Source organism: Capricornis sumatraensis, chromosome 1, assembly GCF_032405125.1.
Source record: "Capricornis sumatraensis isolate serow.1 chromosome 1, serow.2, whole genome shotgun sequence".
In the NCBI taxonomy this organism is placed as follows: Eukaryota; Metazoa; Chordata; class Mammalia; order Artiodactyla; family Bovidae; genus Capricornis; species Capricornis sumatraensis.
The window spans coordinates 160,580,339-160,652,427 of record NC_091069.1 but is presented as its reverse complement, the minus strand read 5'-3'; the positions used below and the strand labels follow the sequence as shown (position 1 = coordinate 160,652,427).

The following is a 72,089-nucleotide window of genomic DNA, read 5'->3' as shown; positions in this document are numbered from 1 at the left end:
AGGGCCTGCTCCTCATTCCAGCATTGTGGTGTATGGGCTTCTCATAGCAATGGCTTTTCTTACTGCAGAAGACAGGCTCTAAGGGCGCCTGTCTCAGTAGCTGCGGTGTGCAGGCCCTAGGGTGCACAGGCTTTGGTAGTTGTGGCACACGGGCTTAATTGCACCACGGCATGTGGAATCTTCCTGGACCAGGGACTGAACCCACATCCCCTGCATTGGCAGGTGGAGTCTTAACCAATGGACCACCAGGGAAGTCATAGTTGGTATTTTTAAATGTAGATCTATAATTAATATAGTAGGAGAGGAAAAAAAGTCATTCTACCTTTCTGAGTTCTTGACTGAGACTCCTATAATAAGGGATAGATTAAAAAGATAAAAATAAACAAGTTTATTAACACATATCTCATGTACACATGGGTACTAAGTCACTTCAGTTGCGTCCAACTCTCTACGACCCTGTGGGCTGCCAGGCTCTTCTGCCGTGGGATCCTCCAGGCAACAATACCGTAGTGGGTTGCCATTTCCTCCTCCAAGGGATCTTCCCAACGCAGGGATAGAACCTGAATCTCTTACATTTTCTGCGTTGGTGGGCAGGTTCTTTACCACTAGTGCCACCTGGGAAGCCCAATATTTCATGTATATGTTGGAGATATCCACAAACAAATGAGTAACTCAAATAAGTGGCTTAGAATTTAGGGTTAAATATCTTAAGAGGGCAAAGGGAGGGGAGATGTAGGCCTCTGAGGGGAGAGTAAGAGATTTTTAGAAAAGATGACCAGGCCCTTGGAAGAATAGATGAGAAGTTTTTTCAGTAGTCATATATGGATGTGAGAGTTGGACTATAAAGAAAGCTGAGCTCTGAAGAATTGATGCTTTTGAACTGTGGTGTTGGAGAAGACTCTTGAGAGTCCCTTGGACTGCAAGGAGATCCAACCAGTCCATCCTAAAGAAAATCAGTCCTGAATATTCACTGGAGGAACTGAGGTTGAGGCTGAAACTCCAATACTTTGACCACCTGATATGAAGAGCTGACTCATTTGAAAAGACCCTGATGCTGGGAAAGATTGAAGGTGGGAGAAGAGGATGATAGAGGATGAGATGGTTGGATGGCATCACTGACTCAATGGACATGAGTTTGAGTAAACTCTGGGAGTTGGTAATGGGTAGGGAGGCCTGACGTGCTGCAGTCTATGGGTGCAGAGTTGGACATGACTGAGTGACTGAGCTGAATTGAACTGATGATAAGTTTATGACTGAGTTTGATGTTGGCTTGTAGTCTCCTCTCTTGTGATGAGTCAGTTTTCTCTGACAGATAAAATTCCTGGGTAGGGCATTTATGACAGCTGAGCTCTTTTGGCAGATATTAGGAGTTCAGAGAAAGCCTCTGCCTGTGTTTATTGTTTTGCAGCAATAATGAAAACTCAAAATCATATATCAAAGCTGCATATTTTGGAGTGGCATATTCTCCTACACTTATTTAATTTTTTTTCCTAAGCTATCGTTTATTTTTATATATAAACTTTAAAATTGCTTAGGTCCTAGAAGAAAAAAATGTCTCTTCTTAGAGTTTTTATTGGAATGATATCAAATTTATAGATAAGTTAAACAAGGCTTGACTTTTTAAAAAAAAGTTTATTTTGTTGAAGTGTGTGTGTATGTGTGTGTGTGTTGGTTGCTCATTCATCTGACTCTTTGTGACCCCATGGACTATAACCTGCCAGGTTTCTCTGTCCATGGGATTCTCCAGGCAAGAATACTGGAGTGAAGAATTCCCTTCTCGAGGATATCTTCCTTACCCTGGGATCAAACCTGTGTCTCCTATATTGCAAGAAGATTCTTTATCGAAGTATAATTGATTTAAAAGTGTTCATTTCTTTTGTGCAGCAAAGCTATTCAGTTATATACATATATGTAAACGTTCTTTCTCTTATTATTAGCAGAGGTCTTCTTATTCAATTAAAATATTTGTCTAAAACAAAGAAGCAAATCCTCAGATCCCCTCCCTTTAATGCACATCTGCCCTAATCCAATATCTTGATTCCTAAAGTCTTGTGTTCCTTATCCCCACCCATACCCCGTGCTAAAATCCCCCTTTAATGCTTTTCCATTGTTCTTAGCCAGTAAGAACTCCCTTATAAGGCACTTTTGAATCCTCCTCTTCCTGTATCTTCTATATGTCACATCCTCTCTTCCTTGCTCTCTAGAGCCTTCAGTTGATCTGATTTTCTTTTCATTCCCTTATGAATGAAAGTGAAGTGAAGTGAAGTGAAATCACTCAGTCGTGTCCGACTCTTTTCGACCCCATGGACTGTAGCCTATCAGGCTCCTCCATCCATGGGATTTTCCAGGCAAGAGTTCTGGAGTGGATTGCCAATTCCTTCTCCAGGGGATCTTCTTGACCAAGGAATCGAACCCGGGTCTCCCACATTGCGGGCAGACGCTTCACCGTCTGAGCCACCAGGGAAGCCCCGTTATGAATGAAAAGCCACCTCCAATGGCTGAATACTCTTCCTGAACTTCTGCCTCATTAAAAGCTGCTTATAGTTCAGATTCTAAATCAATCATTAATTTCTCAGAACAGGGCCATAGTCTACCACTTTTCTTAATTATTTCATTCTTCATATCCTTCTACCTCTTTCAAGAGGTCAAGAGGGCTAAGATAGATTGTTCTGAGCAGGCATAAGTAGTCAAGAGAGAGTATTTGATTAAATTACTAATCAATAGCAGCTACTTCAGTTCAGTCACTCAGTCGTGTCCGACTCTTTGCAACCCCATGAATCGCAGCATGCCAGGCCTCCCTGTCCATCACCAACTCCTGGAGTTCACTCAAACTCACATCCATCGAGTCGGGGATGCCATCCAGCCATCTCATCCTCGGTCGTCCCCTTCTCCTCCTGCCCCCAATCCCTCCCAGCATCAGAGTCTTTTCCAATGAGTCAACTCTTTGCATGTGGCCAAAGTATTGGAGTTTCAGCTTTAGCTTCACTCCTTCCAATAAACACCGAGGACTGATCTCCTTTAAGATGGACTAGTCGGACTTCTTGCAGTCCAAGGGACTCTTAAGAGTCTTCTCCAACACCACAGTTCAAAAACATCAATTCTTCATCACTCAGCTTTCTTCACAGTCCAACTCTCACATCCATACATGACCACTGGAAAAACCATAGCCTTGACTAGATGGACCTTAGTTGGCAAAGTAATGTCTCTGCTTTTGAATAGGCTGTCTAGGTTGGTCATGATTTTCTTCCAAGGAGTAAGCGTCTTTTAATTTCATGGCTGCAATCACCATCTGCAGTGATTTTGGAGCCCCCAAAAATAAAGTCAGCCACTGTTTCCCCATCTGTTTGCCATAAAGTGATGGGACCAGATGCCATGATCTTCATTTTCTGAATCTTGAGCTTTAAGCCAACTTTTTCACTCTCTTCTTTCACTTTCATCAAAAGGCTTTTTAGTTCTTCTTCACTTTCTTCCATAAGGATGGTGTCATCTGCATATCTGAGGTTACTGATATTTCTCCCAGCAATCTTGATTCCAGCTTGTGCTTTTTCCAGCCCAGCATTTCTCATGATGTATTCTGCATAGAAGTTAAATAAGCAGGGTGACAATATACAGCCTTGACGTACTCCTTTTCCTATTTGGAACTAGTCTGTTGTTCCATGTCCAGTTCTAACTGTTGCTTCCTGACCTGCATATAGGTTTCTCAAGAGGCAGGTCATGTGGTCTGGTATGCCCATGTCTTTCAGAATTTTCCACAGTTTATTGTGATCCACACAGTCAAAGGCTTTGGCGTAGTCAATAAAGCATAAATAGATGTTTCTCTGGAACTCTCTTGCTTTTTCCATGATCCAGCGGATGTTGGCAATTTGATCTCTGGTTCCTCTGCCTTTTCTAAAACCAGCTTGAACATCTGGATGTTCACGGTTCATGTATTGTTGAAGCCTGGCTTGGAGAATTTTGAGCATTACTTTACTAGCGTGTGAGATGAGTGCAATTTTGTGGTAGTTTGAGCATTCTTTGGCACTGCCTTTCTTTGGGATTGGAATGAAAACTGACCTTTTCCAGTCCTGTGGCCACTGCTGAGTTTTCCAAATTTGCTGGCATATTGAGTGCAGCACTTTCACAGCATCATCTTTCAGGATTTGAAATAGCTCAACTGGAATTCCATTATCTCCACTAGCTTTGTTCGTAGTGATGCTTCCTAAGGCCTACTTGACTTCACATTCCAGGATATCTGGCTCTAGGTGAGTCATCACACCATCGTGATTATCTGGGTCATGAAGCTCTTTTTTGTACAGTTCTTCTGTGTATTCCTGCCACCTCTTTTTAATACCTTCTGCTTCTATTAGGTCCATACCATTTCTGTCCTTTATTGTGCCTATCTTTGCATGAAATGTTCCCTTGGTATCTCTAATTTTCTTGAAGAGATCTCTAGTCTTTCCCCTTCTGTTGTTTTCCTCTATTTCTTTGCATTGATCGCTAAGGAAGGCTTTCTTATCTCTCCTTGCTATTCTTTGGAACTCTGCATTCAGGTGCTTATATTTTTCCTTTCCTCCTTTGCGTTTTACTTCTCTTCTGAAAGGCCTCCTAAGACAGCCATTTTGCTTTTTTTGCATTTCTTTTTCTTGGGCATGGTCTTGATCCCTGTCTCCTGTACAATGTCATGAACCTCATTCCATAGTTCATCAGGCACTCTGTCTATCAGATCTAGTCCCTTAAATCTATTTCTCACTTCCACTGTATAATCATAAGGGATTTGATTTAGGTCATACCTGAATGGTCTAGTGAATCAGCAAACTAAAATGGACTGGAATGGGTGAATTTAACTCAGATGACCATTATGTCTACTACTGTGGGCAGGAATCCCTTAGAAGAAATGCAGTAGCCATCATGGTCAACAAAAGAGTCTGAAATGCAGTACTTGGATGCAATCTCAAAAACGACAGAATGATCTCTGTTCGTTTCCAAGGCAAACCATTCAATATCACGGTGATCCAAGTCTATGCCCCAACCAATAAAGCTGAAGAAGCGGAAGTTGAATGGTTCTATGAAGACCTACAAGACCTTTTAGAACTAACACCCCAAAAAAGTCCTTTTCATTATAGGGGACTGGAATGCGAAAGTAGGAAGTCAAGAAACACCTGGAGTAACAAGCAAATTTGGCCTTGGAGTATGGAATGAAGCAGGGTGAAGGCTAATAGAGTTTGCCAAGAGAACACACTGGTCATAGCAAACACACTCTTCCAATAACACAAGAGAGGACTCTACACATGGACATCACCAGATGGTCAACACCGAAATCATATTGATTATATTCTTTGCAACCAAAGATTGAGAAGCTCTATACTGTCAGCAAAAACAAGACTGGGAGCTGACTGTGTCTCAGATCATGAACTCCTTATTGCTAAATTCAGACTTAAATTGAAGAAAGTGGCTAGTTAGCTTAGGCATAAAATGAGTAACCAACATGGTCTAGAGAGAAATTCTTCTAGGAAATGTTTATTTATTCTGAACTCAGTACTAGGATCTAGAATACACAGATTACCAAGTTCACCAGTTTCTTTTTATTTTATTGAAGTATAATTAATTTACAATATTATGTTAGTTTCAGGCAAATAGCCTAGTGATTTGATATATTTATAGACTGCAAAATGACCAGTATAGTCTGGTTATCATTTGTCACCATACAATGTTATTACACTATGCTTGGCTGTACATTATCAAGTGTGCTAGTTTCTTTGTGCTGCTGTCATTAATTGCTGCAAATGTAGCAGCTTAGAACAAATTATCTTGCAGTTCTAGAGTTCAAAAGTCTTAAAAATCAAGATGTCAGCAGGACTGCATTCCTTCCTTTTTGAGGCTTTGAAAAGGAGTATGTCCTAGCCTGCCCCTTGCCTTTTTAGGCTGAATGCAGGACACTATCTGCATTCCTTGTCTTATGAACCCCTTTCTCTGATTACTCCAACTTCTGCTTCCATTGTCACATCTCCTTTTCTGACTCTGACCCCCCTCTTTTTCTCATATAAGGACCACATGATTGCATTGTATAAACCAGGATAACTTCCCTGTCTTAGAATCCTCAAGTGAATCACTTTTGCCAAGTCCCTGTTGCCATGTAAGCTAGCATATTCAATGGTTTTAGGGAATAGGGTATCTTTGGGAATGTGTTATTCCACCTTTCACACCAAGACAAAATCCTTGTCTTCCAGCGACTCGGTCTCAAAGGACAGAATGTATGTATATTCATATATAATATACATAATATGAGAACCACAGGTGTTATGAGAATTCACAGAAGGTACCTAACTGTACATTTCTTTTTAGAGTAAGAAAGGATATCTTCCAGAAGGGAGGTATCAATCCAAACCAGGTATTCAAACCAAGCAGTGTTTGGGGTAGAAAGAGAAATTAAAGATATTTTGATACAGGGAACAGTGCACACAAAGCAGGAATGTGATTTAAAAAATACCAGAAGTTGTTTCCTCCCCCCCCCCCCCCCCCCAGTGGGCCAATTTTTAAATTATCTCTGGGACCTCATCTCCTGATAATCTTGTAAAAAGTATACACCTTCTTGTGAGAAAAATGCAAATATACACTGTTGTATAAAATTTCAACTTCTAAATAGATATGTATATAACATCTTTATTTATTTGTTGATAGACACTTAGGTTGCTTCCATAGCTTGGCTATTGTAAATGAACATTGGGGTGCATATATCTTTTCAAAATGGTGCTTTCATTTTCCTCAGATGTATATGCAGTGGCAGAATTTCTAGATCATATGGTAGTTCTATTTTCAGGTTTTTGAAGAACCTCTGTACTGTCTTCCATAGTGGCTACACCAAATTACATTCCCACCGCAGTGTGTAAGGCTTCTCTTTTCTCCACATCCTTGCCAACATTTTGTTATTTTTAGACTTTTTGATGGTAGCCCTTTTGACAAGTGTGAGGTGTTATGTCATTGTGGTTTCGATTTGCATTTCTCTGATGATTAGTAGTGTCTGTTTGTTGGTCATCTGTATATCTTCTTGGAAAAATGTCTATTCAGTCCTTCTGCCCAAAATGGGCTTGTTAAAATCAGGCAACTATACTTTATTTAGGTGGATTTCATATATGACTCTTTTTGAAGAGAATCTCTGCTACCTACCGGTTTGAAAAAACTAAACAAAATAAAATGCATTTATAAATATTTGGCTTTATTTTAATTAAATATAAAGTATAGAAGTGAAGCACCTAATTTTCTTCAAGACCTGTTATTTAAATTTCATAAAAATAAATATGGATCTTTTTAATATAAAGCAAGAGTGAGATTAAAAAATAAAATTTCTTTTCAACATAAATAAATTCTGTCTCAAAACTAATAAACTTCACATCCTCAGCTGAAGAAATAGTGACATGTGGATGAATCATCAGATATTGTCTTTCTTGCTTAACAAACAGGGAAATAAATTGATAACATTGGAGTGGGTGAATTTCTCAGGGAATAATACCTGTTTTAACTACTGTAGCTATCATAAGACACAGTGGCTAGAATTTGGCTATTTGATGGAATCCTGAGTCTTTTTAAGAATTTTTATTTATTTATTTGTCTGTGCTGGGTCTTAGTTGTAGCATGTGAAATCTTTAGTTGAGGCATGTGGAATCTAATTCCCTGACCAGGGATCAAACCTGGTCCCCCAGCATTGGGAGAGCCAAATCTTAGCCACTAGACCACTGGGTAAGTCCTGGAATTCTGAGTTTTTAAGTCATCTTGAATGTATGTCTATTTCAGGAAAGACGGAGAGTAACTTTGGGGTGAAATGTAGAATGAAAAGCGTAATGTTGAGATTTACGAGGAAACAAATTTTAAAATGTCAACTGAAGAGATAGAAGCGTTCCTGAGGAATGTGAGGACTATGTTACTTGTGAATGTGATCCAAAAATTCAGACATAATTGATCCTACTGTAGAATTAGCAGTGAGTTAATCATTGTTAGTGCACCACTATTATCCTGGAAAGAATTTAATTTGGATTGTTGTCAGTTAAGGTGAATTTTATACAATATATATCAAGTAGTGAATGCTAAATCATGTTACCATGGAATATAATGGGGCTGTTAAAAATAATGATGTAATTTTACTGATATGAAAGCTATCTGATACATATTAAGTAAAACAGAAACTTCTAAAATAGCTCCAAGATTTACTTCACTCTATTTTCTAATTGAATCTTAATGTATGTTGTAGACTTTACCAGTTAGCTTTTGCACTTTAATAAACCATCCCCCAAAAGAGACATTGAAAACTGTCAATGGGTAGTTTTTTTGGGCTGGGCTGTTTAGCTTCAGGACATCTCACTTATGCTCTGGAGAGAATAGGCTACTTGGTTTAGGGAGACTCCTACTTGTAAATGTGGAAGTCAGTTCCATGGCAGCTGGGCAGTGACCTCCGAAGTTTCAGCATCTCACAGACTGGCAGAAGCTCCTTCCCATAATAGAGGGTTCCCTGTAGGAAGTCTCAATACATAAGCTCTTTTTAACCCTTTGCCTAAGTCGCATTTTCCATTTTCCAGCTGGCCAAAGCTAGTCACAGAGTAAAGCACTATATGAGAGAGGGAGGGGTCTTCCCAAGGGAGGAATGTAGACAGATGTAAGCTAATCAGGGTCATTATCACTAATCCTACCGCAGGAACTCATGTGCATTAATACAAAGTTGAAAATACCTCAGTTTTTACTTCCATTGGTTAAAATTTGAGAAAAAGAGTTTTTTTTAGAAACTGCATTGTTGCGAACTACAGTTCTTCTTTTGTATAATTAAAATGAGACTCTTTGAATCTCGGCAAAGGAAACTTAGAGCCACTGTGGTCCCAAGTCAAAGTCCATTTGAGTGGAAGTCCAGTCTGGAAGTGAGAGTAGGTACAACAAATGTGATTCTTTAACCTTCATTTTAATTTTTTGAACAGAAAATTCATTCACATAGTTCAACATTCAAGATACCAGAGTGCAAAGCCTGTCTTCTATCCACTGGGTTCTTTTCCCAGAGAGAATCAATGTTTGAGTCTCTTAAATGATCGTCTAAAGATGTCTTGTGTATATGTATGGGAACATTTATATATATTCCCTTTCAAATATGATTTAGAACCCTTAGTCTAGCTCCCAGTCAGACTCTCAGAATACCAGGAGAAAGAAGGCAAAGTGCCATGTGTTCTGTCTTTTGTAAAGTGTTACAAGTGAATTAACAAGTAATTGACAATGAGTGTGGCATTAGAGTTTAAATGTTATTAATCTATTGTTTAGTCACCATAAGTCGTGTCTGACTCTTTTGTGACCACATGGACTGTAGCCTGCCAAACTCCTCTGCTAATGGGATCTCCAAGGCAAGAATACTGGAATCAGTTGCAGTTTTCTTCTCCAGGGCATCTTCCTGACTGAGGAATTGAACCCTCATCTCCTGTGTTGGTTGCATGAGGATTCTTTACCACTGAGCCACCAGGGAAGTCCGTTATTAATCTAGGATACTAAGCATTCACTAGTTAGGGAAAGAGATTAGCAACTTGGTGCAAATACACCTGACATTCTGCTATTTATCATCTACTATATGAAGGTATATTAGTGAATATATGACCAAAGTTAGAAATTGTCTAACATTAAGATGACCTTAAATTTAAAGAAAGAGGAGGCTTTCTAAAAAGCCCACACTTTCATGTTAGCAAAATGTACCTTCTGAAACTCTAAGTATATGCAATAATTGTTCCATAGAGTTAAAGTTTATTCCTCTTTTTTAAAAGTGATCTTGTCCTTCAAGTTAGGTGGTGGTATATGAGATAATGAAATGCTCAATTGTCTATTTGTTGTATATAAATGTGTGATACTGAGACAGCTCAAGGATCTTTTCCACCTTTGCTATTGGATTATGATTCCCCATGCCTAATAGATAGTAGATATTAAATAATTACGTCTTTAATGGGTGAAGGAGTAGCTTATACATAAAAAAATCAAGTGATATTTAAGCACGCTAGTTTTCACAATCTTTACTTTTTTCCCCACTAGATATGACTAACAGCAGAAGAGGGAGGTATCATGAAGATGTTTAACCATGAAATGCAGTCATTCATAGAATTCCCACAGGTTGCTAATTTCAGAAAGACAAAGCATTTATCTGTAGTCTTCTTCAGCTTCTGTTAATTTTAAAGGCATAGTAAAAAGTCAGAACTCCTGGAGTGTGAAGTCAAGTGTCCCTTAGGAAGCATCACAACAAAAAAAACAAGTGGAAATGACAGAATACCAGCTGGGCTACTTCAGATCCTAAAAGATGATGCTGTTGAAGTGCTGCACTCAGTATGTCAGTAAATTTAGAAAACTCAGCAGTGGCCACACGACTGGAAAAGGTCTGTTTTCATTCCTCTCCCAAAGAAGGGCAATGCCAAATAATGTTCAAACCACCATACACTTGCCCTCATTTCACATGCTAGCAAGGTAATGCTCAAAATCCTTCAAGCTAGGCTTCAGCAGTATATGAAACACGAACTTCCAGATGTACAAGGTGGGTTTAAAAAGAGGAACTAGAGATCAAATTGCCAACAGTCACTGAATCAAGGAGAAAGCAGGGAATTCCAGAAAAACTTCTACTTCTGCTCCATTGATTACGTTAAAACCTTTGACTGTGTGGATCACTACAAACTGGAAAATTCTTAGAGTTAGGAATACCAGACCACTCACTGTTCCAGTCTCCTGAGACACCTGCATGCATGTGAAGAAACAACAGTTAGAATTGGACATGGAACAATGGACTGGCTCCAAATTGGGAAAGGAGGGTGATAAGGCTGTATATTGTCACCCTGGTTGTTTAACTTTTATGCAGAGTACATCATGGGAAATGCTGGGCTGGATGAATCACAAGCTGCAATCAAGATTACCGGAAGAAATATCGAGAACCTCAGATATGCAGATGATACCACTCTAATGGCAGAAAGTAAAGAGGAACTAAAGAGCCTCTTGATGAAGGTGAAAGAGGAGAGTGAAAAAGCTGGCTTGAAACTCAACATTCAAAAAACAGAGACTGTGGTATCTGGTCCCATCTCTTCATGTCAAATAGAAGGGAAGAAAGTGGAAACAATGGCAGATTTTCTTTTCTTGGGCTCCAAAATCAGTGTTGATGGCGACTGCAGCCATGATATTAAAAGATGCTTGCTCCCTGGAAGGAAAACTATCATAAACCTAGACAGTGTATTAGAAAGCAGAGACATCACCTTGCCAACAAAGGTCTGCATAGTCAAAGCTTTGGTTTTTCCAGTATTCGGATGTGAGTTGGACCATAAAGAAGGCTGAGTGGGGAAGAATTGATGCTTTCGAATTGTGGTGCTGAAGAAGACTCGAGAGTCCCTTGGAAGCAAGGAGATCAAACCAGTCAAACCTGAAGAAAATAAACCCTGAATATAATTGAAAGGACTCATGCTGAAGCTGAAGCTTCAAAACTTAGGCCACCTGATGTGAAGAGCCAGTCATTGGAATAGACCCTGACTTGAATTTGAGCAAGCTCCAGGAGATAGTGGAGGATAGAGGAGCCTGACTTGCTGTAGTCCATTAGGTTGCAAAGAGTCAGACAGGACTTAGTGACTAAACAACAAGAATAAGATAATACTGATGTTGAAGTTAAACAGTGCAGTGATCAGATTCTGGTTTCACCACTTAACAGCTGTGAAGAAATGGCGTGTTCCTTACCGTTCCTCATCAGCAAAAGGACCCCTATGTTTCCTGTTGTTTTTTTTTTTTTAATTGGAGGATAATTACTATACAATATTGTACTGGCTTCTGCCGTACAGCAGTGTGAATCAGTCACAAGTAGAACACTGATGTTTCTCACCAGGCTGGGTTTGGCTTTGTGAGAGAATGTCTGTGAAAAAATAGCTTGCAGAAAACAGATCCTAAATAGTAAATATTAGCTATTATTGTTATTCTTAGTAGACAGGAGAGAAGGTGTGGAAAAGGAAGGAGAGCAGACACCAGTTATCAGGCAGGAACCTTGGAAAATGATGAAGAATTTATAGCAGGAACTGAGATAGCACTTTGTTACCTCCAGTAGCAGTTTTCTCCACAATGTCCTGACTGTCAAATAAGTAATTTTAAGCTTTTTCCCTTATTTCACTCTCCAGCTTGAAATCTCTCTATCTCCCTCTGCTAGTATCTTAATAGGAAGTTCATGTCTGCTCATAATCTGCTTTTTTCTTTTTCGAATTTCCCAGGGTGAAGCCTCTACTGCTGCTGCCGGGCACTGCAGATGCTCTTTTCTGTGGCCACTTCTCGGCTGGAGTCCCACCTTGTCCTGTCATCTCCACTCCTGTTTCCCAGTACCCCTCCCGCCCCTCCCCCCGCCGCATCGAACTGCAGTGCCCTCCCACATTGAGTTGAGAGCTGCTTTTCATGTTTTCTGAAATTATCTTCTGTAATTTAACTTTGCATTAGCAGTATCACTTGTCTTTTCAATAAGAGTGTTTCCTCAAGGTAGTGATTGTTCTATTTCTTGGTGTCCAACTGAGATGTTAATATCTGTAATTTATGTTTCTTAGAGAATTCTGAAAAAGAAGTCTTCAGGTCCAATTACCCCTTTACTGATAATTTTGATAATGCATCTAAGGAATTAGGACTTTTTAAGTCTAAAAACCACATGGGTCTGAGGTTCCCTCACCTATTACTGCCTTAAGTACTGTTTTCTCCAAGTGATTATTCCACCGTCATATTCTATCAGTATTTCAGGAGCGCCCCCTACTGGGCAAATGGCTTTTGGATGACATCTGTTAACCTGAAATTTAGGGAGTCTAATTTCTCTATACCAAAGTTTCAGTCTACAAGCAAAGACAGGATGCTTAAAGCAATGATGCAACACCCGTATAAATTAGTAGTGTTTTTTTTTTCCTTCCTAATCCCACTGTCCCTTGGCTCTTGATGACTTTTTAAATGGAACAGTATTAAAATAATGTCTTTGAAGCACATGGATTCCTATCCTTGTTTAATTGTCTTGGCTTCAAAAGTTTACTCAAGGAAATCCAGGGTTCCATTCTTATATTGCACTGTTAGCCCCCTAGGATTATGTAGGCAATTAAGCTATCCTTCCAAGAGTTCTAAATACTCATTAACATTATTAATCATTTTTAACATACTAAGTTCTGATATCCTCTGGGAAATCCTGTGTACTGCATTAGAGTGTCTTATGTCAGCTCTCCTACAAGGATAGGGCTATATACTTCAGCTCTGTTGTCAGATATGCCAAGGCTAAAACTTTGCTTTTGTTGGGATAATGACTTTGGGTTTTAGGTACACTTTCATGGCTTCATAAACTACCTAAGACCCACTCTGGATATGGTTCTCTTTTAAATGAAATTACTTTAAGCATAACTGAGCATGAAAAATGTTCAGTGACTAGAATCAGATTAAATTGGAAAATTAGATTAAATTATATACCACTGCTAATAGCAGCAGATACTCATATGGTGCTTCACACCACAGCCCTCCTCCCCTTCATTTACTGATAAGAAGCTGAAGCTCAGAAAAGTTCAGTTCAGTTGCTCAGTGTGTCCAACTCTTTGCGACCCCATGAGTCGCAGCACGCCAGGCCTCCCTGTCCATCACCAACTCCCGGAGTTCACTCAGACTCGCGTCCATCGAGTCAGTGATGCCATCCAGCCATCTCATCCTCTGTCGTCCCCTTCTCCTCCTGCCCCCAATCCCTCCCAGCATCAGAGTCTTTTCCAATGAGTCAACTCTTCGCATGAGATGGCCAAAGTACTGGAGTTTCAGCTTCAGCATCATTCCTTCCAAAGAACACCCAGGGCTGATCTCCTTCAGAATGGACTGGTTGGATCTCCTTGCAGTCCAGGGGACTCTCAAGAGTCTTCTCCAACACCACAGTTCAAAAGCATCAATTCTTCGGTGCTCAGCCTTCTTTACAGTCCAACTCTCACATCCATACATGACCACTGGGAAAACCATAGCCTTGACTAGATGGACCTTAGTCGGCAAAATAATGTCTCTGCTTTTTTCTTATGCTATCTAGGTTGGTCATAACTTTTCTTCCAAGGAGTAAGCGTCTTTTAATTTCATGGCTGCAGTCACCATCTACAGTGATTTTGGAGCCCCCCAAAATAAAGTCTGATACTGTTTCCACTGTTTCCCCATCTATTTCCCATGAAGTGATGGGACCGGATGCCATGATCTTCGTTTTCTGGTAGAACCACAATTCAAACCCCAGGAGGCTGTGAAACCAGTTATTTCTGTTAAAAAATGTTCTAGAAGAGAGCATATCTGTTTGTGTGATAAGTTACTGAAATTAAGGTACCTCTATAATTTCAAATGTATTATACAAAGTTAATAGGGAGGCTGCTGGTCACCTTATCTTTTAAGCAGAGACCTTAAGCAGTTATTCCTCTAATGAAATTAATGTAATTAAAAATCTCTTTTGTTTATGGGCTTGGTTGTAAAATCTCTGCAAATAAACACATGTGAATGTGCTAGCTGACCGTGCTAGGTGTTAAGTTTTATCACATGCACTTAACTAGAGGTGAGGTTGAACAGTTGTACGCCTCTCCCACACTCGGTGTCGCATTAGCATAGGTCTTCCTACTGGTTACTCTAAAGCTATAATTCAGATCTTAGGGCATGCAGAGTTTTATAGATAACTTGCTTTTTAAAACACCCAATTTCCATATTTCTTTATTTCGTTATTTTAGGAGATTATGGGAACTAAAGTAACATTTTGTCATTCATGTCTTGTGTAAAGAGAATAGTTAAAAAATTGTATCACCCTATTGTTTTGTAATATCATGCAGCCAGTAGAAACGATTGAACTGTAGGCACTACTTGCCACCAGCACTACCATCTCCACCTCCACTGCTACCGTTACTAGTAGCAAACGTTTGCTTGGCATTTGATTTGACTTAGGCAGTGTTCTGGCCTTCCTGGTGGCTCAGATGTTAAAGCGTCTGCCTGCAATGTGGGACACCTGGTGGGTTCAGTCCCTGGGTCGGAAAGATCCCCTGGAGAAGGAAATGGCAACCCACTCCGGTACTCTTGCCTAGAAAATTCCATGTACAGAGGAGCCTGGTAGGCTACAGCCCATGGGGTCGCAAAGAGCTGGACATGACTGAGCAACTTCACTTTTCACTTTAGGCAATGTTCTAAGCTCATCATGTATGTGAACTCATTTAATCTATCTCTGAAAGGATATGCAGGAAACTGATCATTGTGGTTCCTCTGGAAAGGGAGTCAGAGCAACTAGAGTCTGACCTAGAAATTTAGTTTCCACTGAATCCCTTTTTATTGGTTTGAAATTAATATACACATTGAATTGAAGATTAATTTTAATGTAATCATAACTTCATTAGTATTAAAGTAATATGAAAGTAAAAATTGAACATAAGTAGAAAAATAGCAAGTAGCTCATATCCACTATGGCTACAAATTGTTGTTTTTAAGAAATATTTTATTGTTGTTGTTCAGTTGCTCAGTTGGGTCCGACTCTTTGTGACCCTCCATGGACTGCACACCAGGCTTCCCTGTCCTTCACTATCTCCTGGAGCTTGCTCAAACTCACATCCACTGAATCGGTGATGCTGTCCAACCATCTCATCCTCTGTCACTCCCTTCTCCTTCTGCCTTCAGTCTTTCCCAGCATCAGAGTCTTTTCCAGTGAGTCAGCTCTTTACATCAGGTGGCCAAAATATTGGAGCTTCAGCATCAATCCTTCCAGTGAATACTCATGGTTGATTTCCTTTAGGATTGACTGGTTTGATCTCCTTGCTGTCCAAGGGACTCTCATGAGTCTACTTCAGCACCACAGTTTGAAGGCATCAGTTCTTCAGTGCTCAGCCTTTTTTATTGTCCAGCTCTCACATCCATACATGACTGCTGGAAAAACCGGAGTTTTGACTATACGTACCTTTGTAGGCGAAGTAATGTCCCTGCTTTTAAATACACTGTCTAGGTTTGTCATAGCTTTCCTTCCAAGGAGCAAGCATCTTTTAATTTCGAGGCTGCAGTCACCATGCGCAGTGATTTTGGAGCCCAGGAAAATAAAGTCTGTCACTCTTTCCATTTTCCCCCATCTAGATTTAGCTCTCCTCTTTCTTCCTATTTCCACTGTGCATAAGCACCTTCCACATCCTCCAGTGTTTTTAATAACACTGTATCATAATATCAGATCAATAGTTAATGTTCACATTATTATGAATATAAAAATGCCATTCACAGCACAACCATATAAAAATTATAATTACTTTTCTTTATGCCATTTTCTGTTTTTTCCTGGAGTCAATTTTTCTTGTGTTTTTTTTTTTTTTAACTGGTGGCATTTCTGTACCCTTGGAAAACTAGTATGGAATACAAGTTACACAAAAGTCTCTGGAGTCAGATTGCCTGGGATTCAGCCCCAGTGCTGCTGCTTACTAGCTGTGTTGACTTACCTAGAAGCCTCTGCCTTCTTTTTCTTATCTGTAAAATAGGGGCAATACATACATCCATTGCATAAGGTTCAGATACAGCATGCGTGGAAGAGTGTCTGCCCATAGAAAGCATTCCATAAATGTTATCTGTTATTAATTGCTAATTCAACCTCGACACTCTGGATTTGTATGTTTCTTAATATACAGGCTCAAAGCAATGAGTCTGTCAATTTCATCTTTGGGGAAATGTCTCCCAGATTCTTCCAACCTGCCCCACAAAGGAGTACTCACCCAAGCTAGGACAGTGCAAATTCTTATTCAGGATTTCCTCTGATAAAATTCACATTTTATTGCAAGACAAGACAGATTTAACCTAAAATTTTTCTTTGTTTGGGCCTCCTCCCTTCCCTTTAGTGTGTATTGTCCATCTGCATTAAGCAGACCTCCTTAGGAGATAACTTTCCTAAACTTCCTTTTTTATCTCATTAAGGATCCCACCTCCCGGGGAGATAAACCTTTCTTCTTAATCTTGTAAGGGGTCATGAGTGACCCATGAGCCACTCCTCACTTTCTACCTGTAGATCTGGATTGTATAAACTGTGCTTATGAACAGTGCTTTGTCTCAGAAATTTAGGTAACTGTGCTTTGACTTCTAATAAGCGAAAGAGTTCCCAGAGGTTTCTGAGAGGTTGCTCCCAGGTTATAACCCTCAGTTTGAATAGAATAAGATTTTCCTTTTTTTTTTTTTTTTTTTTAGTTTTTTAAAATTATTTTTTATAAATTTATTTATTTTAATTGGAGGCTAATTACTTTACAATATTGTACTGGTTTTGCCATACATCAACATGAATCTGCCACGGGTGTACACGTGTTCCCCATCCTGAACCCCCCTCCCACCTCCATTTCTCTCTTAAATCAGCTGGTTAGTTTTTTGTCACCATCTTTTACCTTCACCTTTCTTTTTTTTTTTTTAATTTGGAAATAATAATTTATTTCTTTTCCTCCCAAAACTATGAAAATTTACCAAAAAAAAAAAAAATCAAAGTTTACAAGCTGCTCAGTTCAGACTGAAAGTGCAAGAGGTGAGAGCCTGGACCACAATGGCAACTGGGTGTTCACCTACAGGTATACACTGACACGTGAAAGAAGCTCCCCCAGCTTTGTGCTCCTGCCTTCAGAGAGGCTGCGGTTCTTCCTGTGCCCTCTCACACCACACTCAGGTCATTAGGTCACCAGAATGATACAGAGGTTTTTGGGGTTTGGGCATTGTGGATTTTTTCTTTTTCTTTTCTTTTTTTGCCCTTCTGCTAGAAAACGAAATTTTCAGTTCATTTCTAAGAAATAAATTGGTCAATAAATTCATTTTGTTCTGCATCTCCTTTCCACAAAGCTTCATATGCAATGCGATACCCTTCAGGCTGCATTCTTTTCTGCTGTTAGTGCCTGGAGTTGCTGCTATTGGTCTTCTCTCTATCTTGCTGTAGATCTCAGCAAGTTCTGAGCACCAGTGGCCCTCATCATTTCATTTTCTGCTTATTTTGCAAGTTGGTCAACAAGCTCAATTAAACCACCAGTTATTTTCTAAAATTGGCCCAATTTATCCACAAAGTCCTTGCACTCTTCCTTGAGCTCTCTGGTCTGCTGGGTAACCTCTGGGTCCAATATCTGCAGCTTGTTTAGCTCGTCAAAGTGCAGCCCTGCTTCACCCAGGATGTCCTTGGCTCACCCTCCAGTCAGGCAGCCAGCGCCCTGCCTGGCAGCCTCAGCCACTGCTGTGGCTACAGGACCTACTTACCTCCCTGCTTTTTGGCTTTGGTCCCTTGTGTTCTGGACTCCATTTTTTCTTCCTTGTTGGCCTATGACTGTTTTTTAATGAAGCATATCTTACAGCTTCTTGAGAAGGAGTTTTGGGGGAGTAATTTTTTTTAAAGGAAATTGCATGTCAGAAAATGTCCATTTTCTATCCTAATGCTAAGTAATAGTTTTGTTGAACATGTAATTCTAAAAGAAAAGTAATTTCTCTTCAGATTTGTGAAGGCATTTTTTCAGTCTTGTTTCCAGTATTGCTGTTGAGAGGTCTAAAGCTATTCTAATTCCTATCCTTAAATATGACTCTTTCCCTCCTTTTCTAGAATATAGGTTCTTCACTTTGACTCCAGTTTTAAAAAATTTTACAGTGATATGTAATTTTTAAATTTTTTTCTGAAATATAGTTGCTTTACTACAGTGATATATAATTAAAATTTAAAAGAAATGTGTGGATTCTTCTTTTCCATAAAATATAACTCACTTTATGTACCATTCTGCTCTGTGCTTTTTTTTTCACTAACGTATCCTCAAATGAGTATCAGCTTTCCAGTCCATACTGGAAAGCCTGTCTTATAAAGGATGGCAATGTACTCTTAGAGCAAGCTCCGGCCTGAGTGATGGTGGGGTTATATCAGTTAGTTCAGTCGCTCAGTCATGTCCAACTCTTTGCGACCCCATGGACTGCAGCACGCAAGGCTTTCCTGTCCATCACCAACTCACAAAGCTTGCTCAAACTCATGTCCATCAACTCGGTGATTCCATCCAACCATCTCATCCTCTTCTCTTCTTGCCTCCAATCTTTCCATGCATCAGAGTCTTTTCTTCGAATTAGGTGGCCAAAGTATTGGAGCTTCAACCTCAGAATCAGTCCTTCCAATGAACATTGAGGACTGATGTCCTTTAGGATGGACTGGTTGGATCTCCAGGACCCTTAAGCATCTTCTCCAGCACCACAGTTCCAAAGCATCAATTCTTCAGTGCTCAGCTTTCTTCACAGTCCAACTCTCACATCCATACATGACTACTGGAAAAACCATAGCTTTGACTAGGGGTTATATGGGTACCTTTAAATAATTTTTAAATGTCTAATGCATTTAGTGGAAAAAAGAGTAAACAAATTGTACACAATAAATATGTGCAGTTATTTGTCTATCAATAATAGCTCTATAAAGCTTTCAAAATAATGTAGGAATTTGGGACTGACTTCAGGTCAGACTTGATATTATTGCCACTGCTTTTGCCTTGAATATGACTAAGAGCCTCCATAAGGATATAAATGCCTGTGGTGGTTTAGTTGCTAAGCAGTGTCCAACTCTTGCAACCCCATAGACTGTAGCCTGCCAGGCTCCTCTGTCCATGGGATTCTCCAGGCAAGAATACTGGAGTAATCAAACCTGAGTCTCCTGCATTGCAGGCAGATTCTTTACTGACTGATCTATGAGGGAAGCCCCATATAAATGCCTGTTTTGCCTTTTTTTTTTTTTTTTTAACTTTTTCTCTTTTGCCATTGCTTTCCTTGTGTATCCCTTGAAGGAATCTTTTAAAATTGTTTAATCATTTAATTACAGTCACTTAAAGGCACACATTGGGGAAGGAAATGGCAACCCACTCCAATATTCTGACCTGGAGAATCCCATGGACGGAGAAGCCTGGTGGGCTACAGTCCACGGGGTCGCAAAGAGTCGGACACGACTGAGCGACTTCACTAAAGGCACACATAAACTTCAGAAAATTTCAGTAGGCTGAGAGCACTGCTGCTGATCTCACAAACTGTTTGGCATACTGAGCACAGGTAAAAATGCCAACCTGAATATCAAGGTGCTAGTGGTAGATAGTGGTAAAGAATCTGCCTGCCAATACAGGAAACATAAGAGACTTGGGTTCGATTCCTGGGTCGGGAAGATCCCCTAGAGAAGGGAACGGCAACACGCTCCAGTATTCTTTCCTGGAGAATCCCATGGATAGAGGAGCCCGGCAGGCTATGTTCCATAGAGTCGCGAAGAGCCGGACATAACTGAAACAGTTTAGCACGGACACATGGATAGCTCCTTTTAAAAATAAAAATTCTAAAATTTTAAGCCTATACCCAGTTGGACTGTTTTGCACACATTCAGAGGCAAACATCTTACTTTGAAGAAAGATCCTCTAGAATACCCTATTCTTTTGGCATATAATTATGTCAGGTTCCCCCCCAAAAGTATAATATTCCTGGTATATGCATGCTTTTTATCTTTCTATCTCAAACTGTTTTCACATATTTCCTCTCTCAGACCTTTACACCTGGTATTTTTAACAGGTTATGAAGCCTTTGTTTTTTGAGAATAATTAACACATGTATTGAATCTTAAGGTATATAAGGCTAGTATTGTGGGTAGTGCTGAGTTGCTTCAGTCATGTCTGAGTCTTTGCAACCCTATGGACTGTAGCCCACCAGGCTCCTCTGTCCATGGGACTCCCTCCATGAGCTCTTCCAGGGGACCTTCCCAACCCAGGGACTGAACCCGAGTTTCTTACAACTCCTCCCTTGAGAGGTGGATTCTTTACCACTAGCACCACTCGGGAAGCCCTATGCTAGTACCATAATGTTTCTTAAATTTTAATGTACATTGAAATCACCTGGATTTTTTTTAGTACTGATTCTGATTCAGTATGTCTGGGATGAGGGCTATGGTTCTGCATTTCTAATAAGCTCCCAGGTGATGGTAATGATGTTGGTCTATGAAGCACACAGACTTCTACAGTCGGAATGTAAAGAGGTGCATAATCTGATCTCCACCTTTAAAGGATTTATAATGTAGCCAGGGGTGAGTATGGACATGAATAGAACACCCAGGATTTATGTAATTGTGATATAGCTCTTCTTTTTTAGTGTCGTCTTTGTCATGTTCTCAAGTCACCTAATTTTACCTACCCTCTTGGATGGTAGCAGCAGGTGCCATGTGTTCAAAACTCACCTGCATTCTCTTAATGTACCCTCTCTGAGATTTTCCCTTTGAGAATTAACATTAATCTATTATTTAAAAATGTGTTAGCATATATTAATGTCTAATCCTTCTCAGATATTATATGGAAATTTGTACCAGGTTGTCTTATGACATAAGCCAGAAGTTTATATGGTAGAAGATAGTATGAGGACTATGCACATGCTGGAAAATAGACTGTGAGATAGTCCTTGGAGCTGGGAGGAATCTGCCATGAAGTTCTGTGATTAAATACTCAGCATCTGTGGGCTTCCCTGGTGGCTCAGCTGGTAAAGAATCCTCCTGCAATGCGGGAGACCTGAGTTCGATCCCTGGGTTGGGAAGATCTCCTGGAGAAGGGACTGGCTACCCACTCCAGTATTCTGGCCTGGAGAATTCCATGGACTGTATCGTTCATGGGATCACAAAGAGTCAGACATGACTGAGCGACTTTCATTTTAGTTATATACATAGCATGGTCCCAGAAAGTAAACATTTGCTGAATGAGTGGTATGGTGGGACTGATAGACAGGGAACAAAAATGCAATAAAGGAGCTCTGTTAACCTCGAAATGGACTCATGAAAGGATTAATCATCAGTGATAAATGTTCCTGATCCCCAAAGAGCTGAATGTGTTGTGCTATTCTGAGCAAATTTCATCTATCACTGTTGAGCCATAATAGCTATCCATCTCTTATGCTGACTGGTGAAGCTCTGCACCTGTCGAGGTCAGCTTTATGACTTGCACAGCTCCAGATTGCCACAGTGGCTGTTGCACCATCACCATCACCAAGCATCCTTCTCTTCATCATAATTGCCAACACGCAAACAAATGCACTCACTGCTTCTTCATGCGAAACGAAAAAGAGAAATATGGTGGCACGGTTCTTTCTCTCCAGGTTTGTCAGCCAAATTTAACTGAGCAATTGAACATAGGTTTTCAAGTCTAATCAATTATTGAATACTGATTGAGTACCAACTTTTTGAAAGCACTTTGTTGGGTCCCTGGGAAACGAAGATTAGTAAGACCTGGCTCCCACCTTCACACAGCTTACATTATAGTTGTTTTGATAATACACATAACTTTTTGAAAAATCTGTTGTGAGCAATTGACCAAGTTATTTTTTCACCTTTGTGTTTCCCTACCTAGGAAAAAGTGAAAGTTAGTCTCATAGTCATGTCCAACTCTTTGGTATCCCATGGACTGTATCCTGCCCAACTCCTCTGTCCATGGTATTCTCCAGGCAATAATACTGGAGTGAGTAGCCATTTCCTCCTGAGGATCTCCCAAACCAGGGATCAAACCCAGGTCTCCCGGATTATAAACAGATTCTTTACCAACTGAGCCACTAGGGAAGTCCAGGAAAAGTGACTGGTAAACAGAGATTGCAAAAATGTTACTGAAGAATGGTAATTAAATGATGAAATTAAGCAACAGTTTCGGGCAACAATGAAGTACTGTCACAGGACATGATACAACTAACTTTAAAATGAGCTTTGTGTACAGTGATATAGGAATAACATTTCTCAAACTGGGTCCACAGCTTTGCTTCAAGAATATTTTCTTTTCTGTAGATACAGGAGAGATACACATGAGTAATTTATATTCAATTTTCATGTTTGTATGTATTCGACAATATAATTAAATGATTTAAAGTAATGTTAGGGGCCCTCAGAAATGTTATTCTTTTAATCAAATATTATTCAATGTCATGTATGGATCTTATTTGAATTCTTTTTCAAATAAGCTGTAAAGTTTTAAAATTATGGAAGTGTTGAAAATGTTAGTTGATCAGTCGTATCTGACTCTTTGTACCCTCATTCAACTGTAACTCACCAGTCTCCTCTGTCCATGAAATTCTCCAGGCTAGAGTACTGGAGTGGGTTGCCATTCCCTTTTCCAGGGGATCTTCCCAACCCAGGGATTGAACCCGGGTCTCTTGCATTGCAGGCAGATTCTTTACTGGCTGAGCCACCAGGGAAGCCCAATTTAAATAATGACTGGATAGTTCTTGATCCTAAGAAATCATTGTTATTATTTTTTAGGTGTGATTGTTTTCTTTTAAAAAAACGTTTACTTATTTGGCTGTGTCAGGTCTCTAGTTGCAGCATGCAGGTTCTTTCATTGCTGTGCAGATTCTCCAGTTGTGGAGCTTGGGCTTAGTTGCTGCTCAGCAGGTGGGATCTTAGTTCCCCACCAGGGATCAAACCCATGTCCCCTCCATTGCAAGGTGAATTCTTAACCACAGGACTGCCAGAAAAGTCCAGATTGTTTCTTTTTAAAAAAGGATTCTTATCTTTTAAAAATACATACTGAAATAGCTATGAATGAGATGGTGTAATATCTGGGATCTTCTCTGAAATAATTCAGGGGGTAAATTGATAGTGGGGCTTCCCTGGTGGCTCAGTGATAAAGAATTTGCCTGCCAAGCAGGAGATGTTGATTTTCCACGGATCAGAAAGATCCCCTGGAGAAGGAAATAGCAACCCACTCCAATATTCTTGCCTAGGAAATCCCATTGAAAGAGGAGCCTGACGGATTACAGTCCAGGGGGTTCCAAAGAGTCAAACACAATTTAGCGACTAAACAACAATGAAAAGTTGATAGTATGTGGAAGTACAGATTGTGATAGGTAAAATGGTGGTTTCCCAGAGATGTCTATGTCCTAATCCCCAGAAGTTAACATAGTAGATGGAATTAAGGTTGCTAATCAGTCGACCTTAAGATTCTCCTGGATTAACCATTTGGACTCAGTGTAATCACAAGAGTTCTTAGACATGGAAGAGAGAGGTAGAGTCAGGGTCAGACTGATGCAATGTGATGAAGAATTGGCTGGTCATTACTAACTTGAAGATGGAAGTGAACCATACACCAAGGAAGGTGAGCAGCCGCTAGAGTCTAGAGCGGGCGAGTGAGTAGATTCTCATACAGTGTCTTAGGGAAGGAACTCAGTCTGGTGACAGCACCATGATTTTAACCCTGTGAGACTCATTTTGGGTTTCTCACTTCCTGAACTGTAAGATAGTAAATTTGCCTTGTTTTAAGGCTGGCATAACCCTGATAGCAAAATAGAGTGTTTCCTCCTATCACCACTTTGCTTTAATTTTTGTTTTTGCTTTTGAGTCATAAATGGTTGCTAAATTTGGTCAACTTTTTTTTTTCTGTATTTGTTGAGATGATAATTTTTATCTGTCTCTCTCTTTTTTTGATTTTCAACTGTTAAACCTTCCTTGTATTATTAGAATAACTCCAATTAGATTATGATATAGAATCCTTTTTATATATTGCTGATTATAATTTGCTTTTTTTTTAATTTGCTTTTCTTTTATTAAGGATTTTTATATGTATGTTTGTGAGAGCACTATGCTGGTCTTATAAAATGACTTGGGACACATTCAATCTTTCTCTGTTATTCAGGAACAGTGTGTAATATTAGTATGTATCTTGCCATATAGTTGTTCAGTATGGTTTGGGGGAGGGTACAAGTGCTAGAAATTCCTATGTGTTGTTTTTGTTCAGTCACTAAGTCCTGTCTGTCTCTTTGTGACCCCATAACTGCAGCACACCAGGCACTGTCTCCAGGAATTTTCTCAAACTCATGTCCATTAAATCGGTGATGCCATCCAACCATCTCATCCTCTGTCTCCTCCTTCTCCTCCTGCCCTCAATCTTTCCCAGCATCAGGAGAAGTATTCCAATTTATCATTTTTCCAATGAGAAAAGGACTTTGGCTCTTGCTATCAGATGGCCAAAGTATTGGAGCTTCAGTTTCAGCATCAGTCCTTCCATTGAATATTCAGGATTGATTTCCTTCAGGATTGACTGGTTTGATCCCCTTGCTGTCCAAGGGGCTCTCAGGAGTCTTCTCCAGAACCACAATTCAGAAGCATCAGATCTTCAGCACTCCGTCTTCTTTATGGCCCAACTCTAACATCCATGCTGCTGCTGCTGCTAAGTCGCTTCAGTCATGTCCGACTCTGTGCGACCCCATAGACGGCAGCCCACCAGGCTCCTCTGTCCATAAGATTCTCTAGGCAAGAATACTGGAGTGAGTTGCCGTTTCCTCCTCCATCTAACATCCATAGCTTTGACCATATGGACTTTTGTTGGCAAGTGATGTCTCAGCTTTTTAATATGCTGTCTAGGTTCTTGCCTGGAGAATCCCAGGGACAGTGGAGCCTGGTAGGCTGCCGTCTATGGGGTCGCACAGAGTCGGATGTGACTGAAGCAACTTAGCAGCAGCAGCAGGTTGGTCATAGCTTTCTTTCCAAGGAGCAAGCACCTTTTAATTTCATGGCTGCAGACACCGTCTGCAGTGATTTTGGAGCCCACTCAAAATAAAATCTTTCACTGTTTGCACTTTTCCCCCTTCTATTTGCCATGAAGTGATGGGACCAGATGCCATGATCTTTGCTTTTTTGATGCTGAATTTCAAGCCAGCTTTTTCAGTCCCTTCTTTCATTCTCATCAAGAAGCTTTTTAGTTCCTCTTCACTTTTTGCCATAAGATTGGTATTGCTCGCATATCCAAGGTTGTTAATATTTCTCCTAGCAGTCTTGTTTCCAGCTTGTCATTTATCCAGTCCAGCACTTCACATGGTGTACTCTGCATATAAGCTAAGGAAAAGACTCTTGAGAGTCCCTTGGACAGCATGGAGATCAAACCAGTCAATCCTTAAGGAAATCAACCCTGAATATTATTCATTGAAAAGACTGATGCTGAAGCTGAAGCTTCAATACTTCGGCCATTTGATGCAAAGAGCTGACTCATTGGAGAAGAACCTGATGCTGGGAAAGATTGATGACAGGAGGAGAAGGGGAGAAAGAAGATGAGATGGTTGGATGGCATCACCAACTTAGGTGGAGCAAACTCTGGGAGATAGTGAAGTACAGGGAAGCCTGGCATGCTGCGGTCCATAAAATTGCAGAGTCAGACTTGACTGAACAACTGAACAACAACAACAACAAAGTAGGTGACAATATACAGCCTGTCATACTCCTTTCCCAATTTGGAACCAGTCCATTGTTCCATGTCCAGTTCTAACTGTTGCTTCTTGACTTGCATACAGGTTTCTCAGGAGACAGGTAAGATGGTCTGGTATTTCCATCTCTTTAAGAATTTTCCACAGTTTGTTGTGATCCATACAGTCAAAGGCTTTAGAGTAATCAGTGAAGCAGAAGTAGATGTTTTCCTGGAATTCCCTTACTTTCTCTATGATCCAGTACATGTCGTCAATTTGATCTTTGGTTCCTCTGCCTTTTCTAAATCCAGCTTGTACACCTGGAAGTTCTTGGCTTACGTACTGTTCCTGTCCTTGACTCTTTGTGACCCCATGGACTGTAGCATGCCTGGATCCTCTGTCCACGGGATATCCCAGGGAAGAATACCGAAGTGGATTGCTATTTCTTACTCCAGGGGATCTTCTTGACCCAAAGATTGAACCTGTGTCCCCTGCGTCTCCTGCTTTGGCAGGAGGATTCTTTATCAACTGTGCTACTTCGGAAGCCGAGAAATTCGTATAGTGCCATCTTTTCACTATTGGCTTTTTAAATACTTATTTATATTTTAGTAGTTAATTAGGGTTTGCATTATACATCTATAACTTGTCCCAGTCTACCTTGAATTAATACATAACTTATGTGTAATGTCAGAATCATATAACCCTATCGTACTACTTACTTCACTTATTCTTTGTAGTGTTATTGTCATATATTTTAAAGATATTTATGTTGTAATCCCCCAAATACAGTATTATAATATTTATATTAAACTCTCCATCATCTTTTAAAAAATAGCATTTCCAGTACTCTTCATTTTTCTTCCTTCAGAACTAAGTTTCTATCTGGTGTCATTTGCCCTTTTGTCTCAAAAAGTTTCATCAGCACTTACTGTATAACAGTTCTGCTTATGATGAATTCTCCTAGTTTTTTTTTCTTTTTTTTTTTTTGCTATTATTTATTCTCCAAGAATATACTGAGCACAAAATATGAGGAAGGCACTAAGTAATTGTCTAATGTATTCTACATCAGAAAATTCATTTGTTTTGATACTTTTTTCAGATCCTTTGTTCAAATACTTTGCTTTTGGTATAGACTGAAGAATAGATAGCAAAAACAAGCCAGGATCAACTAAAACTAAACGCCACTAAGAAAGTGGAATTCAAGTAATTTCATGGAAAAGAATGGTGATTCATTCAAAGAAATGTAACAGGAAAAAGCCTATTTAAGTTATTAACATTATCACTATCTCTGTACATACATTTTATGATTTGGAATTATGGCAGTCTTTTGTTTGTTCATTTGTTTTCTGTTTTTGTTTCGTTTTGTTTGGGCTGCTCCTCATGGCTTGCAGGATCTTAGTTCCCTGACCTGGGATTGAACCTGTGCCCTTGATAGTGAAAGCACTGTGTCCTAACCACTGGATCAGGAGGGAATTCCCATATAATAATTGTTTTAGAAAAGTTATTTACAAAGGGAAGCAGTAAGTAGCTATATGTTTAAGGCCAGAGTGGCAATTAAAAATTTTCTAAAATAGGTTTATGCAAATAAAGGATAAACTGAAATTTCAAATTGTGTGTATGTGTGTGTGTGTCTGTGTGTGTAAGAAAGAGGGAAAAGAGACTTCTCAAAAATGAGTGGGTCAGAAAATATTCCTATGGCACCTTATTTCTAGGTTAAGAAAGTCATGCTGTTGTTTTTAGTAAATGGATTTTTGCAAATGTATGCCTTTTGTCTCCACCTTCCCTTGTGATTCCATTGCAGCTGGTAAAGAATCCAGCTGCAATGCGGGAGACCTGGGTTCAATCTCTAGGTTGGGAAGATCCTCTGGAGAAGGGAAAGGCTACCCACTCCAGTATCCTGGCCTGGAAAATTCCATGGACTATGGGGTCGCAAAGAGTCGGACATGACTAAGTGACTTTCATTTTCACTTTCAGTCACTGTAGAAAATGAACAAGCATATAAGAATTATAGCAATTGCTATCAATCTTTTTGTCCTAATTAATTCTTTCTTAGGCATAAAGCTAAACCTGACACTATTTGTTATTTTATCTTGTCATATATATTCCAGTTTGATGTGAAATGTAAAGATTTATGTTGCAAAAGTTTTATAATACATCATCCCAAGAATGCTGACTGCTTGCCATTACAGAAAATATTAGGGATGAGAAGAAACTGGCCTAAAATTATGGCTGATGAAATTATAACCTAGATTTATCAGCATCCAAAAGTTATAGACACATGTTTATTCATTTATTTATAGCAGAGTCTGTATTTTTAGAAGAACCTTTGAAATTTCTTTCTTCTCTACTTTTATGATTTATCCAAAATTATCCATTCCAATCTTATATTTAGGGTAAATATCTTAAAATACTAGCTTAATTTATGTATATAAAGACTGCTCCTAGGTATGCAGATGGAAATGCGCTCTGACATGGGGATACATTATGCCACATAGTGACTGAAAATAGAACTAACCTAGGAAGTGATTTTGACATAAGACCTCATTGTTTTCCAAAGGTTATTTCAGTCCCAGACTTTGGGGATGAGTCAAAACAACTCAGAATGGGAGAGGTAAGGTAGCAATTTCATACCGAGTAAATTCTGCAGTATCCAGGCAGATCAGTTGTTAGCAAGAACTTCTGAAAAATTAGGGCATGATTATCAATCAACAGAACTTAATGAGCATGTCCTTTTTGCCTAACACCGTTATAATACTGTGGGAAATATAAATATCTGAAGACAAATAGAAGATCTACAGTTATGCTGGAGAAATAATGCAATTGTTAAGAAAAAGTAAATGCTAAATTTTGTGTGCTCAGTTGCTTAGTTGTGTCCGATTCTTTGTAACCCCATGGACTGTAGCCCACCAGGATCCTCTGCCCATGGGATTCTCCAGGCAGGAATACTGCCTGTATTCCTTTGGGTTGTCATGCCCTCCTCCAGGGGATCTTCCTGACTCAGGGATCAAACCCGCATCGCTGACATCTCCTGCATTGGCAAATGGGTTCTGTACCACTAGCGCCACACTGGGAAGCTGCTGAATTTTATAGTAATATGCAAAAGTAGGTTCAATAAAAATTGAACAAAAATCCTTTCTGTATTGAACCTACTTTTGTACATTGCTAAATTTTATAGTAATATACAGAAGTAGATTGTATAAAGAGAAAAATTTTGTGGATTTGAATAATTAATAAGGTTTTACCAAAGGAAATGGGGAATCAGCTGGATGTTTATTCATCTTGTTTCTGTTCTGGGTGGAATGACTATAAAGTGAAATAAATAAACCACCAATCAGCCATGTTTTTTGGAAGAAATGACTTACAGTGATCTACGTAGGGTCAGTTTAAGCCTTCCAGGAATTGACCAAAAAAGTTACAAGATAAATTTCAGGAAGACTTGATTCCTATTTCATTGAGATAAATAAGAAGAGGTGTTCAATAGATGAAATTCTGGGCTGTGCTAAGCTGTTATATTAATCTGTTGCTACATAACAAATCACCAAAAATGTAGCAGCTTAAGATAGCACATATGTACCACCTTACAGTTTCTCTGGGTCAAGAGAAACTATGGGCCCAGCTCAACTGGGTCCTTTGCTTAGAGCTTTGAAAGGCGGCAACAAAGGCGGCAAGCCGTGTTGACCAGGGTGCATCTGGAGGAACAAGAGGGGAAAATGTGCTTCCAGGCTCATTTAGGCTATTGGCAAAATTCTGATCCTTTGGCTATGGGACTGAGGACCCCAGCTTTTTATTGGATGTTGGCTGGAGGCTGCCTTTTGTCCCTAGAGGACATTCATAATTTCCTACTATATGAACCTTTCCACAAACAGTTACAGTGTGGCAGTCTGTTTTTTCCAGACCAGCTGTCCCCAGACATAATCTGCTAAGTCATGTATAGATGATTTTAGGTGATATATTCATCTATCTAATCTATATCTATGCCACAGGTTTCCTAAAATATAGATAGAAAGAGTAACCTAATTCTGAGAGTGACATCCTATAAGCTTTGGCATATTCATTTGGTTAAAACCAAGTCACAGGTTCTTCCTGCAAAGAGAGGAGATTAACTCATGAGGTGCCACCTTAGGATATGTCCACCTGACTATAAAATATTAAATAATATATTTCTACCATATTTTATTGTACTAATTAGCAACTCAGCACTTTAGTGGGTGATTTTAAATAATCTTTTTCTTTTCACTAAATCGCAGTTTTGGGATACAATTGTCTATGTGTCTTTCACATTTTTGCGCATCTTCTGAGCAAGAGGCATTAACTTCTTTGTTATGTTTATACAGATGTTTGTATAGACAATGTCTCCCTCCAGGGCAGATGACAGATTTGTTTCCAGATCATAGTGATAAAGATAGGTTTTCCTTCCTGGAAAACATTAGGCAGGTTTGCTAGCATCCTCCTTCTAAAATTGAGGGTTTCCTAAACTCAAAATTCCTCAGCTGTGACACAGATACTCTGCATGTCCAGCATCCACCTGGGTTCATATCTTCATACCCCCATGGAACTTGGGGAGCAATGGGAATTGACTTGAACATGAAGTTCTCGTTGCCTGCTGTGCCTGGGCACTGATATCCTTTTTTCTTTGACTTGGGTCTCCTGTCTTCTGCCACATCTATGAAACTGTGAGCAGACTGAGCAGGGCAACATCTCATGGCCTCCTCAGTTTGTTGACACTCAATTTTCCTCCATGTAATTTAAGAGGTTAGAGTGAGATTATTTTTACATTCATTTAATGTTTCATCATTGATATTCTGATACTCTAACTGGCTTTGTCATTTTCATCATTGGTATAGAAGAACTCAACCATTTTTTGTACTCTTCTATTAAGGGTGTTTAAAGACTCCACAGTAGTCTAGAAATAATAAACATTATTTAAAACGACCTTTTGCAAATAAGGAAACTAAACCTATTTTAATTTGTTTGTTACGCTAATGTGAGGCATTTACCATTTGGAAAACAGATCTATTAAGATACTGGTTTGACTGAAGGTCATATCCGCATCCCTTAGCTCATGTTGTTGTGGTAGTTTTATGCTTTATGGCCACATTGTAAAATTCCATTCTTTGAATTTCTTTGTGTTTAAATATCGGTCTGATATATTCTACATCCTGTGTTTTGTTCAAACTATTCCTTTGCCACATTTGCAAACATTAACTTGTCTGTGACTGTTAATTAGCATTTCTTAATTGATCTTTTTGTTTATTGTGAAAAAGTGAAGTGCTTTGGAAGGGGATAAAATTGTGGTGAACCAATGAATGGGATTGGAGCCTGAGATGGAATCTTGAAGTAAATTCATACAGGCAGGCAAAGAGCACAGATATAATAAGTAGGTTTTCCACAAAGTCAGCAAAGGACCCACAACTGCAGGTGAGATTAGCCTCGTTTTTGCTATTTTGCTATTTTGTTATTTTCTTCAGCTATGATTGAAAGTAACAAACTCACAGTTTAATATTTTACTGAATATGCAAATTTTATAGACTTCTCTAAAAATAGAAGTAGATAAAAATAGAAATAGCTAATATGTATTTTCCATTATATTTAGCTTTTTGTTGTTGTTTAGTTGCTTAGTCATATCCAACTCTTTTGCGACCCCATGGACTGTAGCCTGCCAGTCTCCTCTGTCCATGGGATTTCCCAGGCAGGAATACTGGAGTGAGTTGCCATTTCCTTCTCTGAGGGATCTTTCGGACCCAGGGATTGAACCTGTGTCTCCTGCATTGGCAGGGAGGTTCTTTACCACCAAGCCACCAGGGAAGTTTCTATTTGGCTTGATACTTAACATAAAAAAAGCTAACATTCTAACATCAGAGTTTGTACCACACATGAGCATCCTATGAGTGTGAGTGTGAGCGTGTATGGATTTGTGTTTGTGTGGAGGTCAAACTAAAGTGACAGTGTATCCTTACCTCCGCTTCCCTTTCTTTGTAACATCATCCTTGATTGACTGGCCTCCTTTCTCACTCATCTTTCTTTCTCAGTTTCTTTTCTAGGCCTCTCATGCATGAACAAACTTGATTTAAGTTCTCTTAAATGAATGTTTGAAATGAATGAATGAGTGAAATGAAGATGTTCTGTTCATCTTTGTGCCTATCCCAAAACCTGGCTCATGAGAGCACTCAATCAGTATTTGCTGGATGTGTGAATGAAGAGGTGAATGGATAGATAAATGAATAAATTAATAGATGAAGTGTTATGGAAATGCATAGGTAGGAGAGCTTCATTTTACTGGAGTCAGTCAGAAAATTTTTTCTAAAGAATGTGAAAATTGACCTGTCTTGAGAGATGTGTCAAGACTTATCTAGTGAGCAAATAAAGTTTTCATTTCCAGAAAGTTTCTACAAAATTAACTCACAGGGTACCATTTCTTGGGAAGCTATGGGGAAATGTTATTCCAAAAGAAGAAACTGAGCTAAGGAAGAGAAAAACATGAGATCCAGGAGAGCCAACACAAGTGAGAACAAAAGGAAATCTCTTGGAAGACGGATAAGGGAGTTGCAATGATGATGACTAGGCAGCGAGCCCAGAGGTGAGCAGTCCAGAGTGGATGAGGAGGGCAGAGCGCTGCAAGGAGATTCATCTGACGGCATGTACTTCTACCAAGGAAAATGAGTCTGATAGGTGCACAGAAAGTGAAAGTGAAAATGTTAGTCACTCAGTGGTATCCAACTCTTGTGACTCCATGGACTGCAGGCCGCCAGGCTCCTCTGTCCTTGGAATTCTCCGGGCAAGAATACTGAGGAGGGTAGCCATTTCCTTCTCCAGGGGATCTTCCCAACCCAGAAACTAAACCCTTGTCTCCTGCATTGCAGGCAGATTCTTTACTGTCTGAGATACCAGGGAAGCCTGCACACAGAAATCCAGGTTAATTAAAAAGGGATCGTTATTAAATATCGATAAAATTAAAAGTTATTTTAAAAAGAGCTTCATGGCTCAGCTATAGATGTTGTTTACTCAGTCATAATAATACAAATAGTGCTTGTTTAATTAAATTTGGTTAACCCTCCTGGAAGGATTAAAGAAAGGGAAAAGTCTGTGCTTTGGGAAGGGATAAGTATGAAAGGGAACAAAATTCTTATGTTCTACATAGAAGAAACATTTAAAAATGGCTGAAACTGAAAATATTATTAAATGGCATTATAAATATATTATTTAGAGATAAGAAGAAATGCTAAAAGAAAAAGCCAAAATAGTTGGGAATGGTTGCCTCTATGGAAGATAATGGAGGGATCAAGGGATTACTTATTTTCATAATAAACCATATAGAAGTATTTGGAATCAGAATGTACATTAAAAAAAAAGTAGGTAGATAAGAGGTTAAACAGTGTCAGTAAAATAAACAATTTAGTCCTCAACACTGGTTTCTCAGTGCTGATGCAAAAAACCCTTGTTTCAACGTGGGAAAGCTTTAAAAAGAATTGGTGAAAAGTTTGAGAGTTTTGTATTTAATTAATCTTTATAAAAATAAGTGTCTGTCAGTTGGCATAGTCTCAGAGGGTGATGATGTGACCGTAGGCAGATCTAACTGGAAGAATAGGTTACCTGGGCCGTAAGAAAATGCAGCTGGTAAATATTATAGCTTTCAGGGCTATTTGCAGCTGTGTGGTGGTAAACTCAGAGACCAGTCAGTGACTGCATTCTTTTGTTTTTTTTTTGACAGCCCAGCATGGCTTGTGGGATCTTAGCTTCCTGACCAGGGATTGAACCTGGTCCTGGCATAAAAGCACCCAGTCCTAACCACTGGACTGCCAGGGAATTCCCCAGAGATCAGATTCTTAATATAATCTTCTTCCTAATAAATATGTATTGTGGGTTATAGTCAGGCTTGTTGTAGGAAAATGTATTCTCTTCTACAAAAAGCCTTTTGAGGAAAATCATTCTTTCTCTAAAGAACTCTGTAATTTCATAGCTTTTAAGTAATGGAATTTAATTTTAAGGAAAAAAAAAGTCACACATCAGAGGTGACCTATTAAATAAAATTATAACGTACCTAGAAAACTGTGTCTGGTGATAATACAGAAGTGTTGTCACAGGATGATAGTAACACAGATCCAAGACTAGCAACCCACAGACTTAGATTTAAGCAATTGCCCTCAGATTCAGGTTTGAGAACTTTAGTGTAAAAAATTCCTTCTGTTAAAAGATGAAAGAGTGACATCAGACAGTTTGCGTTTGGGCAGAGGATAATTTTCCTATAGCCCATTTATGTCTGTGGGGCTTAGCTGTGGAAGCGAAATAATTTTGGATAGAGAAGTTATTTTATGGAATAAAGAATCTTGCCTGGTTGAGTTTCTGCAGAAATGAGCCTGAGGGGGGCTAGGGCATCCTTTTCTGAAATGGTTCTATTTCCTTGTCACATCCTAGGAGCCTTCTAGTTTTTCCCTTAAGAGTCTTAAAACATAATTTTTTTAAAAAAGAAATTTAAATTTTTTATTTTGTATTGAGGTATAGTAAGTTAGCAATGTTGAGATAGTTTCAGGTGAAAAGCAAAGGGACTCAGCTATACACATATATGTATCCGTAGCCATTCCCCACACCCCCAAACTCCCCTCCCATCCAGGTTACCACATAAGATTGAGCAGAGTTCCATGTGCTGTACAGTAGGCCCTTGTTGGTTACCTACTTTAAATATAGCAGGGTGTACATGTCCCTTCCCCCTAAGTTCATTCTCTAAGTCTGTTAAAAAATGATTTTTGAAGAAAAGCCCTTGCTTCCCAGCCAGTCTTATTAATTCTTTCTTGTGGGGAGGGAAGGCAACAAAAGAAGTTGTGGTGGGTTGAATCATGTACCTCTGAAAGATACGGCCACTTGGGACTTGTCAATATGATCTTATTTGGGGAAAAAAAAAGTTCTTTGGAGGTGTAAGTTAGTTAAGGAACTTGAGACGAGATCATCTTGGATTTGAGTGGGCCTGATGCTTTTGAACTGTGGTATTGGAGAAGACTCTTGAGAGTCCCTTGCAAGGAGATCCAACCAGTCCATTCTAAAGGAGATCAGCCCTGGGTGTTCCTTGGAAAGAATGATCCTAAAGCTGAAACTCCAATACTTTGGCCACGTCATGTGAAGAGTTGACTCATTGGAAAAGTCTCTGATGCTGGGAGGGATTGAGGGCAGGAGGAGAAGGGGACAACAGAGGATGAGAGGGCTGAATGGCATCACCGACTCGATGGACATGAGTTTGAGTGAACTCTGGGAGATAGTGATAGACAGGGAGGCCTGGCGTGCTGCAATTCATGGGGTCGCAAAGAGTCGGACACGACTGAGCTACTGAACTAACTACATTTAGTGTCCTTACAAGAGAAGAGAAGGGGCAGAGACACTCAGGGGAGGTCATGTGGAGACACAGGGAGCGACTGGAGCAATGCACACACAAGTCAAGAAACCGAGATTGCCAGCAACCACTGGAAGCTAGCAGAGAGTCATGGCACTGTTCTCTCAAGTGCTTCCAAAAGGAATGAGCCCAGCTGAGACGTTGATTTCAGACTTCTGCCTTCCTGAACTGTGAAAAAAAAAAATCTATTTTATGTTAAGACACCCAGTCCGTGATAATTTTTTGCAGTAGTCGAAGAAAAGGATACACAGCTGTTCCAATATGTCTTTTCAGCAGAGCCCTCACCCAGCTGGGTCTGCCCTCTTGTTGCCCCCTATCCAGTTCTCTTCAGGAGGGAGTTCGTGTAGTCAGTTGATTAGTAACATTTTTCTAAATATATTTGCTATAAAACACTTTATATTTTCTTAACCTTTTCTCCCAATTTAACAGGTTTATTAATTTAACAGATATCTGTTAGATGACTTCATCCAAAGAAAAAGCCAAATCTCAAGGAAGTTGCAGCAAGACACTGGAAGTCTAAAGTCATAGGAAGATCAGTGTCATTTAACTAATATTTACCTTGGATCTAAGATGAACCAGACACTATGGGATATCAAGAGGTTGAGTCAGATGTTAGTCCTTGCCTTTAGGGATATTAAATCCTATAAAGGATTAAAGACACAGTCTTAAAGGACCTTTAGGGAACAAATGAATTGATGTTATCAAAGCCGAATAAGGTCCCATGCTCCTTCTAGCAAGATGCCAATTTCTGCCTTAGGATGGCCTCAGGGCTCACTAGAATGGAGTTTTCCATGCAGTTCTCTAAAGGTAAATTTAGAGAAATGTACATGGGAAGCAGGAAATAGGAGTCAGTTAATGAGTTACTTGAAGTCCAAGAATGAATGAAGTCAAGCACATGATTCTTGCCTTCAAAGTTGGAGACAAAATTTAGGCACCTATATCATTTAAGAGTGTTTTCACTTAAAAGTATCAAAACACAGAGTGGCTTAGCCAGTTATCATCTTTTGTAATCAGCAATCTACAATCTTATGTAATCAGCAATCTGCAGGTAGGTAGCTTCCAGTGAGGAGAAAGCAGCAGGTAAGGAACCATATGGAAATTAACACCAGAAATCAAATTGGCCAGCAAAACTGTGAGGAAAATAAATTTTTGTTGTTTAAGCCACCTAGTCTATGGGTTTTGTTATGGTAGTCCACGCTATTACAGGAAGAAAATTTTTCTTAGAAACCTCCTTGTGAATTTTGCTTTAAATTTAATTGCTGGGAAAAAGTCACATGGCCACTGCTAGCTTCATGAGAACTTGGGAAAGTATATGAAAAAATGCAATGAGACCAGCACTATTGGCTTCCGTCAGTCACAGCTGACCATGTGTGACTGGATGCATCATCAACCCTAACAAGACAGATGTTCTGTTAACGGGAGGAGGGCAAAGGCTTCAGATGGGCAAATTACCTTTCTGCCATAGAGCCTGGGACAGTTAGAGAACTGTGCTCAGGAATTATATCCAAGTAGACATTACTCCCAATTCTATCAGTTGAATGTCTACTTGGCTATAATTCCATTGCCCTCCTCCTCTGTCAATAGAGTGTCTATTTTGTTAGGGATGACTTCAATACAGTTTCTGTGCTATAGCCGATGCATAACTTGGAGCTGATCATTTCCTACTTACCATCTTTTCCCATCATTTCTGAATAAGACCCATTGCTCCTTATGTTCTAATTCAGTCTGTTTTCCTTGTCTCATATCCTATTCCATCACTCTGTCCAGCCATGTGAATGTGCTGACAGTTGCCTTAGTATATCCAGTATTCTCACTTTCTATCCTTAGCTCAAGCAGTTCTCTCTCCACACTGAATGCAGTCATCCAGTTTCTTTACTTGGTAGACATAGAAAGGCAAAATACAAACTATTTTCTCCAGGCATAGCAAGGCTTGTCCTAGGCAAACAGTGGTTTTCCTGTCTTTGCTTTGAGGTTTTAAATCAGTCTTATTTAATCCACACAGCCTGCACTGTAAGAATTATTGCAGACAAATTCCATTTAGCAGAGAGCTATTCCATTTCATAGAAAGGATAACTGAATCTGGACTATATGAGGGCTGTACTGCAAAGGGCCATAGGAATGTTTTTCCTTATCTCATCTACTGGCAATCACCATTTGCTTCTTTTCAAATCAGAAATTGTAACATATACTCACTCATACTTTCTGCAAACTACTATACAAACAACTGTTGGTCACTTCCCCCTAAGCTATTTAAATTGATCTTCATGTGTCAAAAGGCCTCCATCAATCCCTGATTGACTTCTGGATTCTACCATTACTTGGTTACTTCCATCAGTCTTTTTGACAGTGCTCATTTATCATAGGAGAAGGCAATGGCCTCCCACTCCAGTCCTCTTGCCTGGAGAATCCCATGGATGGAGGAGCCTGGTAGGCTGCAGTCCATGGGGTCGCACAGAGTTGGACACGACTGAGTGACTTCACCTTCAGTTTTCACTTTCCTGCATTGGAGAAGGAAATGGCAACTCACTCCAGTGTTCTTGCCTGGAGAATCCCAGGGACGGGGGAGCCTGGTGGGCTGCCGTCTATGGGGTCGCACAGAGTCGGACACGACTGAAGCGACTTAGCAGCAGCAGCAGCATTTATCATAAAATGTGCATTTTCACATCTGTTGTGAACTCTGCCATAGCATCTTGCAACATTTCCAACATGATCCATTTGTTTGCTATTCGTCAACCATTAAGAGGTCACACTGATCAACAAAACATGAAATAATGGAAGAAAAAAGATCGCATCAGAGTAAACAGATTGACTGGGAGCATATGATATTGCTTACTCTATATGTTGATTGATGGGTCATGAAGAAAATATATATTTTAACTGCTCAGTAGAGTAATAAAAAACCCATTCTTAAAAAATATAAAGCTATTTCTGAGACAGTCTAGAACAAGCTAGTACCATGTAGGTCAGAACTAAATGAGGAATGTCATGCTTACAGGAGATGTAAGTGAGGCAGCGATGGAGAAATGGCCCAAGGCCACTTTCCTAAGATTAGAGCCAAGATTGGAACCCAAGTCTGGTGGCTCAGATGGTAAAGAATCTGCTCGCAGTGTGGGAGACCCAGAGTTTGATTCCTGGGTCAGGAAGATCCTCTAGAGAAGGGAATGACAATCCACTCCAGTATTCTTGCCGGAAAAATCTCATGGACAGAGGAACCTGGTAGGCTACAGTCCATGGGGTTGCAATGAGTCAGACATGACCAAGTGACTAATACTTTCGCTTTCACTGCCTTGCTCTGTGGTAGATGCTCTTTTCACCATACCGCTCTCTCTTTCTATAGCTCTTGACACATGCTGTTGTAATCACTACTTTTTTTTTTTTCTAAATTGTCTCCCTCTTTAAAGTGGATTGAGGAAGAGAATGTTATGGCTGGTTTGATCTTCCATGAAGACCACTAACATTTTCTCTGTATCAGCAATAAGGCTGTTTCTCTTACCATTCATGTACTCTTACCTGAGTACCAGTTTTTACCTTTTATGTGAGAAGGTTTGGGAATGTATATATACACAGATTTTATTCCAAATTCTAGAGGCTGGCTTGTTTCACACCTGTTTTTGTGTATCATATCACTTGTCTTAAAGTCTCAACAGAAAATTTTAGCCTAACATTCCCTTATATATTCAAAGCTTGGGTTGAATAAAATTGTTTCTTCACTTTTCAGTTCTATACATTGAAGTAACAAAATTTGAAGGTTGATAAATTTTACATTCCCTTAAATTTTACCTTCTTCAGTTTATGGTGTGAATTTTATGAGTTGGAAAGAAAATACCCAGCATACGTTAGAGTCCCTGTTAGATGGTTTTACACTTGATTTTGCTCTTCAGTCAAACTTCTTCTTCAACTGAGCTCAGAGCCTGGCTGCAGTTTGCCCAGAGGCGTGGGAACTTCAATTGCTCAGTCATTCCACACCTTACACATTGAGTTTCTGATCTCAGTTTGATAGTTTTCTATTTGGGTAAGAGGGGACCCTCATATTACATCTTCTTCCAACCAAATATAAGTATTTTATTTGAATAAGATTATGATTACTTTGTACAAACGTAGCTCATGAATGCGTTGGTGACTATGAATTTTAGATATTAGCCTGTTGACAGGCTAAGTCACAGGTTGTTTTACTTTCTTGTACTGTAGAGTTTACAGTTTCCACAGTTTATCATCACAAGTGCTTATTAGCAATAATAGCAGCTTTCTTTTCCATTCATAGAGACACTCTAATATTTGCATTTTCTGTAATGAGAATTAGTGTTGCTTAGAAGAATTTTTGCCTTTGAGGAAAAGCTTTTAAGAGATTACCCATAGGCTAGAGATATCTGCATAGAAAAAGAACTAGGCCAAGACTCCGGAGACCTGGATTAAAGTTCAAGAATGCTTGAGAGAAACTAGGAAACTATGTTATTATCCTAATTTTTAATGTTATTTTTAATAGTTTTAAAATCTTTTTTTCTGTGTAAGTATATTCTTTTAGAGTGCCTCAAAATAATGTCTAATATTATTTAGTATATACATAGATAATCCCATAATTTGTTTAAGCTTTTACAGTTTTCAAGGAAGCTTAATAAATATAAACTTAGGAATATCAATTTTTTTGCAAGATATAGTGTTTATAAATCACATCAATTTAGTCAAACACACTTTCTATTTAGAAAAAATCATCCAGCATTACAAAATGATAACATAAAAAATAGAAATTATCTGTAGGCATTATATTAACCACTGTTTATAGTTTAGTATACATTTCCCTGATACTTATTTTTCTAAACATTTACTTGTGGTGATTTTTTCCTTTTTAAACAAAGATAGAACATCATCATCCATGCAGTTTTTTCATATATCGATAGCTCTTGAATAACCTCTTGTGTTTACATTATGTCAAATCTATTTCACCTTTTAAATTGCTACACAGTATTCTAGAGTTCATTCAGCCAGTCGATTATTGATAGACATTTAGATTGTTCCCAGTGTTTCTTTAATATGATCGAAACTGCATAGATTTTCTCACTGATGTTTGGAATTTCTGCAAGTACATCTGAAGGATAAATTTCTGTTTAGAATATCTGTGTTTTAGAATAAGAGCATTTGCAAATTTAAAAGGCATTCACAAATTGTCTTCCAAAAAAGGTTATATCAGTTTCCACTCCCATCAACAGTGCATAATCAGAGTTTGACAAACTGTTTATTTTCATATCCTTTTTTCAACATGTGTAAAATGAGTTGGCTGGAGCAAATGCATTTATATTCTTGCCTGATTGTCTCCTACCATGGTTGGCAAACTCCTAAGGTCAGGCAGTATGGCTTGCTCAACTTTAATTACTTAGTGTGTAGCACATTGCCTAGCACATAGTACATCAGTGATTAGAATGTGTGAGACAACAATATATATGTGTGTGTGTGTGTGTGTATGTGTGTATGCTCTTTGCCTTCTGTTCTAGTGAGGTAACTCTTGGTAGGCTCCTGGATGGGTGATGGTCACCAGAAAGATGAAGCCATAATTAGAAACTTGAAATTTTCAATCCTACTCCCCATTCTCCAGAGAAAGGAGAGGAGCTGGAAATGAAGTTAATGGTCCATCATGCCTAGGTGATGGTGCTTCCATACAAACCCCTCAAGTGAGTCTGAAGAGCTTCTGGGTTGGTGATTGCTTAGAGGAGCTAGGACTGTAGTGCTCTGGGAGAAAGCATAGAAGAAGCTCTGTGCCACTTCCCTACACGTCTCGTTCATCTGAATGTTCATCTGTATCTTTTATCATATCCCTTTACAGTAAACCAGTAATCAGCAAGTATTCTGCTTTCCTTAATTCTGTGAGCTGCTCTATCAAATTAATTGAACCCAAGGTGAGGGTTTTGGGAATCTCTGCTTTGTAGCTAATGGCTCAGAAACACTGGTGACAAACTGGACTTACTATTGAAATTCGAGCGGGAGCAGTCTTGTGGGACTGAGCACTGCTTAAGCGATGTATCCAATGATACCTCAAGGTATATAGTGTGAGAGTGGAGTTAAATTGGAGGACACCCAGCTGGTGTTACAGAATTGCTTGGTAGGGGGACAATTCCCACACATTTAGTGACCGGAAGTCTCAGAAGTGAAGTGTTCTGTGTGAGTGGTAAAGGGGAGACTCACAAGAAAATGAGTTTTCCTTACTCAGAAAGGCTCTTGAATTCCTACAGCTCTTACACAGTGTCTTTCAATTGGTGATGATAGTAGGTTGAAAATAAAACTGTCCCCTTTTATAAAGGTAGGCAAAAGATCAAGAAAATTTTAGTGCATCCCATCATGAGGAGAGCTAAATCAACTCCTTATTCTAGATGGTCTTAAGACTACTGCCTCTCTCTGGTTAAATCTGAGACGATTTGGTCAATTAAAGGAAATGTTTTCAGATATATATTATAAAGTCGTAATAGGGCTTCCATTTTTCCCAGTGACAGTTTTAGACTTTTATATCTATTCTTCTCCATGATGGTAATATTTTGAATTTTCATGAGACTTTCTAACAGTATATGGCAGAACTACAAGCCTGCAATCATGATATATATATTTGTTCAGCTTAATGCAAATTAGGAAGCCTAGGGCTTCCCTCATAGCTCAGTTGGTAAAGAATCTGCCTGCTATACAGGAGACCGGGGTTCGATTCCTGGGTTGGGAAGATCCCCTGGAGAAGGAAATGGCACCCCACTCCAGTATTCTTGCCCAGAGAATCCCATGGACAGAGGAGCCTCGCAGGTTACAGTCCATGGGGTTGTAAGAGTCAGACATGACTTAGCAACTAAAGAGAGAGAAAGAGAGAATGTGAATGCAAGAAGGGAATGTTATGTTGGAATTACTAAATGGGATAAGCAATGGTGAAAAAAAGTTATGACTTGGAGAGACATACAGAGTATTTTCCTTGGCCCTCAAAGGCAATGGAAAGTGTGTGATACTGGGATCAGGTAGACTTGGTCCTACCAGTTATTATCTCTGAGTCAGAACACGTCTGTTTCCTCACCTATAAAATGGGAATAATTTACTACCTACATATGAGGATTATTAGAGATTATTCTGAAAATCAACCAGTATTCGTCTTTGAGGTGCCAGTCCTCCTCTGAAAAGTATTCTTGCCTCTCTTCTTCCATAAGATAAGGTAAAATTACCTTGTCTCTGGGCATTCCCCCACCCCAAGTCTACACCAGGACCCTCTACTATCATTGCATTTCTTATTGTATTGAAATTGAATCTACATATACCTGTGACTTGCCACTAGACTGATATCCTTATAACTTTTATGTCTTTAGCATTTAAATAGAAAACCTACTCATCAAAGAGTATGAGCTCAGTAAATATTAAATGAATAAATGACATATTTTAGGTGCTTGCCTGGCACTTAAATTATTTTGTTCTTGACTTCTTTTGTAAATTTGCATCTCCAACATTTTTTATCAAGGAAAAGATTTATCTTTTGTTTATGATGCTTTAACTGTTAAAATGCAAGAGTAGTCATGTTTTTGGATCCATTCTAGGTAATTAGATACACTGTGAGAGATGTGATTCATGGGAGGTTAAGATTTATCGAACTACATGAATAACACGATGAACTTTAATCAGAGCCTATGCAGATACATCCAGAAAAAATTAATTATTTGACCTTTTTGTCCATATTTTTTGTAAATATATAACTTGACAGTGCCAATTTAGATCCTCAAAGCAATGTTTTGGAGACTGTTTTCTATTTGTCTCAGCTGCCTTATTTCACTGTATTACAAATGCAGTGAAATTATGTTAATTCTGTGCTTAATCATGCTTAGCATAATATACAGCCCAGTATTTATCAGTTAGACAAAACAAAAATGCTATTGTTTCTTCCTACCTTCTTTCTGCTTATTATTTGTTGATTTTTGAAAACAGCTGGGGTTGTTCCATGTGAATGGAAACAATTTCAAGGCCATACAATAAATGCTTTCTCTCTCAACACCATCTTATATCAACTGTGATCTTTGCTTTTTAAAGTTTTCATGCAAACTTTTAACCCAATTTTTGCTATCCTTTCAGATCAGAAGAAATCTATTAGATTAAAAAATGTTCACATTTGAATTTTTCAAAGGCTTACATATATCATCCATGGAAACAAGAACTTCCATATCTCAAAATTGACTATTAAAGTCTGTCTGGCATGTGTTGATTCATGTTGACATAAAAGACCATTTTAATATGATGACTGGGTTTTTATGGCTTCAGTTCAGTTCAGTCACTCAGTCGTGTCTGACTCTTTGTGACCCCATGAACCGTAGCACACCAGGCCTCCCTGTCCATCACCAACTCCTGGAGTACACCCAAACCAATGTCCATTGTGTCGGTGATGCCATCCAACCATCTCATCCTCTGTCATCCCCTTCTCCTCCTGCCCTCAATCTTTCCCAGCATCAGGGTCTTTTCAAATGAATCAGCTCTCCACACCAGGTGGTCAAAGTATTGCAGTTTCAGCTTCAACATCAGTCCCTCCAATGAACACCCAGGACTAATCTTCTTTAGGATGGACTGGTTGGAACTTCTTGCAGTCCAAGGGACTCTCAAGAGTCTTCTCCAACACCACAGTTCAAAAGCATCAATTCTTCTGCACTCAGCTTTCTTCACAATCCAACTCTCACATCCATACATGACCACTGGAAAAACCATAGCCTTGACTAGACAGACCTTTGTTGGCAAAGTAATGTCTCTGCTTTTTAATATGCTGACTAAGTTGGTCATAACTTTCCTTCCAAGGAGCAAGTGTCTTTTAATTTCATGGCTGCAATCACCATCTACAGTGATTTTGGAACCCAGAAAAATAAAGTAAGCCACTGTTTCCACAGTTTCCCCATCTATTTGCCATGAAGTGATGGGAGCAGATGCCATGATCTTCATTTTCTGAATGTTGAGCTTGAAGCCAACTTTTTCACTCTCCTCTTTCACTTTCATCAAGAGGCTCTTTAGTTCTTCACTTTCTGCCATAAGGGTGGTGTCATTTGCATATCTGAGGTTATTGATATTTTTCCCAGAAATCTTGATTCCAGGTAGTGCTTCCTCCAGCCCAGCGTTTCTCATGATGTGCTCTGCATAGAAGTTAAATAAGCAGGGTAACAATATACAGCCTTGACGTACTCCTTTTCCTATTTGGAATCAGTCTGTTGTTCCATGTCCAGTTCTAACTGTTGCTTCCTGACCTGCTTACAGATTTCTCAAAAGGCAGGTCAGGTGGTCTGGTATTCCCATCTCTTTCAGAATTTTCCACAGTTTATTGTGATCCACACAGTCAAAGGCTTTGGCATAGTCAAAAGGCAGAAATAGATGTTTTTCTGGAACTCTCTTGCTTTTTTGATGATCCAGCAGATGTTGGCAATTTGATCTCTGGTTCCCCTGCCTTTTCTAAAACCAGCTTGAACATCTGGAAGTTCACAGTTCACATATTGCTGAAGCCTGGCTTGGAGAATTGTGAGCATTACTTTACTAGCGTTTGAGATGAGTGCAACTGTGCAGTAGTTTGAGCATTCTTTGGCATTGCCTTTCTTTGGGATTGGAATGAAAACTGACCTTTTCCAGTCCTGTGGCCACTGCTGAGTTTTCCAAATTTGCTGGCATATTGAGTGCAGCACTTTCACAGCATCATCTTTTAGGATTTGCAATAGCTCAACTGGCATTCCATCACCTCTACTAGCTTTGTTCGTAGTGATGCTTCCTAAGGCCCACCTGACTTCACATTCCAGGATTCTCATGTTTTTAACTGTTCAATGGTATGGTTTTTCCAGTAGTCATGTATGGATGTGAGAGTTGGACTGTGAAGAAAGCTGAGTGCAGAAGAATTGATGCTTTTGAACTGTGGTGTTGGAGAACTCTTGAAGAGTCCCTTGGACTGCAAGGAGATCCAACCAGTCCATTCTAAAGGAGGTCAGTCCTGGGTATTCTTTGGAAGGAATGATGCTAAAGCTGAAACTCCAGTACTTTGGCCACCTCATGCGAAGAGCTGACTCATTGGAAAAGACTCTGATCCTGGGAGGGATTGGGAGCAGGAGGAGAAGGGGACGACAGAGGATGAGATGGCTGGATGGCATCACTGACTCGATGGACGTGAGTTTGAGTGAACTCTGGGAGTTGGTGATGGACAGGGAGGCCTGGCGTGCTGCGATTCATGGGGTCGCAAAGAGTTGGACATGACTGAGCAACTGAACTGAACTGAACACATGTAACTTAGGAGTTGGATAGTGAGTAGCTTTTGTATAATGTTTATTTTAAAAGGATCCTTTCAGGTATTTTGTCCGTTAGAGATGAGTTTACTTAAAAAAAAAATAAAAGAAAATTCCTTTAAATTTTTTTCAGTGCAAGGTCAAAACTGCAATTAGAACATCAATGTGATTATTGAAAATCATTGTAGTTGATGTGGTTTTTCCTGAACATTCTAAGATTAAAATTCATGAAAAATATTCTTGGTGGCAGTCAATATTTGTTAAAGATTAACATATATTTTAATTTTGGGAACCACCATGTGGCATGTGGGGTCCTCATTCCCCGATCAGGGATTGAACCTGTGCTCCCTGCTGGGGAAAGAGTGAAGTCCTAACCACTGGATTTCCAAGGAATTCCCAAATTAACATCATATTTGAGAGTAGTTTTATAAGTAAAACTTAAGCCATTATAAAACATATGAGATATGCTTTAATAATAATAGCCATACTTATTAAACAACTTCTATGTCAAGTGTTTTGCATAAATTATGTATTATTATCTCATTTATTCCTCAGAGCAGTCCCTTTCAAGGATGAGGACCAGAAAGTTAAGGATTTTGTTCAGATTTGATAAGTGGAAGATGCAGCTCAGAAGCCCTGCTTGCATGTGCTGAATTCTTGCTCTGTATCTGTTGATATTGTTCATTTTCCTTCACTTTTCCTGCCACCAGGGGGACCCAGATGATAGAGAGCCAAATGAAAGCTCCAGCCAAGGGCCTACTCTAGGCTGAACATTGTGTGTGTGTACTCAGTCAGTCCAACTCTTTGAGACCCCAAGGTGCAGCCCACCAGGCTCCTCTGTCCATGAACTTTTTCCAAACAAGAATACTGGAGTGAGTTGCTGTTTCCTACTCCAGGGGATCTTTCCGACTCAGGAACTGAACCCTGCGTCTCCGGCATTGGCAGGTGGATTCTTTACCACTGAGCCACCTGGGAAGCTATTGCTGATACCCTAAGTCCTTTCTATCTTCCCTTCTCAGTAAACTTAACACATCCAGAAAGGAATGTTTAGGCTCACTTTTCTTCTTCCTTATAAGTCTTTCTTTTTGTTCTAGCAAATTCTAAATGCTAGAGAGCCTCTTCCTTTAGTATAGGTTGCTCAAGGTGGTAAAATCAACTAGTGCAAGGATTTCTTCCTTTTCTTTCTTTCCTTCTCATCCTCTGTCTTTGTCAACACTGACTGGCATGTAATAAGTGCTCAATAAATGGCAGCTATTGTGCAGTGGTAAGGATTCCCCCTGCCAATGCAGGAGATGCAGGAGACTTGATCCCTGGATTGGGAAGATCCCCTAGAGTAGGAAATGATAACCCACTGTAGTATTCCTGCCTGGAAAATCCCATGGACAGAGAAACCTGGTGGGCTACAGGCCATGGAGTCACAAAGAGTCAGACACGACTGAGCTGCTGAGCACCTTGCTGCTTTCCAGGTTCTGGGGCTCCGCCCTGTAGGGATTTTTGGTACTAACAGTAATCACAGCTAATAGTTACTACACGCTATGTACTAGAATCTCTTTCAAGCACTTTAAATGCATGTGCTGTTATTATGTCTGTCTTTATCAAGCAAGGAAAAGGTGAAGCTCAGCGAGTATATTGCCTAAGATAACACTGGTAACTGGTTGGCACTGGTAACTGGTTGGCAGCTCAGGTTTTCTGACTTCCAGTCCTCTGCTGACTCACGTGATGGTTGTAGAAATGTATTGCTCAAATTTCCTTCAGGAGAATATGCTGTGAGGACCGTAGTTGATGACAGACTCCAGCTTCCAAACCCTATAAAACACCCATGGTATTCATACCAAACCATGCTTCCTTCCCCTGGACTGCAAGCACTCAGACACTGATTGAGTGTGGTAGGGATCATAATACTGGCTTATTCTAGAAATGGAAAAATAATTCAATATCAGCAACTTTGTTAATGTAATTCACCTAGAGGAAAACAAATAAAAGAAATCACATAGTCATACCAATCAAGGGTTGGAAAAAAACTCAATAAACTAGAAACTATATGGTAACGTTTTAAAGGAATAAGTACCATCTAAACATTAGTATCATGTGTTAATAAAAACACAATGAGAAGATCCCCATAATGTCAAGAATAAAGCCAGAGCATCACTATGTTGTTTACTTGAAAAACTTGCTCCATGTTTTTTATTTCAAGCAAGGACACTTGCTTCTTGGAAGAAAAGCTATGACAAACCTAGACAGTGTATTAAAAAGCAGAGACATTACTTTGCCAATAGGTCCATCTAGTCAAAGCTATGGTTTTTCCAGTAGTCATGTATGGATGTGAGAGTTGAGCCATAAAGAAAGCTGAGTGCTAAAGAACTGATGCTTTTGAACTGTGGTATAGGAAAAGACTCTTGAGAGTCCCTTGGACTGCAAGGAGATCGAACCAGTCAATCCTAAAGGAAATCAATTCTGAATATTCATTGGAGGAACTAATGGTGAGGCTGAAACTCCAGTACTTTGGCCACCTGATGTGAAGAGCCAACTCACTGGAAAAGACCTTGTTGCTGGGAAAGATTGAAGGCAGGAGGAGAAGGGAGTGACAGAGGACGAGATGCTTGGATGGCATCACCGACTCAATGGACATGAGTTTGAGCAAGCTCTGGGAAATGGTGAAGGACAGGGAATCCTGGTGTGCTGCAGGCCATGGGGTCACAAAGAGTTGGACACAACTGAGTGACTAAACAACAACAATTGAAATATAGTTGATGTAGAGTAATATTTTAGTTTCAGGTGTACTACATTGTGATTTGACATTTGCATATGTTATGAAATGATCGTCATGATGAATCTAGTAGCCATCTGTTTCTATACAAAATCATTAAGATATTATTGACCATATTCTTTATAATGTATATTACATCCTCATGGGTTATTTATTTTATAAATGGAGGTTTGTGCATATTAATCTCTTTTACTTATTTTGTCTCCCACCTTCTAGCAACCACGAGTCTGTTCTGAGTCTGTTTTTATTTTGTTTTATTCGTGTTTTTTTGAGTTTTAGTTTCCACATTTAAGTCAAGTCATCCAGTGTCTGTCTTTCTATCTGACTTATTTCAGGACTTCCCTGGTGGCTCAGACGGTAAAGCGTCTGTCTACAATGCGGGAGACCCAGGTTTGATCCCTGGGTTGGGAAGATCCCCTGGAGAAGGAAATGGCAATCCACTCCAGGACTATTGCAACATAATATTCTTCAGATCCATTCATGTTGTCACAAATGGCAAATTTCATTGTTTTTTAATGAGAGAGTAATTTCATCTTGTGTGTGTGTGTGTGTGTGTGTGTGTGTGTGTGCATGCCACATTTTCTTTATTCATTCAGCTATTGATGGACACTTAGATTGTTTCCATGTCTTGTCTACTTAAGGCTACAGTGAACAATAGGGTGAATGTATCTTTTTAAATTAGTGATTTTGTTTTCTTTGGGTAAATACCCAGATGTGAAGTTGATGGATAATATGGCAGTTCTATTTTTAATTTTTTGAGGAGACTCCATACTGTTTTCCACCAACTTATGATCCCACAAACAAGGATTCCCTCTTTGCCATATCCTCGCCAACACTTGTTTCTTGTCTTTTTGATAATTGCCATTTTTATAGGTGTGATGTGGTAGCTCACTGTAGTTTTGACTTGCATTTCCTTGATGGTTAGTGATGTTGAGCATTTTTTCAGGTGTCTGTAGGCCATCTGTACAAAAATTTCTGTTCAATGCCTCTGCCCATTTTTTTTTTGCCCATTTTTTAATTGAGTTTTTTTTTTGATATTGAGTTGCATGAGTTCTTTATATATTTTAGATATCAACCTCACTGCATATATCTGATATTGCAAATATCTTCTGTCATTCAGTAGGCTGACTTTTGTTTTCTTGATAGTTTCCTTTGGTGTGCAAAGCTGTTTAGTTGATATAGTCCCATTTTTTTATTTTTGCTTTTGTGTCCTGTGCCCAAGGAGATAAAATACAGAATGTATCACAAATTTCTGTGCCATCCTTACTCAGAGGCCATACTAATCCTCTTGGTATTGCTCCAGCTTTAGCATATGTGTTGCCCACATAAGCCCTCACTACTGATTTTTTAACATGGTTCTGAAGGTATATGCCAGTACAATTAGAGAGGGGATTATGAGGTGTGTGTGTATATATATATATATATATATATATATATATATATATATATACACATATATGAAAAAGGTTGTAATATTTTCAAATTTTATACTTGCTTGCATGAATACACAAAAGAATTTTTAGATGGCTGAGTATAATAGTAAAGAGCAAACAACTTTTATAAGTACAGACAATAACCAATTGGAAGTTATAATGAAACACAATACCACATTTACAATAGAAAAAAGTAAATTTAACAAGAAATATGCAAAATCAGTACAAATTAGGAAAACATACATTTTCTTTAATATGGAAATTTAATATCATATAGATGTCAGCTCTTCCTAATGTAAGTAATAAACTTAGTTCTATATCAATAACTAGAGTAGAGTGTTACTTATTTGTTCGTTTTTTGAACTGGAAAGATTGATTCACATGGAAAATAGGAAAAACGTTCAAGAAAATTCTGGTCTAAGAAGAGTAACAAGTTACAGTCTCTCCCATATTTTAAATTATTGAGTTGCCTGGACTCAACAAGGAAGACCAAGCAAATAGAGTTACAGTAATGAACTGTGGTGTTGGAGAAGACTCTTGAGAGTCCCTTGGACTGCAATGAGATCCAACCAGTCCATTCTAAAGGAGATCAGCCCTGGGTGTTCTTTGGACGGAATGATGCTAAAGCTGAAACTCCAGTACTTTGGCCACCTCATGCGAAGAGTTGACTCATTGGAAAAGACTCTGATGCTGGGAGGAATTGGGGGCAGGAGGAGAAGGGGACGACCGAGAATGAGATGGCTGGATGGCATCACTGACTCAATGGATGTGAGTTTGAGTGAACTCTGGGAGTTGGTGATGGACAGGGAAGCCTGGCGTGCTGCAATTCATGGGGTTGCAAAGAGTCGGACACAACTGAGCGACTGAACTGAATGTAATAATGTATGACTAGACATGCAGATAAATAGAACAGACAAGAAAGTCTGTTAAGTAGACCCAAATATGTGTTGGATATTAGTGTATGGCAAAATGGCATAACAAATCAGTAGGTAAGTGATGAATTATTTAAGAAGCAACAGTTAGAACCCTGTATGGAACAACTGATTGTTTTGGGATTGAGAAAGGATTACAACAGGGCTGTCTGCTGTCACTGTTTGTTTAATCTATACACTGAGCACATCGTGAGAAATGCTGGGCTGGCTGAGTTACAAGCTGCAGTCAATATAGACGGCAGAAACATCAACAACCTCAGATATGTGGATGATACCACCCTAATGGCAGAAAGCGAAGAGGAGCTGAAAGCCTCTTCATGAGGATGAAGGAGGAGCGTGAAAGAGCCAGCTTAAAACTAAATATTGAAAAAACTAAGATCATGGCATCTGGCCCCATTACTTCATGGCAATTAGAGGGAGAAAGGTGGAAGTAGTGATGGATTTCTGCTTCTTGGGCTCTAAAATCACTGCAGCCATGTAATCAGAAGATGTTTGGTTCTTGGCAGGAAAGCTATGACAAACCTAGACAGTGTGTTAAAAAGCTGAGACATTACTGCCAACAAAGATCCATATACTCAAGGCAGTGGTCCTCCCAGTGGTCACATTAGGTTATGTGGGCTGGGCTGTAAAGAAGGAAGAGCATGGAAGCATTGATGCATTTGAACTGTGGTGCTGGAGAAGGCTCCTGAGAGTCCCTTGGACAGCAAGGAGATCAAACCAGTCAAAATTAAGGGAAATCAACTCTGAATACTTGTTGGAAGGACTGATGCTGAAGCTGAAACTCCAGTATTTTGGTCACTGATGCAAACAGCTGACTCTTTGGAAAAGTCCCTGATGGCTGGGAAAGATTGAGGGCAGAAGGAGAAGAGCATGTCAGAGGATGAGACGGCTGGATGACATCACCAATGCAATGGACATGAACTTGGGCAAACTTCGAGAGATGGTGAGGTACAGAGAGGTCTGGTGTGCTGCGGTCCATGGGGTCGCAGAGTCAGACACTACTGGGTGACCGAACAGCAACAACTTTGGAACAACTGGTAGTAATCTGGAAAATAAAAATATTTGGGGGCTCTTACCTCATTTCTTATCCCCAGATTCCAAATATTTCAAATATTTAAATAGAAAAATCTAAGTATACTATGGAAATACTATATATGTATACACACAGGTGTGTGTGTGTATGTGTATGTAAAATGTTTCAAGGTTCAGAAGACATTCCTAGGGTAAATTCAAAACTAAGAAATATTAAGTTAAAATATAGACCAAATTGACCATATAAAACTAAAATAAAATTATCTTGGCATTAAAATCATTAAAAAATGCAAATGACAAGCCAGGGGAAAATATTTTCTCTGCAACTGATGACATAGACCAAAGGCAATGTTTCTTAGCATGTATAAATAAATATATAAGAAAAAGTCCAATAATCCTACAAGAAATGGACAAAGGATAAAATGGTTGGTATCAAAGGAAATGTAAATGGGTCTTAAAATATGAAAAGTTATTCATTTAATACATAACAAGAAAAAACATTAATTTAAAAATTAAAACTACATGAAATGCCATTTTCCTTTGTTAGTTTGGCAAAGATAAAAGAATTTTGATAGCATACTATATTGAAAAGGGTGAGAAAATAGGTATTTAATACACTACTATTAGGTATGTAATTTGGTATAAACTCTATAAAAAACTATTTAACAATACCTTATCAAGATTGCACATGCATATAGTCTTTGATCCTGCAGTACTACTCTGAGAATTTATCCACATATATGCTTGTCACATCTTAAATGACAAACATACAAGGATATTCCTTATAGGGTTGTTTGAAATAACAAAAAGATTGGAAGCAGCGTAAATATCTATGTTAGGACACAGGTTAAGTAAATTATGTGCCTGTATGGCATGGGATTCTATGAAACTTTTTAAAGAATGGAGCTATTTATTTGTATTTATTTTGGACAATTTCCAATATATAATATATGTATACGTTGAAAGATTAAAGTGAGGAATACAGTACACAGTACATTTTTGTTGTTGTTGTTTTATACTTGCAGGTTCTCATATGCATTGTATACCTGTAAAGTGATCAATTTACCTCCAGGGAATGAAACTAGGAAACTAAGGGGCAGGAAAGATGAAATATGGTAAATTTTTAACCTACAAATTTTCTTTTTTTGCTGTGTGAGGTATTACATACATGTAATAGTGACAACATTAAGCATGCTCTTCCATTCACTTGATATTTTCTAGGTACTAAGACTTTCTAGATAGAGAATGAAATGTTCAGTTTACATATGGAACAAGCCTCTTGTCAAAGACTGAGTTTGCTGACTGGCTACTGCTCTAGTCTGTTTTTGAAGCAAGGAATGCATGCCTGTACTTACAGGGCTTTGGTGACTTGACCTATGTTCTGAGCCAGAGATGAGAACCCAGAGAGAGAGAAATAGACGGGTGAGACTAGGAATTACAGTGAGCAGGGTGAACAGACTTTGGGATAAGGAAGTAAAACTTGCCAGCAACTTTCACCCCTTTTATTAAGGTATTTATCTTAGATGGATATCTGCTTTGTACTCTGTGAAAATATAAAATCATGCAATGAAGTTAACCAGAGCCTGGAGTTTTATTACAGATTTCTAGGGGAGCAAAATGGCTAAGAAAGCACAGCAGTAATTTAATGTTTATAAAGAATGGTCTGAAAGAACTACAATATATCAAAAGCAAATAACTGCAGAGGAAATTGGCATATTTTAATTCGGTTCAGACTATATTTTACATGTTCTGGCTGTACTGTAATGTACTAGTTTGCATGTAGAGCCTAAATGTATAATTAATACAGCTTTGAAGCTAGTTCTATCCACATGATTAAAATTTATCATGGAATTAGCTTTCAAATAGAGACTTTTTAACATGTTATAGTCAATGCTATAAATTAGATCTTCTCTGATGAGCTCTGAGTAAAGGACTATAATTTATCTCAATGGTATTTTATTAGAGACGTCTTAATTGCTGTGGCAGGTGAAAAGCACCATCCAGTATCTTGGCTAAACATTTCAGCTAATGAAATCATTTTTCCTCTTAGCACTATTGGTTTAAAGAATATTCTGTTTTATTGAAGAAGAACTAAAAGTCTTTTATTTTATATGCATGATTCAGCCTCACAATGAATGCCAGGCAAATCTACTTTGTGGGACATTTACTCCATAAAAGAAAAAAGGAATCCTTTAACATTAGTGAAGGAAATGATAGACTATCCATTGTGAGATGTCAAAAGGAAGAAACCTCAAATTTCTCTTCCAGTGATCTAAAAGTAAAAATCTGGGAAATGATAGCTGATGAATGGATTATGGGTATGGCATTTTTAAATTACTTTCCAATTATTTGTATTATTTCCCTGTATATATTTTTTAATCAAAATTATAGAAATAAACACTTTAAATTTTTCTAATAATTATTTCCATAAAAGATAGCTACTATTACTAGTTTGGCATACATTCTTGCAGAAATTTTCCACACAAAGTATTTTTTTTCCTACTTAAAACTCTGGCTCTGTTGCCAACAATGTCTGAATTCTTCCAGCTCTGCCTGCTTCATTTGATCAAATTTGCCCACCCCATGCAGCTTCAATCACTTTGTTGGAATGACGTATTATGTAACTATAGCCAACGTTCCCAGTTTCTGGGCCTAAGGACAGATTTTATGCCAGTGCATCTGTGCCTAAGAGCAGATTTTAGATTGTGTGCCTGTGCCCAAGTAGGGACTAGGTGCCAACTTGTTCAAAGCCTAGCAGACTACAGATCCTCACATGTAGTGAGGGTGCTGCTGGTGGCTCCATTTCTTTAACCCCAGACACGTGTGTCTGGTGGAGCACAGTGCTGAAGGACAGTGTCTTTGTCATGCTTCCTCACATTCTGTGCTGTGGATTAAGCAAGGTCTCTTATTGCAATTTCGCCCTTGTCAAAATGATTACCAAGTTTATTCCATCTTGGGTTGTATGTTTCCTAGCTTCTAATGGATGATTTTTATGGTTTAATGTTTGACCACTAATACAGTAAACACTAGTGAGAATCTTAAAAAAAAAAAAAAAGCCTTAGAAAACAATTTTGTTCAATATGATAGGTTTTTTGAAATAATATCCACTATTTAAAGAGGCACTGAAATTAACAGTCTCAGTGCCATGCTGCATTAAGTGTGTGGCTGAATTTTAATGTGTCAAATATATTTACTAAAGCCTAATACAAAATTCCACGGATGCTAGAATATGAATTCTGAGAAACTGTGGGTCAGAATGCCTCAGAAGCTGTTAAATATCTTATTGAATTTTGTCAACTTGCCTACCTTCCTTAATATGCCATTTTCAGAGTAGCAAAACAGAAAGTGTACATACTTAGGAAGGCCAAATTTGTGCTTTCAAGTTATTTTTTAAAGCTCTCGTGATGTTTCTTCTTCAGACAGAATTGGGTCAGAAGATTTAAATACCAGATTTTCCTATTTTAATGTTGGAAATACCTCCTGTGTCTTATACCATGTGAATTTTGTGTATATGTCAATACGTTTAGAACATTTATATATACTGTCACTTATTGAAAACTTACTTTGTAAGAAGTATTCATGTGGATCACAGTATGACCTGTAAATACCTTTCAGTCTTCAGGGTATATAAAGTACAGGTGAATTTCATATTGAGATCAAGCACCTCCATTTTCTTATAAAGTAGACAATGAAATATTACTCAGTTTTTCCAAACAGAATGAAGACAGGAAGATGACATTGTACTGAATGCCTGATAATCCCTCAATAGCACTTTAAGGACTAAACTTGATAGGAAGCTTCCAGAAGCAGCGTTCGGACTTGTAACTAGTTTGTCTGATGAGACTTTCAGGGGTCTTGAAATTTAGAGCTTGAAGGAACTTAAATATTATTACCCTCATTTTATTTACTGGGAAGCAAAAGACCGGATTCACTGCACATTCATCCATTCCACTGTCATTCACTAAAAACAGTCTACAGGCTTGACTATTAGATCCCATGATCAAAAGTGAATAAGTTGTGGCTCAGTGAAGTGTCCAGAATTTCAGAGTTGTTTCTTTCAGTGGGAGAGAGAGTGAAAGAAGCACTGGGTCTATTGTCACTGAATTAGGCTGACCGTTCATTCCACTTAAGGGTGGAATCCGTAATTCACCATTGATTTTTTGATCCTTCTACTATCTTTCAGACATCGGAGAAGCCAGAGTAAAGAAAACAGGCTTCTGTTCTCACTCGGTTTACAGTCTAACTAAGATAATCAAAAAGGATGCAAACAAACATATAACTAAAAAATTACAAATTGTGGTAACAAACAGGGCAAAGTGATAGAAAACCAGAGAGAAGATTCTAATTACATGATTTCTTTGAGAGGCTGTTGCTGAAGACTGCTGAGACCAGCTGATGGGAAGGATCAAGCCACAGCTGGATTGTGATCCGATGTCAAGGTGTGGTTATAAAATATATAGTGACCAGAGCAGGCGGGGCCTGAAAACCTATGACATGGAATTGAAATTATATTTGAAGAGCAATGAGAAACCATCCTGGGAGTAACATTTTGTGTTTTTAAAGGACATTCTGCCTGTTGAGTGGAGAATGTGTTAGAAGGGAGTAAGCATAGTGTGAAACATACAGTAAGGAATTTTCTCATAATAGTTGGGGTGACATGGCTAAAGTGGATAATAGTGCCAGTGGTAAAGAACAGAGCAAGGGTTGAGTTATCTGGGGAGTTCAATCCAGGACTTCAATCCAGGACTTGTTTCTGGCTTGAGTATGGGAAATGAGGGAAGTTATCAAGGATGAAATCCAGCTTTCTGACTTTGAAACCAAATGAATGACAATGGCAATGTATTCACTGATATGTGGAAAACTGGGCATGGATGAGGGCAGATACGGATCTTTAGAGGTCTCATATTTTAAAAAAATAATGAATTGCTTCTTTAAGCATAATACAAAACAAAAGCAACACTAAGTTATTACAGAAATGAAAGATGCCTAATTAAGCCTCAACCCTGATGACTACCTGTATGGTTTTATTTTAACATATTAAATATTAATTTTGTTCCTTAAAAAATTGGGGAGTTTCCCATATTTTTGTTGGTGCTTTGTTTGCAAGCTTAGTTTCTCATTCAATTACCAAGCCCTGGGAAAAGTCATGAGTTTTATTTTGGTATTTTGAAACGCATGTAAAATTGCTAAGAGATGTCAAGTAGGTAGTTGGATGTACAACTGTGGGGGTCAGAGTGTGAAACAGGTACATAAATTTGGGAGTTGTCAGCATAGATGGTTTTAAAAGCTATGGAAATAAATGAGATCACCCAAAGAAAATGCGTAGGGAGAAAAATGATACAGGTGAATTTGTAACATTTAGATGAGGAGCAGGCAAAAGAGACTGAAGTAAAGTAGCCAGACTAGAAGATGATGTCAGGGAAGCTAAGAGGAGAGTAGTTCAAGAATGAGACAGTATACAATGGTGTCAGTGCTTCTGCGTGGTCAAGTAAGATGATATCAGAGGGCTGGATGTTTTTGGTAACCTTAGCATGAAGGATTTTTAGGTTATTATTGAGAGTGAAGTAGATTGAGAAGGTAATGGAAGGTGAAGAAGCAGAAACGATGTGTGTAGAGAGTTTCTTTAATGTTTTACTGTAAGGGAGAAAAATGAATTGTTACAGTAACTGGAGGGAATTGTAAGGTCAAGAATGTTTTATTTGGTTTTGCCTTTTTAACCAGCCTTCCTGAGTAGATCCTTAACAAGGGTCCTTTTTCCCATTTAAGTCAACAGAATAAGATTGAGCTGCTCAGAAGCAAAAGGAAAGCTTTGTTCTTAGATCAGAGGATGGAGAGATATGATCTAGTGCTCTTCCCAACAGGCTGTGGGTGGGGTTGCCTCAAGGCAGAGAGTGGTTCACACTAGTACTCAAAGGAGTCCATTACCCCAGGTTGTCTCTAGGAGGTTTGGGCTCGATAGCCTCCTACACTCGAGTGTGGTATACTCATGGAGTGATCCCTGCAACTTCAGGGCAGAATGGATGGTTAGGATCACCAAGTGGCATCTTTCCACTTAGGATTGAGTTGGTTTTGTTGGCTACCAGCTTTCCATGTCTTTAGGTTCATCCAGTCTCCTGGCTGGAAGAGATACAGGGCTAGATCAGTGGGTTACAGGCAGCACCCGGTTACACATTCCGTGGGTGCTATCATGGTTTCTCCTACCTGGAAGGCAAACTTGAGTTGTTCTGTTTCAGGGGGGTTAAAGTGTCCCTTTTCTTCAGTTTGGAAATGGATCTACCATATATGAGTTCAAATGCACTTAACTTTAACTTACCCCCTAGAGCTAACCACATGCAGATCAGGGCAATCAGAAGCAACTTAATCCAATTTTCTTGAGTTTCCTGACATCCATTGGCTAAGGCCCTTTTCGAAGTCTGATTGAACTTCTCTACTTTCCTCAATGATGGAGTCTCTGGGCTGAGTGCAAGATCCATTTTATGTCCAAGGCTCATGTAATCCCCTTCTTCACTAGCGACAAAATGCTGAAGCATTATTGCTTTGTAGGAATCCTGAGAGGCCAAATCTGAGGATTATTTCTTTAATAATTCCCTAGTCACTTCAACTTGGAGAAGGCAATGGCACCCCACTCCAGTACTCTTGCCTGGAAAATCCCATGGGCGGAGGAGCCTGGTAGGCTGCAGTCCATGGGGTTGCTGAGGGTTGGACACGACTGAGCGACTTCCCTTTCACTTTTCCCTTTCCTGAATTGGAGAAGGAAATGGCAACCCACTCCAGTGTTCTTGCCTGGAGAATCCCAGGGACGGGGGAGCCTGGTGGGCTGCCGTCTATGGGGTCGCACAGAGTCGGACACAACTTAAGCGACTTAGCAGCAGCAGCAGTCACTTCAACTAAGTGAGGAATGATAGAAGGGGACTTGCCCCCAAACTGGGACTAGTGGGGAATGCTTCTATCTGACCAGAAAATGTCCACTAGTACAAAGAGATACCTGAAATTGCCTGGTATTTTGGCCTGACAGTGAAATCAGTCTACCAGTCTTCTCCAGGATATGTCCCTCTGGTCTGATTGAGACTTATCTGGGGGCCTCTGGGAATATAGTGCTGGAGTTGTTCATTGTCTAGGTGGGACATGTCTCAAATATTCCACTGATTATACTTTTCATGTCAGGAGTTACCATGACCTCAACTAATTATATAAAGCTTCTCTCCCATAGTAAGTCCTGGATAAGCCTCTCTGATGGCTTGCCAAGCTGCAGTTGGGAGAAAGAAATGTTGTTGATGAAAAGTGGCTAATTTTCATCAATGAGCCACTCATGGCCTCCTAGATCTCTACTGAAGCCCTGTTTTGGGGCTCTGTCTAATTTTTCCTTTGTGTAGATTGGGAGATAATTGTATGGTTCTGGGCTTCGAGGTATGAGGAGTAGTTGCCAATCACCTGGTTCTAGGGCCGCCTTTTTGGCAGTTGTATCTGCCTTCTTTTCCTTTGTTACCTCTGCAGTCCCCTTTTGGTGACACCTACAAGGAATCACTGACACCTCTTTTGGAAGCTGTACTGCTTCTAAGAGCTTCAATGTGCTTAATTCATCTTTCACTTGCTTATTGTCTGCAGTGAGCATACCCCTTTCCTTCCAAATATCCCATGTACATGTAAGATGGCATATGCATACCAGGAACTTGTATAAACATTTAAGATCCTCTCTGTCCCAAGCTCTAAGGCTCAGGGGAGGACCGTCAGTTTTACCTTTGGGACAGAAGTTCATGGAGATAGGTTTTGTGCTTCTTTGACTTGAGTCTTGGAGGTCATTGAATACCCTGCTAGCCTTTTCCCCGCTGTCATAAAACTGTTCCTATCTGTGATTCATTCCTCATTGACATTTGGGAAAGGATCATTTAAATAGGTTGGGGCAACTGGAATCGATTGTGTCTATGGTCCCTATGAGCTTCTCTGGTAGCTTAGCTGGTGAAGAATCCTCCTGCAATGCAGGAGACCCTGGTTCGATTCCTGGGTCAGGAAGATCCCTTGGAGAAGGGCATGGGAACCCACTCCACTATTCTTGGGCTTCCCTGTTGGCTCAGACAGTAAAGAATCTGCCCACAATGCAGGAGACCTGGGTTCAGTCCCTGAGTTGGGAAGATCCCCTGGAGGAAGGCATGGCAACCCACTTCAATATTCTTGCCTGGAGAATCCCCATGGGCAGAGGAGCCAAGCGAGCTACAGTCATGGGATTGCAAAGAGTCAGACAGACACAACTGAGCGACTAAGCACATTCATACAGTTGCTATAGAGTCATGCTCCAGGGGCTCTGTTTCTGTGGGTAGCAAGGTGGCAGGGTCTAGAGTGTGATGGTTTTTATGGTAGCCACTGTGTTGTGTAAAAGCATAGGTTGAACTTGAATTGACCTTCCAGGGGACAGCCATTCTTTTCCCTTAGAACTTACTAAAGCCTGAATGTGGTGTGAAGTCCATATAGTGACTGGCTGACCAAACGTTAACTTTCAGCCTCCTTTAGCAGGGTTGAAGTAGCTGTGATTGCCTGTAGGCAGGACCATCCCTTAGCAGTTTGATCTAATTGGTTAGAGAAATAAGCAACCACTGGAATAAGGGCTCCTAGTTTTTGAGCTAATATCCCCAGGGTGGTTCCCTTTCTCTCATGACATAAAGGTCAAAGTGAAAAGTGTTAGTTGCTGAATCGTGTCTGACACTTTGCAACCCCAAAGACTGTAACCCACCTGGCTCCTCTATTTATGGAATTCTCCAGATAAGAGTACTGTGGTGGCTAGACTTCCCTGGTGGCTCAGACAGTAAAGCGTCTGCCTATAATTCGGGAGACCTGAGTTCAACCCCTAGGTCAGGAAGATCTCCTGGAGAAGGAAATGGAAACCCACTCCAGTATTCTTGCCTGGAAAATCCCATGGACGCAGGAGCTTGGTAGGCTACAGTCCATGGGGTCGCAAAGAGTCAGACACGACTGAGCAACGAACCTGGATCTCCCACATTGCAGGAAGATACTTTACTGTCTGAGCCAAATGTTAAAGGTCAAAGGGTTTAGCTAAATCTGGGAGGGCCAGGGCAGGGGCCTGAAGTAATTGCTTTTGCAATTCTTTTTTTTTTTGTATTGGGTATAGCTGATAAGGGGCTTCCTATTGGCACTAGCGGTAATGAACCTGCCTGCCAATGCAGGAGATGTAAGAGACACAGATTTGATTCCCTGGGTTCTTCAATATCTGGGTTGAGAAGATCCCCTGGAGAAGGGCATGACAACTCACTTCAGTATTCTTGCCTGGAGAATCCCATGGACAGAGAGGAGCCTGGTGGACTATATTCCCTGGGGTCACAAAGAGTCAGACATGACTGAAGTGACTTAGCGTGCACATAGAACCGATGAACAATGTTGTGATAGTTTCAGGTGAACAGCAAAGGGACTCAGCCATACAGCTAATCTTCAGCATGTATCCATTCTCCCCCAGTTGCTTTGTACTTCTTGAAGGCACCTTTTTATATTCTAAATTCCATTCAAAAAGATCATTATCCTTTCCTTTCAGCTTTTTGTACAGAAGTCTAGCTATTAGACTATAGTTAAGGATCCAGGTGAGCAAAACCTGGCCACCCTCAGGTTTTAGAAGGGATGAGGCAGCAAGTGGCTTTTTCCTCTCCTAGGATAGGCTTCTCTGGCCTTCCAGAAGAATGAAGCCTAGGTAAGTCATCCTAGTTTATAATAATTGAGCCTTTTTCTTGAACAGCTTATATCCTTTATGGACCAGGTATTTCAGAGTGGTTACAGTATTTTTGTCAGAGGCTTCCACAGTTGGGCTGGTAATCATAATGTCATTTATATTCTGATTCCATCTTGCTCAGATATTTTGAGTCCAAGTTTCCCCAAAGATGGTGGGGTAATTTCTGACCCCTTGGGGAAGGAGTGTCCAGCAGTGTTTTTCTTTGTTTTGTTGCATGTTTGGGTCCTGTCATTCAAAAGCAAACATTTCTTGAGACTCTGGGGCTAATGGAATATAGAATAAGGCATCTTTTAAATCTAACACAAAATACCAAGACTTGGTGGCTGGTAGAGTGACCAACAGGGTGTAAGATTAGGGACGACTGGATGTATACCCCAGACGGCTTCACTGAGTGCCCTGAGATCCTGTACCATCTGGCATTCCTCACTGGGAATTCTCCTCTTTACAGGAAGAAAGGGTACTACAGGCTGATTGGCAACATCCAATAGGGTCTGGTCAGTTAGGCTCTGTAAAATGGCAGCAATGCCCAAAAAGGCCTGCCTGTGGAGAGGATACTGTTTTCTGTTGGGTCATGTATGTCCAGACTTTAGATGAACTTATCACACGATGGCTTCTACAGCTCATCCCACCTGTTCCTGATTTACTACATATTTCCTCCAGGGAGATCAACTTGCTCTGCCTAGGGAGGTTTTTCCGTAGCTATTAACATTATCATCTTGTGCCCTTGTCTAAGGGGACACCAGTCTCCAGTTTATCTGCCATTAGGTGGATAGTAGCCTCCACTTTATATAAGATATCTCTTCCTAGCAGAAATATAGAGTATTCGGGGACACACAGGAAGGAATTGATGACCATGTGTTCCTCTAATTTATGTTCTAACGGCTCTATAAATGCCTGTTCTTGGCCTTCCCTTGTACCCCCATAATTTTACACCTCTTATAACTGAGTTTACTTGATCTGGTATTCAGAACTGAGTAAGTGGCACTGGTATCAACTGAGAATTTGACAGTCTAATCTGTGTGTCTAGTGTCAACCAGGGCTCCTTGGGGGATCAATTGGAGTGCTGGCTTAGTCCTCTGGTCCCATCATTCTTCATCTGTTTGGACCATCTGCCTTGGAGGGTCGTGGCCAGAATCTGCCATTTGCATTCCTCTTTGTGGTTGGTGAGGACATTGTCCTTTTTGGTGTTTTTTTTTGTTTGTTTGCAAATGGTGCATTGATTAGGTCCTAGTTTCTTTGGCTTGCTATCTCTCAGTGGGGCTGGGTGCCGCTCATTGGAGTTGAGTGTCTCCAAGGGCAGTTAGTTCAGATTGCCTTGCCCACCAATTGACATTGGAGGCCAACAACTTGCCTCTGGGCCTGTTTGTCCACTATTTTTTCCCCCTATATCTCGATTATTAAACACCCTCAACCTTTAGTAGGCAACTTTGACCAGGCAACAGGTAGTAGCATTTAGTCTGTTTCCATTTTCTGAAGCTTATGCCTAGTGTCAGGGGCACTTCGGGAAATAAAATATGACCTCAGGATTGCATTGCCTTCCAATGACTCAGGGTCAGTGGTTGTAGATTTGAGGCATTCCCTGAGGTGCTCTACAAATCTTGGAGGGTTTTCTGTAGGCTCCTGATCAATTTCCTTTATCTTATACCAATTGATAGGCTTCTGTATGGCTCCTTGGATTCCCTTTAGGATCGTACTTTTTTAATGGGCCAGCCTCTGTATCCCATCCCCTTCTCCATTGTCTTGATGGACCTAGTGGGCTTGGTATCTGAGACCACGTATTCCCTAGTGTGAAAATGGCACAGTTTACCCTGTTTCTGTCCTCTTTGTCTCGTCTTTTATTCCCTCAGTGGGAGTACTTTGAGGAGGTTCTTGGTGTCAGCCCAGGTGGGGTCATGAGTCTGAAAGGTTCCCCTAATTGTACTCCGGAAACCCCTCTGGGTTTTCCCTCTGCCCTTTACTCTGACATTTCCAGTTATATGGATCAGAAGTGGTAAATGGAATGTGTACCTGGATGTGCCCTTCTTCTCCATTGGGACCTGCTTCAAAAGGAGTACTTTTCCTGTGTTGTTTAGACCCTGGCTGATAATTAGTCATGCAAATATCACAAGATTTGACCCAAATAAGATTTCCAGTTCAGGAAATTTGGAACCAGCCCTGAACAGTCAATGGAGTCCTCAAAAGACCAAAATAGAAGGCATCCAAATGGTGTGGACTCTGATACAACTGGTGGTCCCCCTTGAATCTGTAGTTAGTCCCTCCTCAGTCAGAATGTCCCCCAGGAGTTTAGATGGGACTGCCTTTGGGCAAGAGCAGCTTAGCCATGTTAGTTTCTGAACAGTTGGGTCCATTAGGGAGTGGCACAGTTATCCGAGGTGACGGCCTTTTCTTTCTTCCTTTCTTCAGAAAAGGAGGAGTTTGCAGACTTCCTGCTGGATGAGAGCTAAAAGTATGTGGGATTCCCACAGGATACTCACCAGATTGCTGAAGTAACTGGACTTTTGTGCTGATACTGGGAGGAAAGCCTGTAGCACCTCAGTTGGTAAAGAATAACCCAAGATTCACCTCACCACAGAGAGGAGAGGAGAGATGGACAGGGGTATTTCCTGTTCTTGCCAGCAGCTCATGTTGTTGCTGTTCAGTTGCTAAGTCATATTCAATTCTTTTGTGACCTCATGGACTGTAGCCCACCAGGCTCCTCTGTCCATGGGATTTCCCAGGCAAGAATACTGGAGTGGGTTACCATTTCGTCCTCCAGGAGATTTTGCTGACCTAGGGATCAAACGCAAATCTCCTGCATTGGGAGGTCAATTGTTTATCACTGAGCCACCAGGGAAGCCCCAGCAGCTCATAGGACTTCTCAGTAATGGGGCTCCTGGTCTTTTGAGGGCTCCCCTGCTCGCTTAAGAAAAACTAGCACTGACTGAAAGAGGTTAAGCCACTGTCTTGTACCAACCTTGACATTCAGGCATCCTCAATACTTTTTCTTGAACTCAGATTAAACATCTTTGTTCTGATTTGTCTGGTGATCCTTGATAAGTGGGTCATTTCCTGGTCTTGCCTCTTGGTTCACAGGGCTGGCAGCTTTTCTTTACCAGATCAAAACTTTACTATGGAGAATGCTACTGCTGACCCTATAGGTTGGCAAGCCTAGTGGATAGGTGTAGCCAAGAAGGCCATGGTCTGTCCCTTCATTGTCACCAAAATTTTGTTACTGAACCTCCTACAGTTACCCAACAAGGCTGCTTCTGCCTGGTATCATTCAAACCAATAGAACAATACCAAATCAGTTCAGAGGCAAAGGAAAGCTTCATTCTTTGATCAAAGAATTGAGTGGTGTAGGCTCACACTCTGGAGTACATGTTCACCCTGAAAGGCCATGGGGAGCAAGGCTGCTTTATAGCGTTCTTGTCTGCAGGAAGGGGAGGGAGGCGGAGTTCTACAGACAGGGCGTAGCTCTGCTGCTCCCGACACTCCAGATTGAAGTGCCAGATGTACCATCTCTGCACACGACCTGATGAGGTAAAGTGTCAGTTGCACCATTTTGCATCAGGAACACTGGTCTAAATTGCTGGGTGCAAGGCCTCTGCACGTACACCCTGTGAACAAGTGAAACTAGACTAAGACCAAAAAAGGTTAGGCTTCATTTTATCTTCCAGAGTCTATATTTATGTCCTGGGAATTGTTAATAGACTTTTATGGTGACACTTTTAAGGATGGATGATAATAGCACATCTTTGCATAAGAGGAATGATCCAGCAGGGAGGAAAGGTTAGTTGATTGTGGAAGCCTGGAGGGATAACTGAAGGAGCAAAATTGTTAGAGAAGATGAGGTACTTCCTGTGTGATGCTCCAGGATAGGAAGAACGTATCTTAAAATATTCATCTTTGTGCTCCCTGGCCAACATCCTTGTATGAAATCTTGTATACATAATTTTGTATTTCTCTTAAAGAAAGATCCAAAATATGAAGACCCTAAAAGACTGGATCCAGCCCTAACGGGAAATACTGATGCCATCCCACAGTGCAGAGGTAGATGGTTTTGAGCCTGCATGTTTTACATTCAGACAATTATGCTGATCTTTTGTCTATTTTTAATTAGACTAGAATTTCAGTGACGTTGGGATCATTTAGCAGGTAGATAATCTAGCATTATATGCACCAATTCGGGGGGCTTGCGGAGTGTGTCATTACTTACAAGAATGAATTCCAGTTTTCTGTGAGTTCAGCAGCATCAGCAAGGGCAGACTTTCGTATTTAGATGTCCTTTTCTCCTCATTTTTCTTGCTGCTGCCTCAGAAAGAGAGAGAATGGGCATAGTGATCAAACAGATATACGCCATAAAACCCTTGCTTTTCTAGTTAGAGTTGCATTTGTAGTCTTTTCCAAATTAAAGTTAAAATTTTTGGATTTTGACGATATCTCAGTGCCTAATGAAAGGAGCAAGAGACCAGGAGGAAACTTTTTAAGACACCCGTAATTTTTTCTTCTTTTAAGACTGAGAAATACGTTCAGAGAGACAACAAATAATAGAATAAAACTGATCCACTCACTTTTCTGAAGCATTCTAGATAGATTTCAAGGTCTGAAATTAAATACATATGTGAGCATGTGTGTGTGTCTGTGCATGTTTAGTCATTCAGTCATGTCCAACTCTTTGTGACCTCATGGACTGTAGATCACCAGGCTCCTCTGTCCATGGACTTTTCTAGGAAAGAACACTGGAGTGGGTTGCTATGCCCTTCTCTAGGATATATAAGCATACCAAAGAGTTATTCATCAGTAGGACTACATCTGAGTCCCAGAGCCTTTGGTATGGTCCAGCATGGTGGCATGAAAGCAACCTGACCAAGTATGATTCCATGGACTGTGGCTTTCTACGTAATTGTGCACTAAAACCAACTAATGTCCTGTCCCTGAAGTTTGAGCTGCCTTGTGCTGTCTGCTAAGGAGACACTGGAGGTCATACCTACACTTGAAGAGTAAGAAAGATCAAATACCCATTTGATCTAAGGAGGACCAAGAAAAAAACCTACTTCATCTTCCCTGTGTGTCGAATGGGAATAGAGTATTAATTTGAAAGGGTGCCCAAAAGTGTTTCCAGGTCCTCTGCCAGTTTCCAGTGTTTAATGGAGGAGGTAATTGAGGGATATAAATTACCTAGAGGCATTTATCTATTTAGATGACATAATCATTTTTGGCAGGATTCTCGAAAAGCTAGAGCAAAGACTTCTTAAAGTTAGAAAGGGCAAGGCTTTTGATGTTCCCCGATATGTATTCATGCTGACAAACCTTTATTAATTATGATAGGCAAGTAAAGACACAGCATAAAGTACACTGCTCCTGAAAAAAATACTTGATAGCCTCAGTAACATCAAATTAAAAACTTTCTTGGAGGTTAGTGATAACCAGAGGACACTGTGAAGAGTTTTCCCTAATTGCTAAACCATTAACAATTTGACAGATTACCCTATCAAGAGAGGTTCAAGGCAAGGAAGGTCACAGGGCACACAGCATGTGGCCATATGGCCATGTTTTTTTTCTCCAACTTTTCAGGGATTACTGGTTGAAAGCCTGGAACCAGGCAGTCATGGAAAGCCATTCTGGCTCCTTACCTGAAGGCATTCAAAGCAGGAAGCCACTGAAATCAGTGTACATGGATTTTTCTGACCTTGGTGCTTGTAATCTGATCCAGTTTGTTTTACAGGCTGTCTTACTTGGCAACAGGTATTATAAACATAAATGTTTAAAGTCCAAAAGATTTCAACTTCCCTTCCTAAAAACTAACTCATTTGTTTTCCAGCCTCTAAACAAGGTGAGATTTAGAATGCTTGGTTGAAAAGAAAGAGGAAGGACAAATTTACTTTGGATAGTGAAAGAAGGAAGGAAGGGAGACAAAATATTTTTTTAAAAGATACAAAATATGTATATATATTTTTTTTCCCAATTTTTCTTAAATCAGTTTTTACAGTGTGGCTTTGTTTTCTGATTTCAAGAACTGTGACTTCCCCAGAAGTCAGTTTTGCAAACATAAATTAATAATTCTCAACCCAAATGAAAATGACTTTTGATTATCTGTACTCCCATTCATTTCTGATAGCACCGATAATCAGAAGCTCAGAATGAAAGCAGTCTCAGACTCTCCAACTACAGAAAATAAGACCAAAGAAAATGCACATGTCAGTTAAAGTCTTGTGGTAAATCAGTAATAAAGCTAAGAATAAAACATTCATGTTCTAACTTCCAGTGATAGGGTCACTAATTTACACTATCTTGCTTCTAATGAGCACTGATTATTTTAAAGATACAAAAGTTCAGTTCTTTCATAGTGCTGGGCACTCTGCCGGCTGCATTGTATTCATGCTATCACTGGAGATGGAAATGAAGGTCATCTGCTCCACTTCCTAGAGACACAACTGCCTCCATTCAACTGCAGTGGCTCAGCTGATGAAAATTTCATTGTGAGTTGAACACTGATTGCAGAACACAACCAGCAGTAGGAATCAGGGTGAGTGGGATGATAGAAAGGATGATAGAATGGGTTTATTTTTAAAAAGGCAGAAGCCCATTGGGGAAACACTAGATGGGTATATCTCTTGCAGGACCACACACGGGGAGTGACTCTTGGAGGTCATAATTCATCTGTGGACAAGGGCATCGAGTTTATTCTAAATAAAAATGAAAAATAGTACCTTTTTCTTAGGGAGACAGTTCAACAGAACTGAATTCCTAGCAGTCCCTGAAATCAGTTCTCTTCTCTTCTGTGCGCATAAGCTAAATTTCAAATCAGGAGGAGACAAAAAGACCTGGCAGAAAGTGGATGTTTCTTTAACACATAAAATTTAGCTTGCTCATGTTCATGCAGCTCTCATGATACCTCATCCTCTGCTTTCGTAACCCAGTGAGCCCTCAGAAAAGACACTTAACAAGTCACCTTCAATTCAGTTCAGTTCAGTTCAGTCGCTCAGTCGTGTCCAACTCTTTGCGACCCCATGAATCACAGCACGCCAGGCCTCCCTGTTCGTCACCATCTCCTGGAGTTCACTCAGACTCACATCCATCGAGTCTGTGATGCCATCCAGCCATCTCATCTTGGGTCGTCCCCTTCTCCTCCTGCCCCCAATCCCTCCCAGCATCAGAGTCTTTTCCAATGAGTCTAGTCAGCTTAACAAGTCCAGGGAAACCCCCCGAGGCTTCACGTCCCATCTTTATCTCACCACAGTTCCCATTTTGTTTCCTCTTTGGCTTTAACGCCTGGAGGTTAAGTGACTTGCATTATATCACAAGGCAAATAGTTAATATGGGAGCTTGACTGCAAGCTGCCCCGATCTGTTTCTCCTACTGCATCGCTGTTCCAGCTAATGCCATGACCATTCTCCAGGATGGAATCGTGAACTCCATCCTCCTTATCCACCTTGAAGGAGGGCATGTCTCTTAATTCTACGTCAGAACTGATTTTTGAACTGATCACATTTTTTGCATCTTTATTCTTCTACCTTCCTCTACCCCTTTTCATCTCTCACCTGAACTCTAGCAACAGTTTGCTAAGTAATTTTCTTGCCACAAATTTCTTTAATCTTTTTTAATCCAGTTATTTCATACACTTTCCAAAGAAACAGTTGTGATTATGTCCCTTCTGTATGCAGAGACATCCAAATTATTCCTTCAGATGACACCCTAAATCTAATCAAGCTGCTTCCAGAATACCTATGTGTGTGTGCGTGTGTGTGTATACATATATATCTATATTTACTATATACCCACTCTGATTTTTTGAAATTATGTCATTTCAAAAAATACAACATGCCCTGTAAGTCTCTATCTACATCATTAGGGTTAAATTTGGACTCAGGAGACAGGAAAAAAAAATGTTATAAGTGGTTCACACAAGAAATAAATTTGAATTTCTTTCACATAAAATAAGTCGCGAGATAGGCAGGTGTGGCACCCCCACAGTTGTCTCAGCCGTAGATTCCTCTCTTTCTATCTTCCGTTGTCAGCACTTCCTTCTGTATTTCTTAAATATGCTCATAACCCGAGGTGGCTTTCAGAGCTCTAATGACCACATTTGAGTTCCAAACTGGCATCAAGAAGAAATATTCATTGCTTTCCCTGTAAGGTAACTTCTTGGACATCTCACGTCATATCCTTATATCTCATTGTATAGAACTTTGTCACATAACCATGCAGAGTTACTTGAGAAGCTGCAAAATGTAGATTTTGAACTGGATTTTTTCCCAACCCCTTGTAAATGCAAGATTTCTGACAGAAAGGCAAAGTCTAATCCATCGCTTTACAAATCAGCTAAAATGCCTTTATTTTCCCCCTAACTTCCACATGCAGAAGTTTTCTCTCCCATGCTTATCAAACATTTGTTATGTATCTCATATGTGTGAGATATATATGTATGATTATACATATATGTGTCTATGTATTTAAATTTTTTTACTTCTGTTTCCCTTACCATAAGGAAGACTTTGTAGATAGAGATCATAGCTCACTCAACATTTTATCTTGATGTCTAGTACACAGTAAGTCTGTGATAACTGTTGAATAAGTAAATACATACCTGCATGCGTGCACAATTAAATCATGGTTTTTGACGTCCTTGATGAATTGCAGTTTATGCTGATAATAAAATTTAGGCACTGTTTTCCTGTTGGTGATGAATACAGGCTGGCTAACCCCCACAGGCTGGAGAAGGCAATGGCAACCCACTCCAGTACTCTTGCCTGGAAAATCCCATGGGCGGAGGAGCCTGGTAGGCTGCAGTCCATGGGGTCGCTAGGAGTCGGACACGACTGAGCGACTTCCCTTTCACTTTTCACTTTCCTGCATTGGAGAAGGAAATGGCAACCCACTCCAGTGTTCTTGCCTGGAGAATCCCAGGGACGGGGGGAGCCTGGTGGGCTGCCATCTATGGGGTCTCACAGAGTCGGACACGACTGAAGTGACTTAGCAGCAGCAGCAGCAGCACCCCCCACAGGCAGGGTTTCTGCGTATGGTTGTGCTGGTTGGTCACTGCTTTAATACAATCATCCTGGAGAGAGTACTTTTTCTATTTGCCCAGAGTCTCTATATGAACCTACACCTGGCTGTCCATGGTGGTGTCTAAGAGGCTCAGGAGGCCTTTAACCAGGGAGTGGTGTCTACTTGGCCATCTGTGGACTGCAGAGGGGCAGGAGAGCATAAGGAAGAAACAGCACAATGACCCTCAGAAGCAGGAGACTCTCTCACCTCTTTCTCTTTTTACCTCTGGCCCTCACTCGAGCATCCCTCTATTTACATTTCAACTTCCAGAACACAGATATTCCTACCATTAAAAATACTGTGGATTATAGCCTCCATGTTGGCAGCCATACATTTAAATCAAAGGGAAAGCATCTGAAGATAATTGGAGTGTTCTGAGGCTGCAAATGTTTCCTTGCCAAACCTATTCTACCTCAGCAGCATGGAGGGCATTTGGAGGACCTGCAGACTGAGAGGCAAATGCAGAGGGTTGGAGGATCCCACATAGTGTGGTTGTTGTCCAGGCTGCATTCCCAGATGAAGAAAGAACTTTCTGCATTCTCCATGCCTGCTTCGCTGGCATTCACAGTGCCACTGTGAGTCACTGCATTAGTAGGGTTGTGGAGCCTTGTGGGCTCTTGGCCCACAGAAAGCTGCTGCTACTGTGAAGTCACTTCAGTCATGTCCGACTCTGTGCGACCCCATAGACGGCAGCCCACCAGGCTCCCCCATCCCTGGGATTCTCCAGGCAAGAACACTGGAGTGGGTTGCCATTTCCTTCTCCAATGTATGAAAGTGAAAAGTGAAAGTGAAGTTGCTCAGTCGTGTCCGACTCTTGGCGACCCCGTGGACTGCAGCCCACCAGGCTCCACCGTCCATGAGATTTTCCAGGCAAGAGTACTGGAGTGGGGTGCCATTGCCTTCTCCACCACAGAAAGCTGCCCCCTCCAATAAGGTTGCTGTATATATCCTATGGAGTTTCCCTGCTAGCTCAGCTGGTAAAGAATCTGCCTGCAATGTAGGAGACCCTGGTTTGATTCCTGGGTAGGGAAGATCCTCTGGAGAAGGGATAGGCTACCCATTCCTGTATTATTCAGCTTCCCTGGTGACTCAGATGGTAAGGAATCCACCTGCAATGCAGGAGATCTGCGTTCGATCCCTGGGTTGGGAAGATCCTCTAGAGGAGGGCATGGCAACCCACTCCATTATTCATGCCTGGAGAATCCCCATGGACAGGGGAGCCTGGCAGACTATGGCTCATAGGGTCACAAAGAGTTGGACTCGACTAAATGACTAAGCACACACACTATATCCTGTGAGCTATGATGCTTGGGATTGTTTTCCCATCAGCTCCTGAAGCAGATACCTGCGTTCCTCCTTGGACAGTGTACACTGTAAAATGTGAGGATCGGAGATATTTATGACCAGTG

General features: G+C 40.0%; 1 pseudogene; it reads right to left on the bottom strand.

Annotated features, from left to right (window-relative positions):
- Positions 1-49,752: 49,752 nt before the first annotated feature.
- Positions 49,753-49,851, bottom strand: LOC138093661 (U6 spliceosomal RNA; annotated as a pseudogene).
- Between the last annotated feature and the right edge of the window lie 22,238 nt (positions 49,852-72,089).